The sequence below is a fragment of the Buteo buteo genome, chromosome 22 (genome assembly GCF_964188355.1).
Source record: "Buteo buteo chromosome 22, bButBut1.hap1.1, whole genome shotgun sequence".
Taxonomy (NCBI): domain Eukaryota; kingdom Metazoa; phylum Chordata; class Aves; order Accipitriformes; family Accipitridae; genus Buteo; species Buteo buteo.
In genome coordinates, this window is record NC_134192.1 from 22919223 (window position 1) to 22991311 (window position 72089).

Consider the following 72089-nt stretch of genomic DNA (forward strand, 5'->3'; position numbering starts at 1 on the left):
ACCACCCTTGGCTCATGAAACCTGAATTGCTGGAGGCTGAAAACAAATTCTGGAGAAGTACTCTTAGCTACTGCTTACTCTGTTTGTCTTTTCTGTCTGGCATCTGCTTTCTTGGCCAGTGTTGGAGACAGGATACTGGATCTTTAATTTGGCTGCATGTAGCTTTTCGTTTGATGATACAGAACTTCTGAGATGTGTCAGTTGGCTGGTTTGTAGCATTCACTCTATTTTTTGGGGAAAAAAAAATATTTTAGGACATTTGAATTCAAAATGCATTTTGAAATTAACTAAAAAGCTTTAAGTGAAAAAAGGTTAGATAAGCATCAAAAAATCTAGTAGGATCTTCATTCACTGTGCCTATCTGCAGTTTTCATCCCCTTCTGTCAAAGCAATGTGATCAGCAGAGATAAATTAATTGTATTTTCCATATGGCTGAGATACTTCTTTAGCTCATTCTGGACAAACGTGGCAAAATTTGCTGCTAAGTTTGTCCTGTGGTTCTAAAATAGCCTGACAGAAGAGTGCTTGCTTTGATGGTGAGAATGAAATAGTGAGTATCAAGGATCTTTCTGAAGGTGTTGATCTAGGAGCATCGTCTCAAATTGGCTTCCTTTTTTATCCATAAGTGAGCTTTTAAAAACTTGCTACAAAAGTATGAAAGATGTAGATGGAAAAATATAATCATAAAGCTGAAGCAGGGATTCAGTCAGGGCCTTTTCACTCGCACTTCATACATTCAGGATAACCATAACTGAGTATAAAAGTGATTCTTGCTGTTTCCTCACGTAAGTGACTTCTCTTGCCTTTGTAGTGTGGGGCAAACGATCCAATAAACTGTTCAACAACATCAAACTGTTTATAAGAGATCTTATACGGCACTTTTGTAAATACACACACATACACAAGCTTGGCTCAATTTGCATTTTTTAAAATATCAGTATATACAGGATAGGATACAGACTCTCAGGTTTCTATTTCATATTCAGACTAACAGAGTACTGACTAAAGATTTTGTCATGGTACTCTTCTGTAACATAATCCAAATACATACAGATGTTTGGTATTGTGATATTAATTTCTAAAACTGTGAAAATGTTGCTGTAATATTTATCTTATTAGAACCAGAGCAATTTATGCTGTGCGTAAAGATCTCCACAGCTTAAGAGCCACAACTGTGCCACTGAACTTGGCTTACATCCGTATGACAGCACACTCTCCAGAGCACCTAACCCTCTGCATAAATCAGTTCCTCCTCTGGAACAATTCTGGCATAGACACAGAAATACAACTATACATTTTCGATGCATCAGGACGGTTCTTTTTCCTTCTCGTAGGAGAACAAGTCACGCTAACAGAAGCATGCTTTGTACCCACGTAAATTCATCCACACAATAGGAAAGAGTTGTACTACTGTGACTGTGCAAGTGTTGTTAAATCGTATTGTACAAAAGATTAAAGGTGAAATGATGATGAACTTGAATAATCTTGCCCTGAGAAATTAACTGTATGCCCCCTAAAACCACCTTCACAATCAATACTAGAGCTCACAGTCTGCTTTGAACTGAATCTACAAAAGATAAATTTGTACCTGTTCCTTTTCAGGGTCTTGACCATCGTAATAAAAACGTCAGTCTCGGCTTGGGCAGTTTAATCAAACTTTGCTTTTTGTATAGTTTCCTTCCTGAGATCTCGCTGAACTAGATACTATTCACATATTCCTATATTCACAGTGTTTCTTCTGCTTTGCTTTCCAGGGTGGAGCTGCGCTGTACTTGCCATGGTTAGTCTGGTTCGGATTCCAGTATCATTAACTGGGGGGAGGAGGGGAACAGAAGACACTGGCCTGATGATAATATTCTTATTTTTCCTTTCTTGAAAAACATTCTGGGTGAATGAACACAAAGTTTGCAGGATTCTTCTAAAATAATCTTGTTTAGGGACAAAGTTGATACAGATCAACAGAAAACTTAAGAGGGAATGCAGTTCTGTAATATGCCTCTCTGAGAAATGTCCTGCTAGGAATGATAGGCAGGAAATTTGCAGGGATTTTTTTTTTTTACCTCATAAATAATCTGTCGTTCATATTTTCAAGTGTATGACTGATACTTTAAGGGAAATTGAATAAGCAAACTAAGCATGGATGTCGTCAGTTGGCCGCAGCCCTGAAGTCTATAAAAGGGACAACTGAGTGGTTGGAGTTCATGTTACTGACACTGAACAAGCTGAATTTTGGCTGCAGATCCCATTTATCATTATAATTATAATTCCTTTCCTATTAGGCTCAGTAAAAAAGCATTCTCAGGAACTTTGTCATGTCATAGAATTAATTTTAAAGTGAATAAATATTTAGAAACTGGTTACTTTGAAACCATCATCTAATAAAAGCACCTGACAGAGGAGAAAGTGGTTATAATGTCATGCTGATCATATAACGACCTGCTGAGGAACATAATGGGCAGAACCTGCTGAACAAATTAAGGTACTGGGATGTAAAAAATATTCAGCTGAAAACTGCGCAGCAAATGAGATCTGATATCCCCATTTGAAAACTGCACACCAGATGAGATCTGATATCCATACAGTCATGGACACGGGCTAGATTAGATGCTCTAGAAAAAGGTATCAAAAATATCCATACATATAAAATTTAAATATTCATTTGAAACCCAAGTCATGAGGCCTTGGTCCTCCTAAATTAATGACTTGCTATTATATTTTTGATGTTTTATTTCTCTATAAAAGACCATTGTGGGGGGGGGCACCTTGCTAAGTTTTAAATTACAGGGACATATTGTTGCCTTTTTATTGAATACCTTTTGTTTCTTTGGCTGTCGGACCTAGACTAAAAGACATTCTGAATTTACTTTTTCTTATTCAGTCATTATTATATCTACATATATCATAATTACCCTTTTATAGTCTTTGACATGAATAATAATCCTAACTTCTTTGATTATTGCTTTTCTATGAACTTCTCAAATATCATAGTGTTAAGAATTTGGGGATCTAGAACACTTGTTTGCAATCTCTTATTGTTTGAGGCAATAGGAAAAGTCAGAAGCAGGAAAACGGCATCTGCAACCCAAGTTTTAGACACAAGTTCTTGCTGAGCACTCAGGCACATTCAAAAAGTCACTTCTCACTCAATTTCCTTTAAATTAAGATCTGCCTCATGGCACTAGTCGAGTACACACATATTTAATCTCACAGAAAAGGTTTGGCCATTTGGCTTCTTGTGGATGCACATCAGTTATACGAACAGAGGCACTGGGGTAGGTAGCTGTGTGCGAACCAAAGGCCCATGAAGCTGGGGCTTGTCCCTTTGTCCCCTGTCACTTAATTGCTCTAAAAGCTCCATGTTTGCACAATCCTACTATAACAAAAATAACGTTTACTAGTGACCTAGCCCAAACAGTTCTATATTTAAAATGCAAATTCTCTCTTGATATTAAGTACTGGTAACATTGGTCCTGCATTTTCTCGCATGCCTTTTATTTTCTGAACGATGAACATTCCTGGTACACACGCCCCGTTTCAGTCCAAAACATTTGTCTTCCATGGTTGAGTTACAGACCTTTAAAAATAGGTTTGCAATGGAAATGCTGACATGCCAGCTGGCTGTTGCTGCAATGACACATTCACAATAGGCAACTCTCTTCAGCAGGCTCAGCAACGGGGAACTGGTAATGGTTAGCTTTGTGAAACAGGTCGCTCTAATTTAATCAAGGACTACAGAAGCACAGCATCTTATACTACATACTTGTTTGGACGATGATTGACTTCTGAGTAGAAAAAAAAAAATCAGCATGGGAAAGCATTCTGGACTATGGGGTGTACCAGCTTGTTTCCTCAGTCGTGCTAATTTCATCAAAATTATTTGGCAATTAAGAACGGTTTGAGACTTCCTTTGCTAGCTCTATCTAAAGGGCAGGGCTTACCAGTAAGTCATGCAGAGTGTTTAAATAAAAACTCCGTGCCATTGAGGCAGTTTTCTAACCTTAAAAATATGTATTATTGACAGTATCATCTAGTGTTTTCCAGCTCCCGAGATCAAACGGTGATGGAGAAATACTATTTTTTAATCCATGGTCTTTTTTTCTACCCCCTCAGGTTTGGAAATACGGTAGTGTTTCTCTCTAAACACATGCTTGGAGACAAAGGAGTCCATCCCCTTGGTGTTTGTAACCACGGTGAAGCAGGCTGCTCCACTCTCCTGTAGACGTGCAGGCAGCTTATTCACGCTTTTCATCTCACCAGGAACCCGCAGGAACCAGGCTATGCTTTTCCACTTCCCGGCCGCCTGTGCTTCCTATCCTGCCACCTCGAAATTTTGAAAAACAGAACGAAACTTTTGGGCGTTTGGGTTTGTTCCACAACCCCCCCCCGTCGGTTCATCGCGAAGGAGAGCCGCCCTCCTCACAGCCGGGGTGCCCGCCGTGTCGCCTCCTCAGGAGGGAGCTGCTCCCCAGGTGGGCCCGCCGGCGCTTATGAGGGGAATTCAAGGCACCTAAGGTAGGGACCGGGCATTTCTGTGGGGGCTGAGGGCACAAGGGTCTCTCAGAGGCCGGGTACTTCACCCATTCCACACCCTCGCTCTTTTTACCCCCTTTGTTTTGTTCCAAACCCCCCCCCCCCGCCCCCTCGCCGCGACCCTCCCTCAGTCTCCCCTCAGGCTCCGGCGCAACCTCCAGCCGCCGCGCGCCCACGGGCTGTTGAACCGCGGTCCCTCAGGCGGGAGGGCAGCGCTCCGGGACCACCCTCCCCGGAGACCCTCCCCGCTCCGCAGGCCGGTACCGCGGATGTGCGTCCCCCCCCTTCCCCATCCTTATCCCTATCCCCCCTCATCCAGCCGCCGCCCGGCTGAGGGAACGTTAACGTCACCGCGCGTCACCACCTCCCCCCCCACCCCCCCATGCAGGGGATTCTCCGGCCCGCCCTGACGTCATCCCCATGCCGCGCAGGCCCGGCCCCCGCCGGCCGCCATGTTGGGGGGTGTGCGCGGGGGAGCGCAGAGCGGAGCCGCCCCCGCCGGCCGGCAGCAGCAGCAGCAGCAGTAGGAGCAGCGGCAGCTCCAGCTCCGCCGCCGTCGCCGCGCTCTTATGGGCAGGAGGAGGAGGGGGCCCGCCGCGGCCGTCCGCCGCCCCTCCTGAAGCCGGTCCGTAGGGGGCCGGGGAATGTGCAACGGCTGGCGGCGGTTGCCCGGTTAAAGAGGAGAGCCGGGACATGGTGCCGTTCGCACCGCTGGAGGACGCGGAGGAGCCGGAGCCCTGCCACAAAATGGAGCTGTACGTGAGCGGCGGCGAGGTCAGTGTGGGGCCGGGGCCTTGGGGGGGGGTTGGAGAGGCGGGGCTCCCCCCGCACCGCGGCCGGCTCCCCCCGCGGGCACCTGCCTCCACGGCCCCCGCCGCCGCCTGGGAGCGGTCGGGCCGGGGGCGGGCAGACCGCAACGCCCCCGGCCCCGGCCTCTCCCCGCCGCCGCCTCCTCCTCCTCCTCCTCCTCCTCCCCGGTTTCGTGGGTCTGCCCCCCCCCTTCTCCTCGCCTCGCTGCCCCCCGGTCTCTCCGCCGCCCTCCCCCGCCTCCCTCGGGATCCCCCCCCCCGCCGCCCCGGTTCCTCTCTCTGTCTCCCCCGCCGCCCGCCCGGGTACCTGGCCTGCTCACGTCTCGTCCCCCCGGAGCACCCGTGCCGGGACCGGCCTTTCCTAGGAGCTGGCCCCGGCCCGTCCCGGCAAGGCGGCGGCGGTCCCCAGGCGCGACCCCGCTGCCCGTCCCCGCGGGAGGGCCCGGTCCCCGTCGTCCCCCCCCCCCACCCCGGCCCCGGCCCGGGCCTCCCTCGGCGGCCGCCGCCGCCACTGCCGCGCCCGGCGGCGAGTGCGGGGTTGGGAAGGCGATGGCGAACGGCGGTGCCCTGCGGGGTGCGAGGCGGCAGAAACACGTGTGGAGTTAGCGGAGAGCCAAGTTAGCCGGTGGGAAAGACACGTCTGTGGCAAGAGCGCCGAAGGCCGGTGTGCTTCGTGGCGGGGTTCGAGTCACGGTTGTCGGGTCCCGGTGAACGTGCGGCTCCGGAGGATTTTTTTATAAATTTTTTTTTTTTTTTTTGTAAACGCGGTTTTATGGCCGTAGCGCCTGCGGAAAGTTACTTTAACTTCTCCTGAAAATTTGACTGTACTAGTCTGGATGCGCAGCCAGGTGGGTTGTCACTTAGGAGGGGGTCCCTTTGCTTTTTCATTGAAGAGCTACACAATAATTACCGTACGCGCAACTAACAGAAAGAACCGGGAGAGTGTGACTGAGGTTTGCATGCTAAAACATAAGGAACGGCGTCGAGAGTGTCTTCAAGGTATTGCTTAGCACTCTAGGTGCATCCATAAGCAAGTATCAAATGCTATTTAAAGGAAAATAAATGGTAAGACTGGTTATGCTGTAATAATATCTCAGCAGAATGTGACACTCGAGCATTAAAACTTTTGCACTTTTAAATCAGAAGCGTAGGATTGCGTATCAAGTATCATCAGGTATGACAAATAAAAGATTACACCTAGGTGTATTAGACGCACAAAAGATGTTATCTAAATAAAGCTTCTTAAAACTGGTCGGACTTGCTTTCCACGATGCAGTAGGCTTTTCTTATCGTAAGTAAAAAAGTCTGTAGCAAATTCATCTGTAAGTACAAAGTGCACAAAACAGGCGTAGGTTGAAGTTTTGGGAAGAGTGAAAGGATATTCTTTAAAGGATCTTGTGGAAATTTTACACTCTGATAAAAATTTCTACGTGTAAAGAAAAAAAACACCCCAGTAATTCATGATAGGAATAAAGCCATGAGGTTTTAAATTTCTTAAGAGTTGGTTTTTGTTTTTTTTAATTTTCTGTAGCCGTGTCTACAGAGTGCTACTTCCAAGTACTATAATTAATGGACATGCATTTCTACACCATGGCTGCTACACTTTTAACACTTTAAAATATTGTAGTGATCTAATAATACTTGACGCAGTCCCTGTACCTTAATATTAGAGAAATCCTAATTACGCTAGTGAAGCTACAGGTAAGGATTAAAAAGTCAGCAGAAGTATTAAGGCTTATTTGTTAATCTTATGGTTTGTAAAAATAGTATGCTGTAGTTAAGGTATGAAGATTATTGAAGGTGTGAGAACTTTCTGGGCCCCGTTGATTTGTTCTTTAAGAATATTGTGATACAGCAGTGTTAAAATGATCGCAGTATTGCAGCTGCAATGTGAACATTTGTGGTTATTGTGCATCTCTCAGTATTTTTTTGCCTGGACAAATACCCCTCCATCGAGGCTGGTGCTACTTTTGGAGTATTGTGTTGTGTGCTGCTTTTGCGTACAGATTTTGCCGTAAATATTGTATTGGCAGTTAGCAAGCGTGGCTGGAGAACCAGCCCTAGCTCCAACGCAGCAAAGCTCGCACAGGTAGTTCTTCTGATGGTGGTGACATTTAAGTTATCTTCGAATACTCGACTGGGCTTGGGCAAATAATGAGACTTGAGCTTGGCAGCGCACTGCTGTAGGAGCCTGGTTCTGAAGTCACGCTCGTCTAGCCCACAGAGCGTTGGATGGTGTATGTCCAACCGAACCAGCTCTGTGTTCGCAACATCTGAAGGCAACTGTTTGCAACAGTCATTCTTTAAATTATATCTTCCTCAAGCCCGTACATGAACCACTTACTTAACAGGGTCTGTGTAAAACTATTTCAGTTGCGCTCTGATTAAAATGAGACATCATGTTTGTTACGTCCGTGTTGCATTTGGCTAGCAGCGTTTGAGACTTCGTTTATACCAAAACCAGGTTCTTCAAGTTGCATATGAATTTCCCAAATTACATTAACAAATACTTGTTATTGTCATAAAGCTTTATTTTAGGTGCATCTCAGGGATCTGTAGTACTTTTCACTTGTTGGCATTCTACATTCACGTGGTTCGGGGATTTAACAAAGATTTATTTTATGTTGAAATTAATTTTGGTTTCATTTGGATTCTTCACTTAAATTTTATAGAATTAATTATAGCCTGTAGTACTTACTACATCCTTACGTTGGCAGTCTGATAGATCTCGGTGACCTCGGCCTCACTGGAACTACAGTCAACAGTATTACTGTGAAGTTGTCGTATATTTTGAGGACTAACTTACTTGGGCTCTTGTCCATCAGTTGTAGCATAGGAGGAAAAATTAGAGAAACAGTTCTCTCCGAGGAATCTGCTTGTTGACTAAATTCAGGATTACGTTATTAGAAATCAGTGCGTTTCCAGTGAAGTAACACTTGTGTTGACTGGACAAAGTAAAAACAGTTGGCAGGGGAAGGATGCGATCTTGAAGGTAGGAAACAGATTTTCATGCTTCAAGGCATAAAACCAACATGAACTTTTGGAAGAAATTTAGGATTGAATTATTTTGCCCTTTTTCACATTGGTGGTCTTTGAAGTGCTAAGGATTACATTTTGGACTCTGTGCTGTGCTGTTCCTGTCTGTTCTTATATTCCTATATGACAGTGTCACTTGTGAAGCAATTTTGTCACTGTGGGAATTCCTTAAGAATAGGTAGGAAGGGTGCGTGTCATGCAGTCTAAGCTTCAAATATTGAGTGAACTTCTTTCCTCCTAAATATAGAATTAATGAGTATTTTTGTGGTAATAAAAATAGGTATGAGGGTGTTGATTATAATCAGCCATTGTAGATTATTAAAGTATGATTGCAGTCTACAAAGAAACAGTAGATGTTAACATTTTATTGACCAAGCTGAACGAAGTGCAAAAATACTTGGAATGGGGCAGAATACAGTAACTTTGGAATTTGCTGCCTGTTCAGTAAAAGTAGTCTTGCATGCATTTAATAAAAAGGAGAAATGTGATTGACTTAAGTGCATGCATAAGTGCAACCTCAGTCAAATATTTATTTTTTAAATACTTCAGAAACCAGTTGCTTAGTTGGCTGACAGTGACAAGGAAGACAAGGCTGAAACAACAAAGTGACTGGAAACTAAAGTATTTTGCTAGAGAACGGCTGCATTGCAAGTTGCTGCCTTCCAAAAAGCATGTTCATGAGTTGAGCTTTGCTGCTGTTGTGCATAATCTGTTGCCTGTGCCAATTTAAATAAATATATCTTTGATTTTGGCCGATGTTTTCTGTCCATCCTCTTAAGCATGTTCTGAGCCTGGTCTGTCAAAGGCCACTGAATTTTGTCAGTGTTAGGAGTTGCATAACTCCTTTGTGAGTAATTACTGGCAGTGACATGGATGACTCAGCTACCTAGTTTTGTGCATCTCTGAAAGCCTCCACAATTAGGTGGTGTTATGTTAAGAAAAGAGAGTAATAGTATGGCCCATAACTTGAATTAAGTGCCCTCAGCCATTGCAACAATGTACAGGTTTTTTTATAAAGACTTATGAGAACAAGCTGCCTTTAAAAAAAAAAAAAGTAAGCACATTAATACTCTTAAATGGCAAACAATGAGTGTCTTTATGCATTGAGAAGTGCTGCAATATAATAATAATAATAATAATTCTGTTTTGGTATACCACTTTTGAAGATTATTTTGGACATCTGCTATGGTATCCTGAGTCTCTAAAAAGAGCAGGGGGAGTCTGTTCGAGGTAGCTGACCTTGGTTCCCACAGGATAGCTTTGGAGAGACTTCACAATAACCTTAAATCAGAAGAATGGTATTTTGTTAACTCGTAGTATCTAGAATTTTAATATTTATGTAGGTGTACTTTACTACATTAAGAATAAAGTTAGAAATGTTTTGTTTTTATCAAGTTTAAATCTTAACCCTTTTCCAGCGTTCTCTTATCTGCCATTAAACATGATTTCAAGACTGGCTGCTTTTTGCCCTTTGATGATAGAGTTGCAGTTGTCTACTAGATAGGCAGTAGTGAAAAGATCTCGAGTCCTTTACTGGTTCAGTGATCCCTGTGCTGGCGGTTAGGTTTGTGTCTTTGCATAACTATAACTAGTCTGAGACACACAGAATTCTCCCCTGATGTCTGATAATGGGAAGGATCAAAATGTTCTCTTAAAATCAGTAATTATATGTTGCTGAGGGTTTGTTATCTTGTCTGAATGTATGATTTATTTGTCACAGGAAAAGAACTTTATAACTTTCCCTAGTAACTGATTATGGGTTTAAGGTTTTTGTTTTGTTTTTAAGGTAGATGGCTTTATCTTCTTTTACGTGGTATGTTTAAAGAGAGCATGAGTGAGTTACCTGGCCTCTTCCTTTTGTGAGAGGATTTGAGGGACTGAGGCTAGCACAGGGTTTGTGCAGGCGGTGAGCAGATGAGAAGAAAATTCAGCGTAGACCTGCAGAGTCTCACGTGGGCACTGCCATCGGCCGGATGTCCTTCCTCTGGTCACGTTGTGGTAGGGTGGGACTCGGCTTTAGTTGGTGTAACTCAGTGTGGGGTAACCCTAATAACACCTCGTGGGGTTCACTGCTGCACTGGGGGAAATTCTTCCTTCCCAAAAGCATGCCAGCCCAGGCTGTAAAGAGCACTGCATCCACCTTGGGCACTTGCATCCAGTAACAATATCTACAGTTTTTAAAAAAAAAAAAAAAAAGACTGTTGCATGGAGAAAAGTTGTAGATGTTTTATAGGAAGATAGGTGCCTTTAAGCTTCAGTTTTGTTCACAGTGACTTTTAGACATTTTAAAAAAAATAAAATCATAAAACCCCTCACCTGCTTGGCTGTGCACAGAACCCCCAGATTTCTTAAACTTATCTCAGGAAATCAGATTCAGTAGGCCAATGTGTTGCTAATTAAATTAATGATGCAAACTCTCTGCAGATGTAATTCAGAATAAATGAGGAACAAATGTGGTTGTCTTAACAGGAATTTTTTTTCAAAGGATTTTTTCAAAGTCTTTTCAAAATAATTGGGGTTTCTGATGTAAGCTTCCACTCTAACATTTTGAAATAAGTATTTGAAGTAATACTTTTGTATGTGGGGAAGCAAACTGGTTAGTCTTGTGTTCATTTGGAAGAATTGGGAGGTGTAGATCTGGTGACTGACTGTAGCTGCAGTAACTTAGCAAATTAAGCACAGTGAAGGAGGAACTGGGGAGGATGCAGAAGCTTTTGTTGATCCTTATGTAGAATTTTACCTGTTTGAAGCCAGACTAGATTATACGTGAGTGGTGATGAATAATGCTTTCTACTTCTAATAACATTATAAAATTCCCAGTTCTGTTTTTTTCTATAAAATTTTTAATTCTGTTTGAATGCCTAAATGAAGATGTGTAAAAACAGGGCAGAATGAACCAGCTTGACATCTTCTGCTGTTTTTCCTTGTAGTGAGGTGGTTTTGCTGACCATTTGTCTAGGTTCTTTCAGCCAAAACCTGTAGACCCACCAAACCATAACACGTTTACCATGTAAACGGTTAAAATATCCTTAATATGAAGGGGAAGATGGTTCAAAGCTTTGGTAATACTGGGATTCTTCTGCTCCGCTCTAATTATCGGAGGGGAAACATGTGCAATAGTAGTTAAGCCTTTTACCAGCCCACAAAAGCCCTTTGGATATTCTCCCAAGGTAATAGGGTCCCAGGGAGTCATGGGATCCATTGCAGCTATTTAAATCAGAAGGCAGATTGCGCTGTGTTACCTCAGAGGCAGTTTGGCATCGGAGGATTGGGTCTCTTAGCCTGCATCTCTGGAAAAGTAAGTTTCTTACCTGCCAGGTCGTCTGACCTTAACTTTGTTCTCATCTCTTTATAGAGTTGTTTTGGTTATTTTTATACTAATAATGTGGAGTGCTTTGTGTGATTTTCAAAATTTGTATTTGGAAAGTATTGACACTGTTTGCCTAAATGTCCGAGTTTAGTTTGTGTTTTAATGAAAATTAATATTTAAAGTGTTCTGTTAGTTGTAGGACTTTAGCAGTACTGAACAGCAAAATGATTCAAGGGTGAAAGAATCTTCAGAATAGTGGTACTTGCTTCCTTTCACCTGTTCTCTTTATAGAGATATGTGCTTTCTAATTCTCAATAATAAGTTAAATTTGTATGTTCACAGATACTTAGTAAGTAATGACTTAGAGGTTAAAATAGTTCTGTTCTGTATATGTTTGTGTGTAAATATTCATGATTAAATCACTAAAAGGGGTCCCACTTGGCTGCGGAAGCAGAATTTTGTTTTTGGTTTCCACAGAGGTGTGAATTTTTGCCTAACATGGGAGACAGTGGAAACTTCTAGTTACTGAAATTTGACCAATATAAGTAACTGCACAGAACAGTAATGATTTAATTTTTGTCAATGATTTTTTTTAACTGAATAACTAGCAAACTACTAGACTTTGGATTACAATCCAACAGGTTTGTTGTTGCTTGTTTTGATTTGTTGGGTTTTTTTAATGGATGGTGACCAGGGCTCACAAACAAATAAGGCAAAAGTGTAATTGTGTATATCAGGCAATAAAAGTAGATTCATGCACTTGAACATAAAATTCTTTGGACTAAAAATTGGCAGGCATTCCAGTGTTTGTAGTTATAGAGAGACTGGACAGGAAAAAAAGACCATGAGCAACAATGAAGGGGAAGAGTGTACGGTAGGAAATTGTTAATTAACATGACATTTGATTACCTGCCATAAAAATCCTATAACTTACTATATTTGATTTGCTAGAAAGCTGAAAGTATGCTTACATGGTGTGCTCAGGAACTATGTAGATCAAATAACATGCTAATTTTTGGTTCAAAACCCCGTTCCAGCAGTGACAGCTTTCTGTATCTGATTGCCTGGAGTTAAGCTATTGTTTTCAGTGTATCTACAGTTCTTCTGGCTGGTAGTATTGTATCCAGAGCTTAAATTTAAGTAACAAAACTCGAAAAATGTTGACCATATTTAAAGAAAGAAAAGGTGAAATGCACACTAAATTCACTTCAAATTAAAGTCCATGAGTGAAGAATTGTATCATATTTCTGAGCACCTGGAGTGGAAACCCATTTTATTACTAGGTCCAAATAAGATTTTTGGACAACTGTGGTGGGTCTCACATAGATTCATGCTTGAATGTAATTGAGTGATATTGTGAGAAGAAATTACATGGCAGTGAATTGTCTGAAATGAGGTTGGAGTTCGTATCTGGTCTGAACTTTGGTATTGTTTCTTGATGTATTCAATTAATTCATACAATAACAAGTATAGTGAGTGTCTCCCATCCCTCCCAGTATTTAATTTGGAAACAATGCTTTACGCAAAAACAAGTTAGTTATGCAGCAAATTAGTTAGTAGCATTGGTTTCTGTAGTGTATGTGAGGTTTCTGAATCCAGGTTAGTGTTTTTGGCCTTGAGAAATTAGGGTGGCAATGCATGACATATGAATGATGAACATGTGAATATGCCAGTGCTTGGTTAAACTGACAGATTATAGTTAATGTGAAGAGTATGTGTGTAAACTGTGGTTAAAATAAACAGTAACTTAGAGAAGAGTGAAAGTAATCAAAGCCTCATACTACTTTCCTTGATATTTTTTGATATTTTTTTTCAGTGAGGATATAGTCCAAAAATAAGTGCCAGTATCTTGTTACAAAAATTGGAGATTTAATTTTATCAAAATCATTAATTTAGGAGTTAACTTTTAAAAGCTGTACTTGAAATCAAGGGTCCTAGAAGAAGCAGTGGAAGTGGTTGAGGGTTTGCTTAGATGATGCAGTTGTGGTGGTATAAACCTGTCCCTTCAGCCTTACCTGTTTGTCAAGTTTTCTGTTTTGTTTTTAAATAGGGGCATGGTCTATATGGCATTTCAAGATTCTTTGTAGTTCTGCGTTTTACCAATTCACATACTGATAATCATAACATATTTCAGTATCTTAGGCATGTATTTTAGATAAATTCAGAAGCACAAGAAAAAAGTCATTACCCAGTCTAAGAACTTATTTGGTTCAACTTCTGTTTTCAGGGGAAAAGTAGTTTGTTTCCTTCTGTTATTTCTAGTTAGTATTTTGTTGTGAGATCTATGCCACAGGAAGGTAGTGATGCTGAACAATTAACATGTAAATAAATTACCAATTATCACTAGCAAAATCCATAATTGGCTTCACCCATTTTGTCAGGTATTACCAGTTTTTAATTAATGCTTTGCATGTTGAAGCAGAGCATGTCCTTTTTATTTGTTTTGTTGTTGGGTTTTTTTAGTTTCAGTTTTAAAGTTTTCAGTTTTTTTGTTACTTAAGGAGAGCTTAAACTGAATAATTTTTTTTTTGTTACTGTGACTGTGGACTTGGTATCTTCTTTTTACTGTTTTTTGGTGGCAGGTGGGGGTAGGCAACTGCTAGTAAGTATTGTGCTCATTTAAGAGCGAGTCATTTATTTGCTTCTGTCCAGATGTATATCATACTTTTCTGCCTCTTAAAAGTGTTATTTTTGAAATTGATCCACAAATAATATACAGATCTATAGTTTCTAAAATACTTCATTAAAGTTTGAGTTTTCTATTCGCTAGATATTTAGATAACTGTTGATGCAAGCGAATTTTTAGAGGAGTCTAATTTTTTAAGGAAATACGTAATTGGTTTTGTGCAGAAGAAATCTGTGGTATGTTTTCTCTGTTCTACCTGCTCTTGCACTTCTCCCTCCTGCCCCAAAAAGACTTGAAATCACTTTTGAATCTTTTCTTCTTAAACTGCAAATTAATTTTCAGCAGCAGATTTTAGCTTTCTGAAAAGCATCCTCAACATAATTTTTGTGTCTAATGGAAGAATTTTATGTTCGTGTCATCTTGTTTGGATGGTATCTGTAGGTTTTAAAGAAGGAATTTGAAATTAATTCCCATTAAAGAACACTGTGGAATGGCATTTACAAAGGGGTATGCTAAATGACACATAAGGGAGATGCTAAATATAACTACTAAGTAGTAGTATTTGTTTGAAACTACAGTTTTAAATTAGAGCAACACCACCACCAGTTTTCATTTGTGTGCTCTGAAATGTAAATTGGTCAGATGATGAACTCTGCTTATTTGAAATTGTTAGGTCTTAATGTTGTTTTTGTTGTGTTTTTTTTTTCTTTCTCTTCTGCATTCCCCTTCCTTCCCCTCTCCAGCTAAATGGCCTTAAAATGGCAGATGAGCCCATGGAAGAAGGTGAACCATATTCCTACCACGTAAGTATATCTGATAGATGTTCAGTTTAGACACTCATTAGCATGACTTCCTTTTGAAGCAGAATTTATGCATTCCCTGCTCTTGAATAACTTTTTAACCTATGATTTTATTTGACCAGATCTGAAGAGGCTCTAAGTCTCAAAGATGATTTTGAAAATGAATACCCGGGTAGGGGCTGTAAGTGCCTTGTGTGGGAAAGGTTGCTGCGTGAGCCAGTGCTTCATGGAAAACAGTTTCTGTGTGCTGGAGAGAGCGTTTGCAGATCCCTCAACCTGAGAAAATGCTCAGTCCAACCTTGAACCTTTTATACACAGAGTGCTTAATGTCACTCTTATTACACTGTCATCTGTTCTTCCTTTGTATTTTTTAATGTAGTTGCTGTACATCCATCTAGAAAGTGCTTAATTCCTGCTATTTTAGAACAGAATTAATTTTTATACCAGTATGTTAATTTGACTTTTATGTAGAAATATCCCAGATAAACCCTGTTGAGCACGATTTTTGTCCAGTGCCTTGGTGATGTGCATATTTAGGAGATGCTGAAGATCAGTGTTCTGTATGCTGGCTAAATCTTGGACTAAACTTCAGGCTAATTCTGTATGTGGTGAAATGCCTGACTTTGCAGGGAAAAATGGGCCATTTTTGAACATACTCATCCATATGTTTTTGAACAGGATCATGGGAGAAGGTATCAAGTAGATCTTATTGCCAGCTGTAACCACTGCTTTGTATTGCAATAATAACTTTATAAGTAAGTGATTTGGAGAATAAACTCTTGAGGGTAGAAACATGTGGTGCTTGGACGTCTCCTGGTGAGGAGTAAGTAAATAAACAATCAGTGTCATAGTCATCTTACATGTAGCAAAGAAAGATGAGCAATGGGTTGTCTCAATCTTTTACTGTACTTGAACCAGAAGGATGTTGCTCAGCTTGTTTGTTAGGTGCTTGGAGCTACATACCAGTCAAGCTGTAACGAAGTAAGATGGCACAAAGCCATAACCGATTGCGGCGTTTCTTTCAGTGCTTTGTCTTCTGTTGAACCTGCTGGGAATACTTCCCTCTTGTGCAAGGCGACTCAGTGGGAGCTGGTACCTGAGCCCTGAAATAGATTTGCTGCTCAAGTGGCAGAGCACAAAACCAGATAACCAAATTTGCAGTTCATGGAGGCCAAACTAGAAATGAAAATGAAACTGGCTTGTATATCTGTTCAACTCTTTACCTGCTTATTTCTTGTTGATGATGCAGAGGTCTTTTTATACTTCAGTCATGCCAATTTTTAGTACTTCAGTGATAGTTAAGTAGGTGAAATTGTATAGACATCTTTTGTGAAGGTAAAACACTTTATAAAAAATAACTCATCTCACACATCTCAAGTTATTCTTTATTTGCATGGAAAACATTTTTTCTCCTCAGTTCACTTTTAGAAATACTCTATCAGTCTCTGCAGCAACCACTTGTGATGTCACAGGCTAATGACTCAAGGTGGGTGATAAACAGAAGAGCAGGTGAAAACTTAAAGATCTTTTCTCATGCGAAGGTTCACAGTGTTAAGGAATACAAATTAGGATGGTGAAGTAAAAAGGCTTCTAAATAGAGTATTTACATATTCCATAGAAAGAACCAGCCACTAAGTCCGACTTGGTGTATAACTAGACGACTTGCTGCTTTCATCTGTCATCAGATCACTTGAAAGGCTAGTGTTCTTACCTGCCTTAAATTCCAGGCATGTGTTAAAAAAAAAAAGTAAAAATGAGAAGATATGTGCGGCTTTCCTATGAATACATATATGCATAGTCAACAAGATGGATGGATGAAATGGAGATGTATGCACTGTATCATAAGTGTATGTCAGCTGTTATTTTGTGAACAGAGGGAAATAAAGTAGCTTAGAGTGTGAATTAAAGAATTAACTTTGTTATCCAGCAGTGTCTTGTGTTAATACCTACCTTTGCATGGGAAGCAGGCGGAACAAAGAGGCCTTTTCCAGGAAGAATATGAAATAAGAGATGTGGGGGGGGCAAAAGACTCATGTGTAGTAACAGTTGAACTACAGTTTGTGAATATACTGAGATGTTAGTTTGAACTCTTTATTTCCCCCTCAGGACAAACAAAACAATTACGGCATAGACAGTTAATGCAGTGTGATGATTGCCCTCTTTTTTCAGATGATCAGATTTCTACCCTGAATTTCTGTGTAAACCCACCTAGAGAGTTTCATCTAGATACTTCTGTATCAAGTCTGATAATGCTGACTGTAAGTTTTAATGCATGGTCTTGGGCAGCAAGACTTCCTGTAGTCAACCTAAGTATAGAATGATGTTCTTTTCTAAAACCAGCTGTTTCATCAAGTGGTCAGGTTTTTTTCCGGTGGTATTCATACTTGTCATTGAGGGACAGCAACACACCATAGGCTGGTAGGGTGTTTTTCTGGTCTTCATCTTGAAGGCTTCTCTTAGTGAAGGTCTAAAGAGGATGGGAGGACAGTTAATAATCATTTGGATACCCTAAAGACATCAAAGTCCTGCAGATTGGGTGGGATTTTCTGTTGTGATTGGGTCGTATTTGCAGCGTGCAAGAAATTAGTTGGTATTCTTGGTAGGGCTGAGGAGTGCTGCTCCTGTTGTACGTGCAAGCTCAGGTTGCTGTTCTAGGCCTTAGCACGTAGTTTGTAGTTTCAAGGGTGCTTATTTTGACAGCTCTCTTGTTTTGGCTCACAGAAACTTCTCTTACACCATAAGAGCTGCAATACATCATCTGATTTGTTTTCATCATGAATGTTTGTCTTTTCACAATTGTAGCTGCTGTGCCCTGCTTTGCTAAAGATGAGAGTAACAGGAAAAAGTCAACAGAACACTAAATCTTTTATGTAGTACCTCAGAATTACCCTCAGCTTTCTGAAGTAGGTCTCTACAGAGGATGGTATCTCCATGAGCTCTGCATCCCAGAGCTGTGTTTCTTCTGTTGGATGCAAGAATTCTCAGAGTTCTTAAGATGACTCATATCTTATTTATGCTCTTCAAATGATGCATGTTCATCTACCTACAAATGGATGACCATATTTATTATTTGCTGCTGTGAAAAGCAATAATTACCTAAAATGATGAAATTCAATTTCGCTTTCATTAAGGCTATTTCAGGAAAGGGAAAGATGAGAAGAGTAGTCACTGGGAAAACTAAGGGCCGCTAAAACAGAAGTGAAGCACAGAAGAATCATCTTAGACTTGGTTTAAAAATCTGTACGTTTATTCTTTTTATGTAAGAAAATCCATCTTTGTAGTTATAATATTTATGACAAAAGGAAGTGAACATTCTTTGAGAACTTCAGTTTAGAAATTTTAGATGCATCTATATAAGAAAGGATAGATGGGAAAACTCTTCATTTGAACAGCTTTCTGTTGTGCCTTATTAGAATTTTGAATATTTTATTAGGGGAAAAAAAAAAGCAACCCACAAAAAAACCAAGAAAAGAGCAAGCTTTTACATGCGCTTGTAACAAGAGTTGATTAATTCAGGCCTGTTCATAGTTGTATTTTGTTTGCCTTGAAATAATAGGATGAAGGAAGTGTGAAAGAAATCCCTATTACACACCATGTGAAAGAAGGATGTGAGAAAGCAGATCCAGCACAGTTTGAACTACTTAAGGTTCTTGGACAGGGATCATTTGGAAAGGTAAGATAACTTTGTTTTCATCTGATGTCCACTTTGAACCTGCTTTATCTTGCTTCCCTTATTTCTGTAATACTACAAGGTTAAGTATAAACGTAACAAATCTGAGTACAGGTAGATATGTTTGTGGAAATTACCTTGCTTTGGAGGAAGTTATCCACCCTGCTTTGCAGCTGGGTAGGAGGGGACTATGTTTTAATTTTTACCATGATAGCATTTCTGACTTAATGTTTTTTTAGAGGTAAAGCAATCTTTTTCCACAGACCTGTCCAGACATTCAAGAAGGATAGTGCTGTAGCAGAGTTACTGGGAATGTTTGAAAAGATAGTGACAAATTTCTTTTTTTTTTTTTCCAAACCTTGTTCTGGTGCCAAGGGAGCACTGTTTATAGCAGGACATCAAATCATATCAGACGCAGAGGTAACAGACTCAGTCTCTAGGCAAAATGGTCAGTAGCAAATTTTAGGAGGTCTGCCATGGAAAGTTACCATTTGCTTTAGCTGGACAGAGAGGCATGTTTGTGGTTCATCTGGAGTGGCATCTGCAGCTTCATGGGAACAATGGCATCAACATCAAGGGATTTAACCAGTTGGGTTAGAGAGTTAGGGGTGGGTTTTATGCAACAGCTCTGGTGTTGACAAGCTCTGTTTGCCTAATGCCATGGCTGTTTGAAATAAAATAATAGTGTTTTCAACTGCCTCAAGTCTTTATTTATTGCAGTGTCTAGTGAGGAATCAGAATGAACAATATCTCTGTTCCATATAGGTTGCCTCGTATCTTCTGTAGCTTAGGTTGATGCTTGGGAGGCACCATCGATAGACACTTCTGGAGGAGTTGGTGATTTGTCTTTTAATGATGGTACTTGACATGCCATGAATGACCTTTTTCAGTATACAAAAACTGTATTGATGTAGATACAGAAGAATGATAGTGGTAGTTTAGAACTTGAACCAAAGTAACAAGAAAGTAAATAATCGGGGAAAGGTATTTCAGTTTTTTTATTTTGCTGTATTTAAGTGATCTACAGCTAAAAGACAGTAAGTGAACAATTATTCAAATAGAATATAGAAGAAATATGGCAATTTTTTTGTTACAATAATTACTTTTCGTAATGTGCCACTTGGTGTCACATTGCAGAAATGAAATTAAAAATCAAATGTCTCAGTCACTAGTTTGAAACACAGTAGTTGAAATATTAATCCTAGTGTATAAGAAGCTAATTTATTTTTTAAAACCAGACTCTTAAACTACATCTTTTGCAACACATAAAAAGTAGACAATCAGCTTTACATGTGTTCCCATTTCCTGTTCTTCTGCTGGTTTTGTCTATCTCATGGCAGGAACAAATCTCTGCATAGAGTTGTATGAGAGGCAGGGGAGGAAAACCCTGGACATTAGGAAGGCATTCTGTGAATAAGTGATAGTTTAGAAAATAGACTTTAAAATATTTCTTAATATTTTACAGCTTAAGAAATGTTTCTTTACCTGGTAATGTTGGTTGCAGATTCTCTCATACACTTCTCATGGAGTCTAAAAGGCTCCATGCGTTTATTACTCTTGACTTGATATATCTTAAGCTATCTTAGGGCTCAGCACATCTGGTGCGGACATCTTAGCCCTGACTCAGACACGTTCTTACTTTACAGAGTTCAGACTTCTGACACCCTAAGGAATGCTCTTGCTCAGAATCCCACCAGCTTGGTGAGATATCTGTTTCAGAGCTTTTGAAACCTGGCAGTACTTGGTTCAGACACCAGCTTTAAGAATTGGATGGTGACTGTTGCACACCTGAGTGGAGCTCTTTATCTAATATTTGTTGCTTTCTATTGAAAAGAGAAAACAAACAATGAAGATCAATGGCTGTTGCCTTCATGGTGTTTGTTTTCTCTCTCCAGTGCGTACTTCCCAGGGATCTCCCTTTGGGTTTAGCAAACACAAGATTTGTTTGCTCTAGCCTAGTATAGTGCTACAGCCCATTCTCTACGTGGTTTTTTTGGCATCTGTGCAGGATTTAATGCAGCTTCACAGAAATGAAGGGTTAAACCTCATGTCCGTTACCGAGTTTCTCTCTTCAGCCTTTGATAGCATTCTGAGGTTTCAGCACCTGGTCTGGTGAAAATGGTCTTCGATTCACTTAGGTGAATCGCTTTGCGCAGTATGTGTCCATCTTGACTGTGCTTTACAATTGAACAATTGACCATTGCATCTCTGCAAGATGTGGGATTAGGGAGACTTTGTCTGCAAATTAAATAGCTGGTGCTTGAGTAGTTTTCAGTGGCAACTATTTTGGTCCTTGTTAGCCAGAATTTGTAACTTGTACATGAATTCCGTACATTCTTACAAGCTGCTAGTTATTAAGCACTAAAATATTTGTACATGCTTATTAATATTTTACTTTTGTAACTGAGTGTGTTACTCTACAGATGTTTTCTTATTTGCTGGTGTTTGAATTACTCCCTTTATTATTTGAGCATCAACATTGAGAGTAGTGCTGTAGGTCAATCATTGGGCAAAACTTAAAACAGAAAGCCCAATAACCTTGAAACATGGTGACTTTTTTCATCGAACCAGAGCTTAAATAAAAACAACCCCCACCCTGTACAATTTAGTCAGTGACAGCGTATGAATTTCTGATTCTAGAATGGAAAAGTTGATGAGTATTTGATCTTTTTTTAACAATTTCTAAGTAATTTCTAACAAAGTGTATATGTAAATAAATCTAGTGTTAATGAAAATCTGAATAAGGTAAGATCAGAGAGGCAATTTCGGGTAGCTCTTGGCATTCTCTTGTGACTTGCACTTTTTTTTTTTTTTGCAGTACAAACATTCCTCATAACTAATAATTGCTATTATAAGAACAACAACTTGGAAACAGGAGCACATACCAAACTGTTTTGTAAATTGAAAGACCTAGTAGTTAGAATATTAGTCAGTAGAGGTACATGTATTTGTACTGCATTATTCTATCTAATATTATGCTTTTCTTAGTATCAAGTTATATATCATCTATCTTTAAAACTCCTCTGGAAAGGAAAGAGTAGAAAAACCTGTTGGAGTTGCTATTCCAGAGGGAAGGGGTGCTTTGATCTTAAATGGTGAGGTTTCCTTGCTTTTGTCTCACCACTCTTAAAGAATTCATTAATATAGCCTGTTACATATTTGAGACTTGGGTCTTAAACCTCAAAAATCTCTTAGGAGGTGGCAGACCAGGCAGAATTGTCATTCTCCAAGAAAGTAATATAAACACACACATTTATGTAAGTACTTAGTTGGTAAGTACTTATTTAAACAGATTGCTATAGGAAAGAATGTATAGTTTATGACCAATCTGAATACTTCACAGAGCTTGGTGGTGCATGTACCTCTAATCTTATTAAGGCAATGCAATTTTGTCCTTCCTTTAAAGATGTGTACTTAGGAAAGAACACTGAAAGCTGCCTGAAATTAATAGGAGGTTTGTGATAGTTGCTTACTTGATTACTAAGCTTGCTTATGCAAAAAGACTTACTGTGAATATTTAGCATCTTTTGATTCCTCAGAGTTTTTGAGGAACGAGATGGGACTAGGGATGTGCCCTTCATGGCATTTGTTTTCTCTCTGCAGTTCATCCTTCCCAGGGATCTCCCTTTGGCTTCTGTAGAATACAGACTTGTAGTCTGTATTAATGAAGTTAAAAGTAAAGACATAGTAATGTTTTTTTTGTCAGATTTACATAAAATATTTTTAGCAGTAATTTTAAAAGTGGTGGTTATATTACCAGGTCTTCCTCGTACGGAAAATAATCGGTCCTGATGCTGGGCAGCTTTATGCAATGAAAGTATTGAAAAAAGCTTCTTTAAAAGGTACGTGTGTCTTTTGAATTGGAACTTTAGAAAATGGTTTTCAGTGCACCTGCATCTCTTAAATGACTCTTGTAAATACTTCTTTTTTAAATCTTTTTTTAATCTTAAATTTTTTTTCAGTGAGTTCATAGCTCTTCTCTGAAAGTACCTTTTTTATAGAGTAACTTAGAAGTTCATGTTTAAGAATTATTTTAAATCTGGACAGATAGCTGTCAAAGTTTAAAATTGCATTATTTAATTCTGTTTAGCCTTTTCATTACATTAAAACAAATTAATTTCATAAACAATTTTCCTTTTGTCTTTTGTCAAGTTAGAACTCTACTGTGCTTAGAATTGTTAAGTTATTCCCTTGTTATAGGTGCCATAGCAAGCTAAATGAATGTTTTGGCTTTCAGAAGGCACTTTAATGGATGTAACTCCACTGTGTGTAAATAGGGTCTGTTACTAGTTGAAGAGGAAAAAGTAATCTTAAAAGACAGAAAATATATATTCAGTACAGTTAGTTAATTCAGAGGTTGAAGTTAGCTGTCTGGAAGTGTGGATGTGAGCTTTTTTCTTGAAAGGATTATGGTTTATCCCAAAATATTGGGATGTGTTGGAAGAAAAAGTAGACATTAAGGAAGCTGGGGCAGGTAAGAAACAAAATAGAATTTTGCTGTCTGAAAGTACGTGTTTTGTGGGAGATTTAAATAAGGTAACAAGGAAAAGTACTACTTTAGACAGCAACAGCTTTTCGTATGCTAATTTCTGCTCCATTTGTATTATACCAAATACATTTGTTTCATACTAGTCTTTTTTTCTTTTTTTCCCCCTCAGTTCGCGATAGAGTTCGTACAAAAATGGAGAGAGATATATTAGTAGAAGTAAATCATCCATTTATCGTCAAACTGCACTATGGTTGGTATTTTTTTTGCTACAGTTTCTTTCAATACTTGAAGGCATAGCTGATCGTGTTCTTTCTTGGTTTTGTAGTGTCCATTTTAGTGCCCAAATTAGGTTCTTGCAAGTTTAAATCCCAAGACTAAAACCAGAACGTAACTACACATGTATATAAAAGTTTTTGGTTAAGTCCTTTTGAAATGTAAGAATTTTCCAGGAAATCTTTAAAGATTTGCAGAGGATTTTTTTTTTTTTACTTTTCATTGAGTAAAACCAAAACACAGTAATTCACATACTTGGTGTTTTCCTGTTTGACAAAGGAGAAATAAAAGAACAGTATTTTAATGATGTCTTATGACTGAGGTTATCTGCTGTGAAGAAGCAAGTAATCATTTAATAGATTACCTCATGTGCTGCTCAGTTATTTCAGTTCCATTACAAAAGTATTGCCTTTCACTTGAAACTTCCAAGTTGTAAAAGCATTCAGATCTGTTTTGTAGATAATCTTTGCCACACAACTATTGATTATTTTTTTTATTATTTTTATAAAGCCTTTCAGACTGAAGGGAAGCTATATTTAATATTGGATTTTCTCAGGGGAGGAGATGTATTCACGCGATTATCCAAAGAGGTAAGTTCCTAAAATTTTATCTCCACTCAGTGTTAGACAGGTGGTTTCTTGTCAGTATAGGATTGTCTTCTGTAGCTGTTTCCCCCATATTTCCTGTTATAGTCAAGTTTTTAATAACTTAGTTGGGCTTCCCTTATGTACTCTAGAATATATTCTGTAACCTTAAGAAACATGAGTGTGTATTGATTAGTGGCCTAAGTCTTAATTTGGTATTTGCAAAGTACAGTTCTTTTGTCTAAAAATGTTTTGTTGCTTGGAAACCAAACTGAAGTAAATCAAGATTTAGCAATAAAGGGGATGTATAGTTCTTATGCTCCTAGTCAGCTTAGGTGCTCCTGGAATTCTGCATCTAAGACATTTCTGCTGCATTGTAAAATTTCATAATGCTGTAATACAAATCCTAATGCTTAATCTCACAAAGTGTGAACATTGAGTATTTTTGAGACCGCTCCCCTTCATCTAACACTGGCATGCAACTGGAACTTTAATTTTTCATTTCTATTTTTGTCTTCTGGAGAGTGAGCTTCAGAGGAGGGAATATGATGCAGCTTGTTAATATTTTTTTTAAACATTTGTCATGCAATATTTATTATATGTTTCCTTAAGTATTATGAACATGTTTATAAGATTTTTATTTTCTTTCTGCAAGCCTTTCATAAAGGTTTAAATTTTTTATGGCAATTTCCCAACAACTTCACAGTAAGAGAGCTTTTCAGTGTTTTCACTAGTGTAAATACACTTAATATTGCTAATGCATCACAAAAGACACTTTCTTAAATGAGAAAACTGTGTATGTGACTGATTTTTTTCATGACATGAAGGAAGTTGTTGTATCCCCAGTATGTAAGGCCATGAGCTAGTTTTTTCCCCATGTGCTTTTTGTAAAAATAAAGCTTTACTTTAGGAATGGGCAAAAGAGAAGGAAAAATTTAAAGGGGGTTTTGTTTCCCTTTTTAATAAAAAGCTGACCTTGGTTAAAACTGATCATGTCTAAGAATTGAGCTCAAAATTAATTAACCTGGAGGCTAAAATGGAGGTTAAAAGCTTAAACCGGCTGACTTGTAAAGGGTTATTGGAACAGTAGGTAGGAAAGAGGTCAATCTCTGCTTTGAATATAGGATGTCTAATTATAGAGGAAATTCTGGTATAGCAGGAAGAACTATGCTCTTGCACTAACGCAGCTGGGATTACCGAGTATGTAACATTCTTAAGTAAGGGATGCAAGTCTATCCATAATAACACTAGCTAGGTGGTTGAAAGAGGTATGTATTCCCTTTGGGAATAAAGAAGTAATAATTGTCAAGTTTTCTTACTGTTTAGTCTCTACATGTTTTTTGGAAGACTTCAGTTACCTTCTGTGATGGCTTTTAAACACTTACTGTGTATATAGAAAAGAAAAAAAGTCAGGCCTTTTTATTTTCTGGTCAGAAGACAGGGTATTTTCAAAAGAACATGGTAAAACAAAGACGGTGGACAATACACATGATGGTAAATTCCCCATGGCATTTCATACTTTCCACACAAGGATTATTTTAAATTAATTGGATTTAGTATGTTATTAAAATACTTTTGTTGGTGTTTAAATTCTGACGTGGGTCTGAAAGTTCCAGCTGTGGAAGTGAAATGAGTCTATAATGAAGTTTTCATTGGTAACATTTAATGAAGTTGACTTGCATCGTGTTTGTTGACACAGAAAGCAGTTTTAAATTAAATTATTATTGGGAGATTGTAGATTACCATTTAACATCACTGCATTCCGAGATTTGCATTTTGGCTACTCCAAGGAGTAATGATATCCAAGGTTTCCTCGTGCTCTTTTGGATATAGGTGAAAAACAGTATCCACATTGCTCCTTAAAAAATTAAGCTGAAACTTTGTGTAGTGTAACAGCTTTATTATTCATACAATATTAATACTTATCATTATGGAAATTAGGAGTATTTCTGTTGCCAGTAGAACAGATTACATATGTGCAATTCAAAGTACAGATCAGTGTACTACTAAATCACTAAGCCCAGTTACCTTAATTTGAGTCTTATTAGCCATCTACTGTGCAGTTGAGATGGCTGTTCTCCTTGTTCCTGTTGTTTTCAACAAATAAGGGAATAGTTCACTTAAACCTCAAATTCAATTCCAGTAATTTAAAGATTACTAGCTTCTCCAGTAATTGGTAGAACATGACAAGAGCCAAAGCAGGTATGATTCTTGTATATGAAATTAGAAGCAACCTGTTAGGTATTTAGGATAGGAATGCATCTCTCAGATGCTTTATATGCAATGTCAGTCAGTTTTTCAGTATCTCACTAGGGTTCTTCAAATTTCTTTTCTTAAGAGCAGAGTAGTTCTTCAACTCCCACTGCAGATTTTCATGTCATTGTTATTTTCACCAAAGTGTTTTATTTTGCATACTTTTTCCTAAATGATTTCTCCTTTTTTTTTCCTAAATATTGTTAATGTGAGTTGACAGTCACCCAATACAGCAGTTATATACTAAATTTTATGATGCAGTGGAAACAGTCTGTATAGGATTGTGGCAGAAAGACTGCTGGTGGTCAGTAACACCAAATAAAACAATTAAATTTATTACATTAAAAGTTAGCTTATGCTCTGCAGTAACTGCTGATGTTTTTGTTTAAGTATTGCAGGTAGTTCTTTTGTATACTTGATGATTAGCCTGTATTAGTATATAATTTCTGTTAGGTGAATTAATGAATTACGAGTTCTTAAGGTACTTCTAAAACTTATTCTGGAACTTAGGCAGACAGGAGTATTTTTTAGATTGCAGTTTTAAAAACTGAAGACAAGATCAGAAGGTAAATCTATACAGTTCTTATTAGGTTATGTTTACAGAGGAAGATGTGAAATTCTACCTCGCAGAACTGGCCCTTGCTTTGGATCACCTTCACAGCTTGGGAATTGTATACAGGGACCTGAAGCCAGAAAAGTAAAGTAAAATGTATTTTACCACTATTATGTGTATTTCGCTTGTTGCTTTGCATTTTCCATTATAGTGATGTGACAAATTAAAAATATTTTTGTTAGACTATGTAAACAAACATAAAATGTAAAAAATATATCTGTGATTAAATGAAATAATATTGGTTTGTTAAATTAATAACAGAAGTTGGAGATCAAAATTGTTAACTGTTATATTTTAAATGTTATATGTAAACATTCCTCTTTATGTGTATTGGTGAATGTGAATTTTAATTTTCAGCATTTTGCTTGATGAAGCAGGACATATCAAGTTAACAGGTAGGTAACACTTATTAGTATAGCACTTTCTGGACATATTTCTGTATAAGCTTTTAGTTATAAGCCTAATATAGTATAATGATGGCTGGAGTATGTGTATGTTTGTAAAATGCATAATTTCTAAATTCTGCATAATGTGTTTAAATACAATTCAATCCTAAAATTCTCACTTCCTTCTGAAACTGGAAAGAATAATTAATGGGATTGTTGATTAGCAATCATTTCCCCCTTTTTAAAAGGGGACGCTTGAGAGCCTCATCTTGAGAGTTGGGCTAATATCAAGGACTTGTATATTCAATGGCACTGTTCAAACTGGGAGAAAAAAGTATTCTGGGAATAAAGTGAGCAGACATGTAAGACTCTACTGAACTTGAGTCAGGTTGCAGAACCATGTTATCTTATATAACAACAATATTTTTAGTCTGATTTTATTTATTCATCATTCAGTAATACTAGACCATGCAGACTGCGTTCTCTTTGAAACTCATTGTTACTTTTATCCAATTTTTTGTGTGAATAAAGCAGGCAGTAAACAGAGAAAACGAGGACTTTTGATTATCTTAAGGCTCTAAATGTGTAATATTTCAAATGAGTTATTTTGTATAGCAATATTGATAGCTAATCATCAGTTTAATACGACTTATAGAATGGTTTTGGTGGTATGTAGTATACTAAATGTCTACGGTATCTCTAGATATCTGCAGTTTCTTGTTTCATGAAGAGCCAGGATAATTGCATAATATTCCTGAAAGCAAGCAAACAAAAGCTGTCAACACTTTGATTATGCAATACCATGTACAGTATTGTTTTTTTCTAAAGTTCTTTACTGGCTATATTCTTGTAATGCTGTTGTTGTAGACTTTGGACTCAGCAAAGAATCAGTAGATCAAGAGAAGAAGGCCTATTCTTTCTGTGGTACTGTAGAATACATGGCACCTGAAGTAGTAAACAGGCGAGGGCACAACCAGAGTGCTGACTGGTGGTCCTTTGGTGTTCTCATGGTACTGTATGCTTCACTGCTTACCTTGCTTAAGGTCACGAATACACCGCGTATGTCGAAGTGAATGTGAAATGATGTAGTTAGAATAAGCTTGTCCAGATCTAATTATGAATGCTTGGGTAAGGGGAAGAGAGAATTCAACAACTGACTTGCTACTGAAATAGCAACCAATCTGAATAAAATTTACTGTTTGCTTGCTTAGCCCTGTAAGGAGTACTTATCAGGAACCATAAAAATCATATGTGTAGTCCACTAGTCATTTAGAACAGTTGTAGTCAGTCTGAAACTTTAGTTTCTATATTCATTTCGCATGTTACTTGATAGTTAAAGAAAAACTGAAGACTTGGTTTGGTGGAATATTAATTAAATTTTTGTAAGAGTAAGCCTATTGAATGAATACCAGAGTGGAGTAGTGAAATAAGCCAGTAACTGCTAGCACTTATGCTTTTGCTATGATATGTTAGAGCATCAGGCTGAAATAATGCATTTTGACATAAAAAGTGAAGGAAGTACTGGTTTAGAATTTATTTTTCTTGCTGTTTTCAGAGTATGGCAATATCTAAAACTTGGTTATGGAGGGGATTTTATTACTTTAAGTAGCTTATGGATGTAAAATATTCCTGCGTCATCATTACATTATACTTGCCACTGTTATTATCATGTAAACTGCCAATGAAAACAAAATTTTAGATTTGTGAACTTTTTTGATAATTTTTTAAAAGCTCAAGGCAGTATGTCTAATGTAGCGATAGGGATGAGTATAGTACTTATCGCTTTGTTTGAGCAATTGGGGGAAGAAGTGTTGATTTAGATTAACATTTGTTCTTTTCAGTTTGAAATGCTTACTGGTACACTACCATTTCAAGGTAAAGATCGAAATGAAACTATGAATATGATACTGAAGTAAGTATATCTTCTTACTTTTTGGCAAGTCAGAAAATGTAATTTTTAAACATGTTTTAACAGCTTGTTATAACTCCTTGTCCTTGAAGAGCATTAAGCTAGAACAAGAACAAAAAAAGGCAGTGCCGTGCCCCCTCCTCCCTGCCCCAATAAGGTTTAGATCCCAGAGCATGCAAATGTTACCAAGTATCTACAGGAATTAAAATCTTAGCGGTAACTTTGTATTTTCATTGTAGGTGTATAATAAAGATAAAAACAGTACAGTGAATTAGACCAGCATTATTTACCACTCATGTTGTTGTTAATACTCTCTTGCTACTGTTACAACATTCCTTATTTTGTAAGCAGTAGCGAATCAGATGTTGCTTTGTGTATGTATATATGGAGAGTGCACTTAGGCGCTCACATTTTTCATATTAAATTACCTTGGTTACAACAGAAGCTGTCTAACAAGACAGACGGGGTAAACTGGTGATTAGTAAGTGAAGTTGTTGGGCAAATATGTTCTCGTCTTTATTTGTGCTTAGCTAACAAAGAATTTCCTTTAGACCACATGCAGAGCCTTGGGCCTTTTGAGGGGATGGTAGTCAGGGAAGGGGGTGAGAGTTCTTAGTGACATATGGCAGCTTGAACTTACCCTGGGTATGAGTTTGTAGTGGTATTACCTGTGACAGTGGATGGATTAGATCTCTAGCCTCACTTGGAGCTCTAAGTGATGCTATAGTTCTGCAGAAAAAGTTCTTGCCTTAGCATAATTGTTTTCATATAGTAAGCTTGGTAAAGTCAGTAAGCTTTTACATGATGTCTTCGTGAGTCTCTTCTGACCTTGATTCTGGTAGAGGTATTTTGGTGATAACTTCCTGGTGAAATGAAGGTATCTTTGAAAATACTTACATATTCCTGAGATAATTGTTTTATTCTATTTTAGCATAAAGCTGGGTTTGGGGGCTTGGGTGGGGTTTGAGGTTTTTGATCTGGTGTGGTTTTTTAGGGGGGGGAGGTGGTTTGTTTCAGGTTTTGTTTGTCTGGGGTTTTTTGGTTTTGTTTTTAAACCACTCGTGAAACCTAAAAGCTGATGAGTTAAACGTGTACACTCTACAAGACTTTGGAGTAGATCTTTGATACATCAAATTGTGCAATGAAGTATATGTAGACAATTTTTAGTAAGATATGTTTCTTCTTACTTGTTCTCTGTTTTCTTTTAGAGCAAAACTTGGAATGCCTCAGTTCCTCAGCCCTGAAGCACAAAGTCTTCTGAGGATGTTGTTTAAAAGGAACCCATCAAATAGATTAGGTTGGTTCATTTATTTGGATCTTTGAAATAAAAGTAGTTGGGCTGAGTTGATTATTTACAGAAAGTAGTTGCTAGAGACTCTCAACCTCCAGACGGTCAGTAAGATTTGGGTTTAGATACCATTTCTTGTTAGCTTGGATCATGACTGCCTGGGTTTGGCTAATGAATGATTACTTTCTTGGACCAGTGACTCTTAGCAGTGAGCCAAAGCTTTGACAGTGTCAGAGCAAAGAATATTGACATTCTGTATTTATGGGCTTCTTGTACTCTGTTTGCCTCCCTGATGAGGTATACACTACTTAATTGAGTATTTTATATCCTTGGAATATTTCTGTATTTACAATTCCCTCAAATAACCATGTCTATACAAAATTTTTAGAAATGAACTAATTTTTAGTGCGGTCTTCTTCAAAGACTTTACCTAAGTGTTTTAAATACAGTATTTTCTTTGTTTAGGAGCTGGTTCAGATGGAGTTGAAGAAATCAAGAGACATCCTTTTTTTTCTACTGTTGACTGGAATGTAGGTACAAAATTATCTGAATGATTAAGGCTGTTTTTAATTTTTCTGTGTGTTGTAGCATTGTAAGTATTTGCATCTGAATAGGGCACAATAAACACTGCAATACTGCTGACTTAGTTCTGGCTTCTACTATAATCTTACTTGGCTTTTGGAACTGTAGTGTTTGTGGTATAGAGAGTAGTAATTATAAATTGTACGTTTACTTTTTAAATAATTAAGAGTAGCAGCATTCTAAAGCTTAAATTGTTTGTTAGAGCATTTGTAGTTGGGAGAGGATGCTGGTTTTCCCTATGTAGAAGAATCCTTTTCTTTAGTAAGTGTCTATCTAGTGCTTCCATTCAGGGCACAAAAACTCACTGTGACTATAATTCTCTTTGACTTCTCTCTAGTTAGCCACAGCATGTTGCTATTTTATCAGTCATATTCCATTCACAGTTGGAAGTATTGACTCTGGTGCTCCGACATTATCAGAAGTTGTACAAGTTCATGATTGCCTGCTTAAATTTTTAACAAGCACCTTGATGCTTTTCCTCTGCGGTTCTCTGTAATCTTTTGAGATGTGTTTCCCAGAAACATTCTCAAAACCGAGATGCTCTATATCAAATAAATCTGCTCTGAAAACACTCCTTTGCTATAATGCCTACAAAAGGATAGACACAATAAATAAGATGTTGCTGTGCTGGCAGGGCTATTGGCAATGCTAGCCAATACTGTGCTCAACTGCCTCTGTAAAGCTGTGGTCATTATCCTTCCCTGACTCTCATATTTACTTCTGCGAAGGTGGTTTTCTAGCTGTCTTTATGCAGCATCTGCCATAGAGTCCTGATTAGCAAGTACAGTTTTTAGTAACAGCAAAACTTCACTGTTTATGTGAGTACACTTTGTAAGAGAAGGCTGTGTTATTATGGCTTGATTATCTACTATTTTGGTTGTTTAAGGGACTGATGTTGAAATAAAAACCAGCAAGGATGTGTGAAAAATCTGCAGTTCTAACTCCTTATTTTTTCTTTTTTTTCTTTCTTTCCTTTTTTCTTTTTTTATTTCACTGTGCTTTGTATTTATTTCAATATGGTAGTGTTGATGACCACTTCTGTATTGTATCCCATTATTTCTTTGGGATGAATTCAGGTCGTCCCCCCCACCTTTTTTTTTTTTTTTGTTATTGAAATACATTGCATGCTCTTGTGCAGGAAGATTAAATGAAAAGAACTGCAAAAAGTAGGTCTGAAAGGATGAGAGAAACCCCAAGAAAATGTTCTCAGAACTTCCTGAACTTTGTATGGGGCTTTGACATAATTTGGCATGAAATTTTCTCGTAAATGGCACTCATTGCTGATTTGAGATCATTTGGGCAATGCATTTTTCTAAAGCATGTTGAATAAAGGAGGAAAAAATGGAGGAGCCATTGTTCCGCTTCCCTTTCCTTCCCCCCTGCCTTAGTTTAGTAGATTAGGAAAAACCTGGAATAGAACTTTGAGAATTGGCAGTTCCTTGCCAAGAGGGACACGCCTGTCACTCGTGACAGGTCTTTGTCTGGGACCCAGAATAGAAAGGTAAAGACTGTATTCCATATCTTCCCTTTGGGGAAGCTCCCTTTGGAGCTGTGAATTGTTTGACTTGTAACATTTCCCGTAGCATTTCAGATCAAAGGTATGTGAAAGTAACTTAGTGTTTCTGTACATATTTGTGGTTTTCTACTTGCTCTATATTACTCACTCTTTCAGAAAACTGTTTTAATAAAACAGTAACATTTGAGTTGCTTTCCCTTTAGCTTGGCAAAATTACAGCACCCATGGAAGTTTCATTCACTCTTAATTACAAGACTTTGTCCTTCTACTTCAGAAACTGTTCAGAAGAGAAATTCAACCCCCGTTTAAACCTGCTTCTGGAAAGCCAGAAGATACCTTTTGTTTTGATCCAGAATTCACAGCAAAAACACCAAAAGGTAATTGTGCATGGTTATAAATTGGTGAGATTCATGGGACAAGAGGAGTCAAATTAATGCTACAACAAGAAGCTTTCGAAGAGAAAAAGCCAGCTATGACATTAAAAGGAAAGGGTGCAATGGGGTTCCAGTACTTCGAAGAAGCATGTTTTCCTCAGCGGGTTCCCATTCTTTGAAATATTCTGCTAAACTTTGATTCACTAACAAACACACACCAAAAAAAAAAAGGAATATTAACAGCTGAATTATGTATGGTTTCTAGTTATGGTTTAAAGTCAGACCCGCAGTGGTTCCGGGGGCGAAGTACTTAACACTAAAAGTAAATTAAACTTGATTGCAGCAATGCAGTGATTATTTTTAGGGTCAGTATTCCACTGAAAATGACTTGCTTTAAGTAACTTTCTTGAGCCTTTTAATTATTATAATTATTAAAATTAAATCTTAAAACTCGTATTAAAATAATAATTTTTTCATTGAGCTGTTCCCCTCACTACCCATGCTGAATTTGACTTTACTTTTGAAAACTGTGGTTCAAAGGTAGAGAAGGGTGGCGAAAATGTACAGTGGACTGGGTACCTGTACTACTAGGTCAGTTGCAAAGACATCTCAAATAGTTTCGAGAAGCTTATGAAAATTTATTTTTAAAATATCCCTTAGATTATTGCACTGCGAAAATTTCCAAGTAACTGACCTTGGAAACAAAGACAGTAACTGCAAACACTTGTTGCTTAGTACGCTTCAAGTTTCACTTCAGGTTTTCTTTTGTGAATTTTTTTCTGTACTGCTGCATCCAACTTCTAAAACAACTTCTCATGTTTGTTTGGAGAATGTCTATGGTTCTAATAGGCTACGCAGACTTATCAGACTGTGCTTACTGTGAAAACTCAAATGGTGAATTCAGAGGTGCACATAATCTGAGGAAAATTTGTTTCTAATTATTCAGTAGTATCATTAATAGAATATTCTTGTATTGCCTCACTTGGGCCTTGCCAACAGCACATATACCACTGAAGTAGCAAAACCTGTGGGCGCTCTTCTTTGTGATGCAGTCCTTGAACATAAGGCTGTGATCTTTTTCTTTCTCATAGTGGTGTGCTTCAGTAAACTTCTTCCTAAAAGCATGTATTCATACATTAGTTCCTGCAGTGTTTTGCAGTTTTAGGTAGAACCCAGGAATGCTTGCTTTGTGTGTATTATTAAAATAAGAGAAGATAGATAACTGACTCAAGTCTTATTCAACATCTAATGTTGCCCTTGTTTGCTTCCGTTCCCTCAAAATGTGTCTTCTAACATCTCTCCTGAATGCTAAAAAATAGCCTTGCTAGGATTTAGCTATGCTAATGAAATGTGTATGCCACTAGATTCTCCAGGAGTCCCACCTAGTGCGAATGCACATCAACTCTTCAAAGGATTTAGTTTTGTTGCGACTACTACTGTAGAAGATCATAAAATATCACCACTCACCAATATACTGCCAATAGTACAGGTAACATTCTATTTTTTGGGAAACCTTTTTTGACATGCCAAAGACTGACCAATATTTAGTGTTTACAGTCTGTTCTTTTTTTGTTGGGGAGACTATTAAAATGTCCATTATTAAAATGCTTCCAGGGGATATTTTGAAATTTGAAAAAGCGAGTTGCTGTTTTTCTGGAGGCAGGATTCAAAAGAGAAAGCATGGGCAAGCCGAAGAAACTTCTGCTGTTGGAAACAGTATTATGGCAAAGAGCATCTTGTTGCTTTAGGTGACAGTTTGTACGTGTTTGTTCTTTTTTTAAAGCAACTTCATGGAAACAGCGCACAGTTTACTGATGTATATGAACTGAAGGAAGATATTGGTGTTGGTTCCTACTCTGTTTGCAAGCGATGTATACACATAGCTACAAATATGGAGTTTGCTGTAAAGGTACTTTGAATAAATGTCTCTGTTCTGAAATTATTGTGCAGTAGATTTGTGAATTTGAATACATGAACTTTCTAGTTACTGTAGCTGTTTCTATACTGTGAGAAATTAAAAACAGTTTTTTCTTAATTTAAATTGTGTATTTGGCTTCTATAGCTCTTCTTTTTGTGGGTAAGGTTATGGCTTTGAAGAACTGGCTTTACAATTCAGTCTTGAGGCCTGAAGATACTGTACGATGGTGAGCACACCTGAAATAAAATTAAGATCCACAAGCGTGGAGCTGGGCTGCAGGGAAGCAGTGATGCTTCAGACAGTCCATTGCATTTCCTTGTCCACTGGAGCAGAATAGACTGCATTAATGATACAGTTTTAACTGGTAGCAAGGAGAGAGCAAGAAATGAATAAACAGTGAGGTGTGAAGCTGGATGATCAATTGCTCATGATCAGTAAGAAGTAATGAAGTCTAGAAAATTTTTTTTATTCTGTTGTTGAAGTGAGACTATAAATACAAAAAATTTTCTTTATTAAATAGACTTTGTTTAGCCAAGTTGTTTTTCCTGTTGTTATTTTTTGCAGATAATTGATAAAAGTAAGAGGGATCCCTCAGAAGAAATTGAGATTCTCATGCGTTATGGACAACATCCAAATATTATTACTTTAAAGGATGTATGTACCTCTTTTTCTCTGCTACCTCTTATTACACAGTAGTCAATAAGTAAATATAGAGGTAGGGAGTTTACTGGGATTTATTAAATTTGTTTTACATAGTAAAATAGGAGAGCAATAAATATAGTAAAGTGTTGAGTATTTCAAAATATGACATTGTCCTGATACTGATTTTCTTCTAAATGCTTTTTAGTTAGCTTGAAGTGAGAAATGATGTAGGGTTAGAAATGTCATATTTCCTCTTACTTCAAATGAGTAGCTAATGTGTTGGTAATCTGAAAAAGCAGTTACATGTTGTCCTGCATAAGCAAAGTGCCAGCAGCTAAAATTTGTCCATGGGAGGGAAGAGCAATAGGGAGTGGTAGGGCTACTCTCCTGTTACAACAGAAGTTCCTAGACTGAAAAAAAATATTTAATTCCGAGTCATGAATTAACGTTTGATTACCTCAATGTCTCACAGAATGACACATAAGCTTTCTTATGCTTCATGCTTTAAGGCTCTTGAATTGCAGAATGAAATTTTCCAGTCCCTGCTGTTGGCGCTTGAAGTTCATATGTGAATAGGTGAAGAATCTAGTCTGTAATTTTCATTTATCAGGATGTATAATTATAGATGATCTTTTAATAGATATGTGTGTATTTATGTATGTATACACTTGTTAAACTTCTCATCAGGTATATGATGATGGCAGATTCATATACCTTGTCACTGAACTGATGAAAGGAGGAGAGCTGCTTGATCGAATTCTCAGACAGAAGTTCTTCTCAGAACGAGAGGCTAGCGCTGTGTTATACACTATAACTAAGACTGTGGACTACCTGCACTGCCAAGGAGTGAGTGATTTCTTCTATGACATAGCTTCTTTCACATTTCCTAGAATTAACAAATGCCTTTTGTTATGTGCTTTGCTTGGCTTGTTTTTATGGCAGAAAGGAAGAAGATTTCTGAGTATTTTATGACAAAGGTGAACAATATAAACAACTCATCCTGTTATTCTGGCAAGTCCTTTTGACTCTACTTTTACAGTTTATGAAACAGCATATACTTGTTCTCTTAGGCTTTTTGGCAAACGGTTATGTTAGTTCCAGTTGCATTATGAGCCAGTAGGCTTTTTATGACATTACTTGCACCAGAATTTTTGTTACTTTAAAGTTATGTAATTGTATAGAACTGTTAATAAGTATATTAATCTAGAGAATAGCTTTTATAAATTGCAAATTCCATACAAACAAATATACATGCAACTTCTAAATGATGGATTTTAAAATTTCTTTGTTTAAAGGTAGTGCATCGAGACCTTAAACCTAGTAATATTTTATATATGGATGATTCAAATAATGCTGATTCTATCAGGATTTGTGATTTTGGATTTGCAAAACAACTTCGAGGAGAAAATGGACTACTTCTGACTCCATGCTACACCGCAAACTTTGTGGCACCAGAGGTATCTTAAGCTGCCATGCTGTTTTTGATGCATCGAGTACTTAAACTTTTTAGCAGTGCTTAAAAAAAAAAAATATTGTGCTAGTTTTCTTCAGATACAATTATACGTACTTTATAAACACTGTTGCATATGTTTATAATAAACCCGCTTTAAAAATAGCAGAATCTACACTCTAAAATGAGATGTAAGCCTGTTGAGAATCCTAAGAGGTTATGTTCTTGGGACAAGAAATATTGTTGATAGTCACTGTAACCTGTATATTGAAAAATAAATAATCAAACCTCTGAAATTATCCTGGGATTGACTTACCCCTCCTTAGGCTGTGTAGTGGTATGGGTTTGGGGTGGTTTTTTAATATATGAAAAGTCTTTAACACTCTTTGTTTTATAGGTTCTCATGAGACAGGGATATGATGCTGCTTGTGACATATGGAGCTTGGGTGTTCTCCTTTACACAATGTTGGCAGGGTGAGAAATGCTTCTTGGCTCTTTTGTTTACCTAAACTTCCAGCATGCTGCATGAATCCTTGCTTTCATTAAAATCATAAGATATTACCTCATTGGTTTGAATGCAGAATGACAAAGACACTGAAGTGGAACAGGAAGCTATAAGCAAATGTATACAAAAACTAGGCTTATCTTACAGGTAGGTTCAAGGCTTCTCTCTTCTACAGTGCATGACTGGCAGATGCCAAAGACACTCTCCAGTTTCCAGGAGAGAACTTAGTCTGTGAAAGTGTGTGGTTTTCTTCTTTCTCCTGCCTCTTGTCCTCCCCACACTAGTAGCCTTGTAGTCCACCTTCTTGTATCTCCTGCCACAGGCTGGACTCCTGGCCCTTCTGTAGAACACACTGGCTTGTAACCTCTTAAGTTTTCTAAATCTCTGAACTTTCATTAAGCGCCATGAAGTGTTCAGTGGCCAAATGATAAAAGGTTTTCTGAGTTTTGCTCTAACAGAAGAATAGCAGTATTTATCTAGAAGAAAAAAGTCTATCTATTGGAAACTGTTTCTCTTGATAAATTTGTACTTCTCCATGTAAAACCACCACCACCACTACAGTTCCGTCATCAAAACTCAGATTGCTGTATGATTTAAGTGCAAGTATGGAGATATTGGGAAGTATACTGCCTGCACACTTGAGAAACATTGTTTGAACAAAAGGCACGTTGAAAGTATGGGGAAGAAATGGTCCAGCATGAATTCCTATCTTTCCATTTCATTACTCTTAAACTCATCAACTGAAAGACAAGAACTAACTGGCTGGGACACTTCCTAAACCTCTGTTGATAATGCTGGTTGATCTTTCTTCTATGCAAAGCTTTCAAAGTACTAAGATAGAATGTATTAAGCTTAATTATTATGGTTTGCAAGCTAATTTGAAATCTAAGGGGTATTATGATACAACTACTTAATCAGAGTAAGATTTGGATTTTATAGTTAAAACTAACTTGGTACTAGCCTATGATCATAGGAGATGCCAGAACATCATAATACATACTTAAGTGATTCAGATTGGTTTTCAGATTTGTCAGTTTAATTCTTTCGAGTTCATCACAGTAGGATTTGTAGGAAGTAAGCCAAATGTACAGGAACCCTGTAAATTGTTATAAGCCTCCAAAACCAATGACGTTGTGGTTTAAGCCTCCCAAACTCACTTAAGTAAATAACTATCATGAAAATTTTCTTGTAGCTTTTCCCCAAATGATAGATGTGTGTATATTGTGCTGAATCTCTGTCTAATTAAATGCACATACCTTAAATACAATGTTACTCCAGCTTTATTGGGCCATTCTGTTAGGGTACTGTTCCAGGTTTGGATTAATTTACATGCTCTCGTAATCTAGCGTAATTTGTGTTTATGAATCACTTCTATTTAACTTGAAAGTCTGCACTGGTTAGAATGCATTATTAAGAAACTAACTTAAGACATCTTTTTAGCCTGCATTTGCCATTTATTCTACTTGATTAACCACAATTATGGGGGAAAGAAAATAATACAGTTTGGAAGATGAAATGCTAATGTGAGAAGTATTTAATAGTATATAGTGTGTTTCTGCCAGCAGTGGGATATCTACTCAGAATGATTCATGAGATTTTTACCAATTACTTGCAGCTTCTTGCATATAACGAGGCCATTTCGGTTTTTGTTCTTTCGACAGCTATACTCCATTTGCCAATGGTCCTAACGATACTCCAGAGGAGATCCTGGTACGGATAGGCAGTGGAAAATTCTCTTTAAGTGGAGGCAACTGGGACACTGTTTCAGATGCAGCAAAGGTGTAAATGTGTTTTGTCTTGTTCTTCTATTTTTTATAGAATTCAAATGAACATCTTCTGAACTGGATAAAATAGACTAGTCTGACACAGTAGTTTGCTATTATTATCTGCAGACTTTATTGCAATGAAGATCATCTAGTCCAACCTCCTGCTCAAAGCAGGGTCGGCTGTGAGATCTGACCAGGTAGCTCAGGGCTTTATTCAGTCTGACTTTAGAAACCCCCAAGGGTGGAAACTGAACAGCTTGCCTGGGCAGCCTTCTCCAATGCTTGGCTGCTGTAATGAGGAAAAAGCTGCTCCTAATTTCAAGCCAGAACATCTCTTGTTTTACTTTGTCCGCTGTCTCCATTCCTTTGGCTGTGCTGACTAAAGGAATGTCAGCGTTCTTGGATGCCCGGTCACACTGGTAGTTCAGGTTCAGTTTGCTGTCTACCAAAACCTCCTGGTCCTTCTCAGCAAAGCTGGTCCCCAACCAGTCTGTCCCCACCCCGTACCTTGGGGACAATTTCTTCCTTTCCAAGTGCAGGACTCTGCATTTGTCCTTGCTGAATTTTGTACAGCTCTGGTTAGCTCATTACTCCATCCTGCCTAGGTCCCTTTGGATGGCCACCCTGCCCTTGAACTCATTAGCTCTTTCCTCACACCTCCAATTTGGTGCCCCACTGCAAATTTGGCAAGAGTGCACTCTCTTCCTTCCCCCAGGTCACTGACAAAGATTTTAAGTAAGATAGGTCCCAATGTAGGCTTTTCTAATCATGAGGGGGGGGTTTATTCCTTGTTTTTGTTGGCTTGAAATCGGGTGTTTGTGGGATTCCTTAAATGGAAGGATGGCTTTTTACAATTATCTGTTAGTTCTAGTAGCTAACCAGTCTTGTATTAATAGGTTAATTTTTTTTGTAGCGCAATTTCTTAAATGTTGTTCAATGCTGAAGTCATCAGGTCTTTTGTCTTTGTTAGTACTTTCAGCAATTAAACTAGTACTTTAACAACCGAATATATCTGGACATCTTGCCAAAAATTTCGATCAGCTTGATTATGCAGCTGTCCTTTTTATTTAAAGACTGCATCTCTCATCAATTGCTGTATGTGTTCTCTGGGTTTAGCGTTGGCCTGGTCTGTAGGTATCTTAGTCACCAGTGTTACCTTCTATAAAGCTTGGCATTAATATTAATCTTTTCCTGATACTTTGGAACTGCACAATTTGTTCATTTTAGTAGGAGTGATTCAGAATACTTGTTGGCTAATGCTGCCTTAGCACAAGTAATTCACTTCTGTATATTTAAGAATGCTTAACATTTTGTACCTAAAACAAAGGGAACATTCTGTCAGCTTGTTCATATTTTGTTTTCTTTCAAGCTATTCCTGTCTCTGTTCTGTGCCCTTCCCACCCAGCTCTTCTTTTGACCAATGTTGTAATTAGTACCTTATTGCTAATGCTTCTAAACAGGCAAAAACAAGTGTCTATTTCTGCTGGCTTTACTCTTTATATAGCTCACTGAAGGAAAAATTCTTTGATAGTATATCACTATATATGAATTTAATTGTAATACGTAGTCAGCAGACCCCAAATGTGTAGTACAAATGAGATGGTTGCAAATAATAGTTTTCTTCCATAATATCTATCTGCTAGATTTTAATAGGATTTCTAGTCTTTTAAAGATTATATTAATAGTAAACTGAAATATGAAACACACAACAGTAGGTTTCTTTATGATAAAGGCTTGCTCTGTTAAACAGATTAAATAGTACAACACATTGTTTTCAGACTTCTGTGGTGTCAAGGCACAGAATGATCCAATTTATCTGCTGATTTTTTTTCTGTGTGTGTGTTTGCATTGTGTTAATCGCTGCGACATAGGGTACTTTTTCATTGCTGCCATAATGAATGCTTTAAAGTGTGTATATAAGATTATTTTAACTGAATAGATGTGCGTTTTTCATTTTCATCTAGGACTTGTTATCACATATGCTTCATGTAGATCCACATCAGCGGTATACAGCAGAGCAAGTATTAAAACATTCGTGGATAGCCTGTAGGGACCAGTTGCCGCATTATCAACTGAACAGGCAAGATGCACCGCATCTAGTAAAGGTAAAACAACCTGGAGGCTGAATGTTGCTTGAGCTGGTGGATGTACAATGAGTTGGGTTGCTTTTAGAGCTACATACAGGCAGGACTCTTTTTTTTTTTTCTTTTTTTTTTTCTCCTTAGAAGAGAAATTAGCTTTCTTTTGTTTTTCCTGGTACCTACATATTTAAGTTCGATAGACAAATTATTGGTAAACTAATTTTAACCTATGTGTAAAGGAAGAGATTTTTTTGGATGTTTTGTTTTCAAAGATTGAGGTAGCTTGGGCCATATAGAAACCTGATAAGAAAGTTACCTGAGACTACCACAGGTCTCCCAGCATTCTTATTCAGGAAATCTTTTGGGATTTTTTTTTCTATGACTGGCTCATATTGTGCTTTCCTAAAATAAATTAATAAACTATGCTACAGTTTTTCCACTGGTATTTTTATCTCTCCGGTATATGTGTTTCTGACTTGTGACACAAAAACTTCCTACTGTATGCAGGCAGCTTTTATGTTGACTTCATTAGTTTTGTTGGATTCAAAAATAAGGATCTGTGATAGCCAGTCTTAATTGTGTTGTCTTCATAAGTCAGGACCTGAATAGCCACTTGGGTGGCTGTATTTGATAAATTGATGCTAATGTTGCTTGGAAGGTACTAATTCTGACCCACATTAAAAAGTTACTCCTACATCTAAGGTATGTGAAAGAAAAAGAAATGTCAGACACCCAAGCTTACAAACCTGAAGGATTCAGGTATAAATGGGGGTTTTTTTTGGAAAACAAACTTTAGAGAATCTCCATGACCTGCCCTAAGTCCTGTTTTTTTAATAGTTAATTAAGAATTTAATACTAATTTGTTTTATTTTCTGATAAAAATTACCTTTACAGCCTTTTATGTATTTCATTGTTCTCTAGGGAGCCATGGCTGCTACATATTCTGCACTGAATCACAAGACATTTCAGCCAGTGTTAGAGCCTGTTGCAGCCTCAAGTTTAGCTCAGCGACGGAGCATGAAAAAGCTAACATCAACAGACTTATAGATCCACTGGGACACCTTAGCAACAGAAGCAAGGGGAAAATCCAATAAGTGGCTCTATTTTGCCTGACCTGTGATCAAAAGGCATCTATGGTTTCCTGCTACACTACTTGAATTCTGTAAAAGTCCTTTTTTTAAAAAGAAAAAAAAAAAAAATCCACAGGTTCATACTGTGTTTTACAGGCCGTATCTGTTAAGTTAATTTAAGCATCAGGTACACCATAATGAATTTCTCTACACTGTCCTTTAAGAGATCTGTTGCAAATATTCTTTCACATTCTGTATAGTTTTGCTGGGTTCATTTAAAAAATGGTTTAGGGGACCGTTGCCAATGACCAAGTTGTACATAAAGTGTCAGTGTAAGTTTTTCTTTTCTTCACACCTTTAGACCCTGTTGTGAAGGACAAATTCTTAATTTTGTAATTGGGCACTTAATTCATTCAACTTAATTCATTTAACTTGTTCATTACTGTTATGAAAAGCTGACTAATGTATTGTGCCAGTGTTAAATGCATTAGTGTTGATTTGGAAGGTCTGCATTTGCATGGTGCCAGTAACTGATAAGTTTATGTGAAAATACAAACGAACAAAAGGGATGTGTAAGATTCTGCACTTTACCCATAAACTTAATTTGATCACTTGTGACCCATAAGAAATGCTGGGTAACAAATGGCCTCTTACAGGAAAACGAACGTTTCTAGTTGTTACCACAAATGGTATTGTGTCCTGCACTGAGCTGGAGAAGGTAATTATGTGTATAAACTGTCCAAATTAAGGATCTCTAACATTGGTACCACTTTAAGACAACATCATGCAATCTAATACTTTTTGTTATTTATATTGTCTATCCATCAGTACAATGCCTATGTTACTGTTTCCTCAGCAGTCGTTTCCACTGAATATAGCCAATATTAAGTTTGTTTGGCATACAAGACAAACTGACACTTTATTATAACAAACTTGGCATGTGGATTTTATTTTTTATTTATTTGATTTTTATAGATCGTTGCTTCTATCTGAATCTCTCGCGGCATGTACAAATATTACAGAACATAAATGCAAAATTCTATTTGCCTAACTGTAGAGGTAGCTTGGGAAAATAAATAAGCCTTGCAGTGTGCCCAGATAAGGGAATTCTGACCAAGAAATTTCACAGTTATGGACAAGTTACTGACAATATCCTGTTGCCAGCACTCACTTGCCCTCTATGCTTGCTGCTGGGACTTCAGCTGTTTCTAAATACTGTGATGGAGAGGAAATTAATTTCTGGGCCAGAATTATCTTGGGGTTTTCTGACTCCAAACCCATGCTAGTCGCTAGTAGACAGGGGCCTAATGCATCCAGAGATGATGAGCTCCAAAGTATTTTCAAAATTTGTAGACACTACTGTGCAATTGTACTGTCATAGTAGGATGATACACATTTTAAATATTAAGTATATTAGTGACCAACAGTTAGACTGTGAACACTTAGAGAATCCAAATGACCAAAAATCAAATGTAGTTCAGACTGATTTGCCATTGTTGAATTTCCTGTTCCCAGGTACCTTTGGTAGCCAATTAGAAGACACCAGTGATGGCAGAACTTGGCATTTCAAGACAGGAAAAAAAGCTTTCAGGAGAATTCTGGCCCAACTGCCAAGAGTGGCAGTAGTAACTCGGATCTTAAGAGGCAGAGGGTGCTGCTTGTTTTTTGCTAATACCTGTGAAGTACTTGGTGGCATTGGAAGTACTATTAGATAAGCTGCTTTCTTTTGTTGTGGTGGGGGAAGATGGAAATTATCTGGCCAAATAGTTAGGTATGAATATATGTAGATTTGAGACTTAATGAATATAGCAAACATAGGTGTGCTATTTGTATCATGCAGAACATACCCCATACTAAATTTCTTGAGTGTTCGATAGATGTTGGAAGCTTTAGGGGCCATTTGTGCCTAGTTTTGAGGTGCCTGTTTGAAATGCTTGAAAGCTTATCAAAGAACACAACTGCTTCCTAGAACGCTTACTGTTTAGTACAAAAATCTGCCCCTTACGCAGCTGGTTCATCCTTGTTTTCATTACTGAAGACCTTTGCCAGCAAGAATGCCTGTAAACCTTTTGTCTACAGTCTTATTGGTATAATTTTTTTGTAAACTTAAAAATGACTGCCAGAAGAATTTGAATTCACTCTAAGAAAGAAAAAAAAAAACAGTGGAAATAAAGCCCCCTTAGCCAAGGTGAAGGTATAATTGTGGGTTGAAACGTAGTAGTAAAAACCATGTTAGGGATAGAGGGTATAATGCAAGGCGTGGTACACAACTAAAATGTCAAACTTGAATTGTCTTCAGCTTTCCCGTAAGGTAGCAGCTGGTCTTTAATGGCTTTATTCATGAATCATTTAACAGTGTTTATATTGGTATTTTCTTTTAGCTTACTTAGAAGCACCACATTATAAGCACCTTAAAAGCATTTTGCCATTTTGCACAAAAGCAGTTGTAAGCAGCTGAAGGTGCTTCAGTTCTTGGTGTGCAACACAAAGGTGGTAAGAGGAAAAGTACACAAACAAGATGGATAGTCTAATTCTTAGCAAAGAATTTAAAACATCTGCTATAAAGTTATCCCTGCTGGTTTTATATCACTACTAGCCTTTAGAGCAAGTGGTACTCCTGGGGTAAAAGCAAGGTCTCAGTGACTGCAACATTACAAAGTTGTCTTATCACAAGGAAAACGTGGACAAACACCTTTGTTATATCTGACAGGCCAGTGTACCCTGGTATGCCAATTTTAATCCTTAATTTGGGGGGAAGAGTTCACTTGCTACGTGTATGTCAGCATATCAGTCTTTGAAACATTTTGGATATGCAGGGATGCAAAAGAGTTCACTTGCAGTTTACTCTCACTATATAGTATTTAATGAGCATCATCTTTGTGATACTTTTGGAATTTCTTGCATACTTCTCGTCCTTTTTTTTTTTCAAACTTAGGTTTTGTTCAATTAAGCGATTATATAAAAGTAGCATGGTCTGCTCATGAGTAATCAGTTAAATGTTTGAAATGGAAGAAAACTTAATTTGAATGTGCTCTTGGCTGGAGTGAAAGGTTAGTGTAAATGGTTTCACATTCATATCATCACTGCACAGTTCAAGATTACAAACTAGTTATGATCCTACCGATTTACTTTTTATTAAAAAAAGAATGAAATTTTTACAAAGGCTTATAATTACAAAGAAATAGGCATACATACTATGTATTTAGAGGAATTTTCAGAGAACCAATTAATATCTTAAATGGTACAGTATTTTGGATATGGCTTCTGTTACTGCCAGCAAAATAGCTTCTACTCTAATGTTTGGTAATGGCAATTATAAATAAGGGCTAGTTCTGAAGTGCACGTAGAGCCTGATATGTTCTCACTAAAGAGGGTAGATTCCCACAGACATCCCCTATAGCTGGAGCAGGCTCATGATGTGTCTTGCTGTTCTTTCACCCCTTGGATATTGCAATTTCTATCTTCAGTTATCCTTTTGATAAAAAGCGAGGAACTCTATTGTATTCCTGTTATGTGTCCAAAAACTACGCAGTGGCATCGATATCAGCCAGTGGTGCATAACGAAGAGTGCCCATATCTGAGAGCATTACGATGGGTGGATTTGTGTAAGCCACTGTTTTGTGGCTTGTGTAGTCTCAATGCCGTTGTTAGCATGTTGTGTGTTTTTTCCCATTATGCTTAAAACTGGTAAATTCTTTCTGACCACAGGAAGAGCCTAAGGTGTAGGTGGTCTAAGCATACTGTCCGTTTGAGGCCCATGTTGTAGTATGTTTTAAATGTTCTCCTTGCATCCAGAGAAGGTATCCAAAACCTCACCCAAGTCAGTCATACTGAGCTTGAATTCTGTTTTCTGTTTTAATTTTCCAGAGCTAATCTTCATATGTCCAATAGTTAAAATGATCTCTGGCAAACTTCAACAGTTGAAAGTTACTTGCAGTATACTTATAAACTGGTTATTTGTAGTGACAGATTGCTGCATCCAGTACTCGGCGCTCTGCCCTCAAATGTTACAATTAGAAAGTTGAGATAGCTTGTAAGAATTGAGTTAAATGAATCACACAGTGCTGTAGTAATTATCCTGATGTGTATCAATGAAATTAGGCTAAAACATCAATGCAAACATGGTGGTTTTTGTACTTCTGTAGCACTTAAGTTTTTCAGTCCTATCCAGAATTAGAAGTTTGCAAATATTTGTGGGAGGGAAGGGAGGAGCAGGTTTTTCTTAGTTTTCAGAAGGCTTCTGAAGCTGTGGTAATGGAGTCCTTGCATAATCCTATGGGAGCTCTATGTGACTGAAAAAAAAACCAAAAACAAAAACACTTTCTTCTTGAAAGTTTATTCAGAAACTTTCTTGGGTATGTAGTGATACCTGTTGGTAAGACGCCTATGCTGTCATTCATACCATACCATCCTTCTGCATTAACACCCCTTCAGTTAAGTACAGTCTGAATACTGTTTGTCTCTACTTCAGTGTATTTTTTAAATGTTTACTCCCCCAGATTATGTTGTTGTTGATAAGCCTACACTTTCCTTTGGGAACAGGAGAATGAATGCAAATTTTACAAAAAAAAACCTCCCACGTTTAGTATATAGCTAAAGCTGACTTGAGTATTGTAATAACTTATGTAATTAGAAGTTCCCCCAAAATAATTGGTGACTGCTTTTCGTGAGATTTTTTCCTATGTAATGAAAGCAAACTTTCTTTGAAAGCTTTAAAACATACTTAATTGATTATGTCTCTTAATTAAGATTTGGGCAACAGCTTATTACCAATAATTTGAATAACATTGGATCCTGTTTTGGGTTTTTTTTGATGTGAGAACTGAAAGGATGCTCGAGGTGGATCTCCTTTGCAGGACAGAGTGTTCCTGTTTTGTGTGTTTTGCGTTAGGCTTATGAGCAGCGTTTGCTAAGTAATTGCATTGTCATAATATCCCAAGCACTTTGGCATCTTGCACTGATACTCTGATTAGAGCTAAAACTCTTCTGGCATGTGACTGGCTATAAATCTCAATATACGAAAGGGCATTAATTGAAAACAGTGTGCAATGAATTACATGCTCTCTGAGGTACTTCAAAGATGAAACTATACAAAAGGTCCCCGTTATCAGATATTGTAACTCATTTCTTTCTCTAAGCATATTGTGGATTTTGTATCATATTGTATTTATTTCATTTAATTTTAAAAAAAATGTTTTCTTTAAAGCTCTGTATATATTGACATTAAAGTTTGCATTGTACTACGTTCTCTTCTCCTTGTAAGGCTGAATCTAGTAGTGCATTGTATGGTATGTTGTTTTTCTTTGCACTGTGCTGCTAAAAGATACTATTGCCTTGAATTACGACATGCCAAAGAACCTCAAAATTGTATTTATTTTTGTTAAACTTTGTGAATAATGATAAAGGTACAGTTTTAAATAGCTGGCAGTTCCTTGAGTACTAGAATAAAAAGGTTGCAAATTCATAATATTTTATAATTGACAAAAATCCATCATTTATGATTTGGAAGTTCACCAACTCCTTTTTTTTAAATTGACATCAAAACCAGTGAGCGGACATTCCTAAATTAAATGTACTGTGAATTGCATTATTTGGTAAACCGTGCCAAAAATCTCACATACATCAAGAGCTGTTCATAAGTTTATACTCACAGTCAAGTGTTTCATGCCACACTTTCAATAAAACATACATTCACTGATAGGATTGATGTATTACTTTAGGGTGGGATGATCTACCTTCTGTATGTTTTTCAGTTATCTATTCAGATTTGACTTTATAAAAGAGGAAATAATTTTCCTGCAAAGATCTGGTCCTTTGACAATACAGGCACTTGGATTACGAAGGAGAGTAATCACATTAAAAAGTGACCTGCGCACCTGGTTGGAGTTAAGCACGTGCATCGGCACTGGTCCCATGTGAGGTCTCAGGGGCTGTAGTAGGTGGCTTTGCCTCCTGACGCTGCTTTGTCTTTGGATTTAAGCTGATAAATTGCTGCAGATCATTGAACTCTTCTGTCCTATACATGAACTGTTACTGTGAAGCCAAATGTTGTGAGGACTCGCTGCTAGGTGACGGACCAGCTCAGTATGCAGCTACTAATCCCTGTCACGGGACAAGAATATGAGATTTTGATGTAATAGCCTTGACATTAAATTGGAGTATCTGGGTTTAAAATACCTTTAAGGTGTTTGGTAACTAGTGCTGCTGTTTGTATTCAAAATGGGTTACAGATACCTTATTTTTCAGTTATCCCATCAGCCCAAATATACAGAAAGGGTTTTTTTCCACGATTGCCTGAAGTCAGTCCATCTCCTGGATGATATTTGCTCACGAGGCACTTTTCTTACAAGCATTCAGACCTGTCTGGCGATGGAATTGCCTGGCCCAGGGACAGCCTTTGCTGAAGGAGGGAGCTCTGAGGTCACCCGCAGACAAACCCCTCAGCAATTTGGGGATCGGTTGATCAAGTCCTTTAGTAGGGTTTGGTTGTGGCTTCTTGTTTGCGGTTTGTTTTCGGTTTTTTCATGTTTTCATTAATAAATTGGTAACTGAAATAGGAAAGAAAAGTAGGAGCTAAATGAGGACCAGGCTTCTCGTGGCAAAGAGCTTGTCCCTTGCTTGTGCCCAGGAGTGCCAGCCCACGGTGTGCCGGGGGGGCTCCAGATGTGGGGCCAGGGCTTGGCAGAGCGGTGGTGGTGGTGGAGCTGGGGACTCCTGCAGCTGGAGAACAAACGGCAAAGCTATACCTTGAGCTGGGAAGAAGTGGGTGACTGAAGCCATATAGGAGGCAAGATGTGAAAAAGTTTACAAGATGGTGGTGATTTCCTCGATTTCCTTGAAGGTAGGCAGGAAAGAATAACCAAATTGGACAAAAAGATTCTTTTTAAAATGACAACAAAAAAAAAAAAAAAAGGCCCTGAAAACCCCCAAATTTCAGGTAGTGAGTTCCTGCAGGCTTCATGAAGATCTTCCTGATGGGAGAAGAGATGAGGCATGGATTAAAAAAAACACCCAACCTTACTTGTCAGATGCCAGTGAGTGTTTTCAGAAACCGAGGACAGGGACAAGCAGAGCGTTAGTAAGGAGGCTACAGACTGCCTTAATTGCATCCTGCTCATTTGTTTTCCTGCAAACATTGGTTCACAGAAGCTGTTTTCCTTCCCTGTGATTCATCTCTGAAGCTTTATGGCTGTAAGAGGCACCTTCCCCCATCTGTCTTTTGTGCTTTTATGGGCTAGAAAATGTTTTAAGGTGAAGAAAAGGCTCTCAAAGGTACTTAAAATATGCTTACTTCAGCTGAGTAGCTTTCCATAGGTGGTCACCAGATCAAGTTCGTGTCATGAACAGCACAGCGTATTACCAGGCTGGACACGGAGGAACTGGGATGTTGAGGAGACCGGAGTGTGCTCCTCCTTGAGCATCATCTTTCCTCAGTGATGGACCTCGAGGGTGGAGAGCAGGAGGTAAGGGTTGAGACCACGGTTAAATGATACACCGGTCAAAAATCCCAAATTGAGCTCCCTTTTCACACTGCTCCTTGATGAAGTGAAGGTTAAGATTTGCTACGGAATGGGATACGTTTCCCTTCTAGCAGGAAGCAATAGCAGGTGTCTGCTGGCTTTAGCATCCTGCCAAAACACGGGTTTAACTTATTTTAATTTTTATTCAATAACTTTCCCCAGAAGTTCTGGGGAATTTCTCTTAAAGAAAAAGGCTGGGCCTCCTTGTATGCCTTTTGGAAGACACCTAAGAAGACTCTTGCCAGAGCTATTTCACCGTGTCAAGTCCGCAGTGACTAAACAATAAGGTTTAATGCCCTGATAGTGGCTGATAGTGCAAATTACTTTATTCTTCAACAGGTACGTTTCTGGGTCTCGGGGCTGTTGGTGTCCAGGTTTGCGTCCTGGTCTCTGCTGAGATGGCTGGGGTTTGCGACTACAGATGGCTAAATTCCCCTTAATTTAAAGGGTCTTTTGTGATTAAACTGAACGCTGGTCACGTAGCAAGGCATTAGAGACGGGAAAAGTGGTGTTTTCTGCTTCTTTTGGGCTCCGTTTAGTAGTTTTGTAGGAGAGAAAGCAGCGATAGCAGCCGGGGCGAAGCGCAGCTCGGGGAGGGGGCTGCACAGAGAGGAGGCGATTCTTCCCCGAGAAATGGTACCACTCGGGTACCCAAACACTGTCGGTGACATAATCCGGCTTCTATCGCGACTGCTGCCTGCGCTGCCCGCTCCGTCCAGGAGATGGAGGCAGCGCTCCGCCGGTTGGGGAATCTCCGGGGTTCGGTGGCCGGTAGGAAAAAACGTTCAGGGACCAAAAACCCTCAGGTTACGGCTGAGGGATAACTGAGCGAGGAAGGTGGAATTCAGCTGCGTTGTAGTAGTATTTGTATTTTTTTTTTCCTTTTATTTATTTGGCTGCGCTGCGGAGAACCATCCGCTCTTCTCCTCCTTGCGGCATCGCTCCAGTGTTAATAACCCAGAAATATCTGCTGAAACGGTTTCGGCCCCGCTGTCCCGTAAGTGGTTCTCTGCTCTGCACCGAGGAGGAGAAAAGCAGGAGGAGGAGGAGGATGAAGCATGGTGAGGCCAGGATGGGAGCAGAGCCCACGGGCACCTCGCGTGGGACCCGCACGGACACCTCGAGTGGAAGTGTTCCAGTGATGCTTCGATATGGGATTTGTCTCTTCTAACGCTTCACCCGCTCTTCCGTAGCAAAGTACAAAAAATTCTGATCTGGAAAGAGTAGCTAGAGGCAAATTTGGAAACTTCTGATCTAGAGCAAAGCCTACCAAATCTGCAAAACACAGATTTTTTTTTTTATTTTTTTTTTTTTAGATAAATAGAAATATTTTGAGATCAAAATGGAGACGAGGTGTATATTTTTTAGCGATTTTTCAAAGGTATTGAACTCTAGCAAAACTGACTTAGGTACCTGTATTCTTGTCAATCAACTTTGTACATGTTTGCTATTTTTGTTAGGGAATTTATTGCAATTTTATATGTCATGATACTCCAGGGTTCAGCTAAATGCTACAATAGAAAAGCTTTCATTAAACCCTGCTAGGAAGGCAACAATTTAGGAATAAAAATTATTTAAGAGCTTGCCTTGCCAAGTTAGAAAAGCACATTATCTGGTGTAAAAGCACTTTTTCTGGTGTGCTCAAGGGTGACAAAGAGCCACCACTGCCCCGTGTCCCGTAAGGACTGTGAGGTGTGGGGGGGTGGAACTAGTAACTCGCTGCTTGACACTTCTCTTAAGTGTATGGGTTTTCTTCCGTCTTAATTTATATTTATTTATATCAGAGGCTGCCTCCGTGTGGGGCACATACATTGACTTCTGCCACCAAATATGTTATCACTTGCGCCGGTCTTCAAATAGGGTTTTCGTCATGCTGCTCGGGCTTTGTGGTGCAGATGGGGGAGCAGAAAACGTACCTAGCATTAATAATCAGCTTCAGTTTGCTAATTCCCTCTGCACCAAACCGGGAACGTATCCTTTAGCGGTCTTGCTAATTTTCTGTGCCTCGTGGAAAATGATCAAACTTAAAAATAGCTGAAAGAATTAATTTAAATGCACTGGCAATGGTTGTCAGAGATGGAATATGCCACCGGAAGGGCAAATTTGAGGAAATTAGCAACGTAACTAAAAGTTCCCAGCAAACTACTGACAAAGGCAATGTAAACTTGGTTTCAAATTAATTATTGCAAATAAACATTTGAAATGCTACAGGCCAAATTAATATTTCAGAATTCTTCACTATTTATTACTGTGCTTAATTTTCTTACTTAAATATATTTTGGGCCTAGGGCTGTTAAGAATTTAATTTTTGAGGTACTTTAATGAATTATAAAACATGTTTTAAACAGAAATGAATAACTAATAAATGCCAAAAGTGATTAATTTTCTGAAATGTGGAAAGGCCTTTGTATTTAATTAAAAAAATTGCCCTAAATTGTTGGAAAGTAAAGAGAAAGAAAATACAAAGTGGATCAATTGAAGTTTTGATTAACTTACTAAATCACAACTTGTTTTCCCTTTGCTGTGCCATGGCTGGGGTGGGGAGCCCTGCTTCATCATGAGCATCTCCTGCATCCCCTGCACGCTGCCCCGGTTCAGTGTAGTGAAAAAAGAGGCAGTAAAATGATGCTAGGGGTGAGACTGAATGAAAAATGTAGCAAAATGAATAAAAAACCATCATAAACATCCTTTTTTTTTTTTTTTTTTCGAAAAGGCAGGAAAAGAAATTCCCTCTGGAGGAGACCTCTGGACGGGTTGCTGGTGGAGGCTGTGTGAAAGACGGACGATTCGAGGACTGGTCCAGGTTAAATAGGGCGCGTTTCTACAAGGGGTTGTTCACAGATGCAGGGGAATTAACTGTGGCTTAATGCACAGAAGCAACTAAGAAAGAAGTGACTTAGGGTAGGGGGTAAGTTATCAGGTATCAGACGCTCAACTCTACCTTTAAAATACGTGACGTGTAATAATTCGAGTGCCTTTCGGGTGACTCGTACCAGTATTTGCCGCCTGATCTGCTTCTGCTTTTTGCAGGTCACCTTGCTACGGGGGATGAGTTGGGACTGAGAGGGGTGAGATTGGATTTAATTAGCAGCGCTTGCTCTGTCGTAGTTACCTGATATAGTTCCCAGTGTTGGGTTGGAGCTGGGATGCTCCTGAGCCTATTTGTTAGGATTTGGCAAAACATCTCCTATAACACAAAGATAATTCTCGCTGTCTTGATTTTAAGGAATAGTGCTCCCTCTGCGTCCTTCCCTCGCGGTGCTGTTGGGAAAGCAGTGCTATAGGATATCTCATACATCGGGGCTGACTCTGTCGTTTGTTTTGGCTTGAGTCAAACCAGCTTCCCACTGAACTCTGAAATACCCTCGTTGTGATGCTTCTTTCCAGCTGGGACACAGTTATGGTTGGGTGGGGGTTTTTTTCTGACAAAACCACGATCTTTTAATATTGAAAAGCGGCTCTAGAAAGTAGCTTTGAAGCAGAAATATACTTTTAGGGAAACTTCTCCCCGGCACTGGGGAAGAGCTGCTGCGTGGTTCGAGCCGCGCTGTCCTCGGGGTGGTGGGGATGGTGCCCGGGAAGTTTTTGCTCTACAGGAATTTGTGGACCCATTTGGCTCCAGGCTGTAAAACAAGAGATGTCAACCTTTTCTAATGCCGTTAACGCTGAGGTGGGTGCATATCCATGATTTCGAGCTGTTCTATACAGGTCATATTCTTAACATTAAGCGTTGTGGGTGCTGGACCCACCTCCCGCGATGCTGGGACACCCTCTGCACCCACCCAGAGCTGCAGATCTATCAATTAAACCAGCTCCTCCGTCCTCTATAAATAAGCAAGACGGGGCATTTTACTGCAAGACGACGCTGGAGAGGAGTGGACGAGCAGCGTTCGGTCAGTGCCGGCATTTGGGGCTCCCTTGGATGCCGTCTCCCTGCGGAGGAGGATCAGGGGACATACCGCAGTGGGTGCCCGCGCCCCCTCCCACCTGGGTACCACCATCATCGGTGAGGGGCACCTGTGGAGAAAGACAAGTTTGAATTCACCCTTTCAATCAAATCCCATCAGTACGGAGAGAAACCGCCTTACCAAGGGCGCAGACCTGGGCGCGCTGCCCGTGGCCCCGTGGGCACCCGGTGTTTCGGGGGGGTCCCTCCTGGCAGCCCCCGGCAGGGGCTGTGCCCTGGCTCTCGGGGGGATGCTGGTTTCGGGTGGGCGACTCTGGTTTAACCTGGGAAAGGTCGTGATGGCAAGTCCTTCCTTCAGCGAGATGATTTCCAGAGAGGGAGGTGGAACGCCGGCTCCTGTCGCTCCCTGGCTTCCCTCGGGGGCTGCGTTGGGGAGCCGGGGTGGGATTTTTGAGCGTTGCTGACGATTTTCCCCACGTGGGTTTTGCTGTGCAGCCAGAGCAAAGGAGACTGAGGGGGTGGCCAGGGGGGATGCCAGCTGCCCGCGCCGCGGTTTGCTCCTTTTTTCTAAAAAACCCCACGGATTTCCTTCTGCAGCAGCCCCAGCGGGTGCGGGATGGGACGTGGTGGCAGCAGCCGTCTGGGTGGCCGGAGCGGGAGGTGGCTTTTTTTGATCAAAGACGAAAACCAGCGGGTTCTGTTTGCTAAGCTGGGGCCGGGACGGCCGTGGGCTCGGTGCCGATGGCCACCCCGTGCCACCGACGTGTCCCCGCCGAGGCAGCCGCTGGGATGGAAACGCTGGCGTGGCGGAGGCTGTTTGACCGTCTGGGGTCTCGGGATGATCCTGGTTGCGGAAGATAATTTGTTGTTATTAAACATCCCCAAGCTGCTCGCGTTGGCCAACAACCTCTCCCGTTCGTGCCGGGCACGAGGACCTGCTCCCTTCGCCGCCGTCTGCGGAGACGCGCGTGTTTTGAGCTCGGTTTTAAATCAGGGAAGCAGGGTGACCCTTTTAAATACTCACGGTAACTTTACGGGCGTGTAAGTCTGATGGCTTTGAACGGGGCTTTGTCCCTGGCCGGCATGGCTTTGGAAACGCCAGAGAAAAATTCATCCGTGGCTGTTGTGTTAAATGAAAATTTGCAGTATCTGAAAATTAGAAGGTAGAGACAAGCATAGAAAAAAGAAGTTTTAACTTGCACATGACACTTGGGTCTAGACATATTTGGATGATGGAAATTGTCTTGTAGCTTTTGAAGTCAATCAGGGAAAAAGTTGTTCATTCTACAAATTTTTTAATGTGCTCTAAACATGTAGCAAGTCACATTTCACTAACTACCAGAACGCTAGCGACAGTAATACATGCATGCCGTTGTAAATAAATATAACAAACCTTAACATACTTTGTTGACTTAAAATTACATTTTTGGCTAAATATCAGCTAAGCTGTCATGCTCTCCTGCTGCAAACCCTGTTCCATTTAATCTGTGATAACAACGCCCGGGGTACAGCCCCAGCTGAGCTCAGTCCGGAGCTGAGGCGGCTTTGTGTCGTGCAGTGGATCTCTGTGTTACTGGGTTATGGTCTGGAGAAAGCTGTGACCTGGGAGAAGACACTTGATTCCTCCTCCTTCGGCTGAGAACAGGTTGGTCTCTGTGCGTCCATGTTCATTCTGCTTTGCCTTTCGGGATTACCTTAAGTTTTAAGATTAGGTTTTTGGGAAACTTGCTGCTGAGGATTTGCGTGCTCCATCGCCCTGCCTTGCTCCATCCCCCTGCTCTGGTGGCCGATGCTGGTGGCGTGTCAGCACTTTCTCTGATGCAATTTTCTTCTATGACTCCGTTTGTCACGTCCGTCAGATAAGGCAGTGATACAGAAGTGGATACAGCCTTGCTCTGAACCACGGCTAGCTGGCTGAACAGCAGATTACCCTATTTAAAATTAGCATTACTAAACTTTTCTTGGAATAGTACAACATCAAGGATACATGATTTTATAAGCCCATAATTTTTCTGTCTGTTTTAACATGTTTGCTTTTATCTAAGTGCAAAAACTAGCTGTAAGAATGAAGACGTTTTCCTAGTTTAGGCGAGCTTTTAATTTAAATTTTGAATGTGGGGCTTGTGTAATGCTTAAAATTATATGAGCCTCATCTTGACGTGGGGATTTATGTGCACAGCTTCCTGCGCGTTGAGATGAGAATATCTATCATTAATTTTTGTGGCTTGAAACCGAGCTTGATTTAGATGCTTTCTTCCCAGGGGAAGAGGCATTTTATAAAATCACCGCAGTGGTAATTGTTTGGAGTTCAGAGTGAACTAACTTAAATTTCACATGAATCAACTGTGTACTGTAAATGATTTATGCCCTAGCAAATGCCTTCAAATGTCCTTACAAATTATACAGAGCTAAGAATAGGATGATTTGCTGCCAGTGGCACTTTGTAGACTATTCAGCAAAAGTGTTTGCTTGCAGATCTTGTTGTAGGAAGGTCCTGCTCATCAATGGGGTCAATAAAAAAAACAGATTCCTTCTGAATTTTCCATTCTTGAGTGGGCAAAAATGCACACACGTGGATATATATCCCCGAAGCCCTTCTACAAGGATTTACCTCTCAGCAGGGGTTGTTTTTACACCTTACAGCCACTGTTTCTCCTCAGCAGAAGACACAAAACCTTGGAGAACCAGAAATGTAAACGCTCAGCAAGGCTAGAGGTCTGACAAAGGTGTCCCTGCCAACTGTTTTCCAAAGGTGTGAGCATCACGGGGAGAGAAGTATTATTTGAGATGCAAAGATAAAAACCCGTACGCAATTTAGTACTTGGATGAAACTAGAAAGGCAAATTTAAAATAAAACATCAAACAAAATTTCTTAATGGCTTAGAGGATAAAGCTATTATAAAAAGGCATCATCAGGAAAGAAACACTAGAAAATCAGTATATCTAACTGTGAAATTTTGCATTTCCTGGCAAGTTTTTTTAACCTGCTATATTTTTTCCCTTATTTTTTAAGCTGGGATCTATAGAAAAAGGATAAAGACTTTTTTTTGTTGTTCCTTTTCTCTGGGCTTTGAAATTTCTTAAAATCTTTTTACTTTGAAATTATTTTTCTTTGGAGCCTTTTGAATGCTTGAATTGCTTTCTGTTTCTTTTCTTATTAATGCAACCATTCAACCAAGAAAACTTTGGAGAAGAGAGATCTAATTTACAGATCTACCCTAGTGAAAAGAAATAAGGTGAACAATCAGCTGGACCATCCAAAGGATTATTACTATTTCAACGTAAGCTATTTAAGAAAATGCCTATGGGGAAATATCTGGAAATGTAATAACTTAATCCTAAATATCATGAAAACAAAGCAAATAACTGAGTATATTGTAGAGACTGAGAACATGAGACAGACGTTTACCTGGGAGGTTTGGTTTAGGCAGGCAGAAAGTTTTTTTGCTGCAATCTCAATCTGGCCCTGAAAAAAAGACTGTCCTGAAGCTTGCTGTGGTGGCATATAGGTTGCTGGTTTACTGGGGAAAAAGTTTTCTTTTTTTTTTTTTCTTTTTTTTTTTAAGTGTCTTGACACTGTAGTACTCGCATATGATGTGCTTTAAGGCCAGAGGGATGACTGATTGTAAAGGTGATGTTGAATTCTGTAATGTTTGCTATGGCAAGTGCTGAGTTTCTGGTTGAACTAAGGCTGATGCTTACGTATAATTCTCTTCAGTTTAAAGATTTTAAATACCAAGGATCCTGCATGCCCTCCTTTGATGATGTGTTACCTGATGTTTTAGAAGTGTGAACCTTTCTATCTGGGTTATATTGTAAGTGTATCAGGAATTATGTGACTCCATTACAACTGATGTAAAATTTTGTTGTTGTCGCTATTACTTTTTACCTTTAACCGACTGTTTTCATCCTCTTTTTATTACCTCTGTCAAAAAAAAGGGCTTCTTTTTCTAGCTAATCTTGGAAGAGGGACATAAAGCTGAACACAGGAGAGAATTTTAGGGGTTGAAGACGAGATGGATGCAGCCCCAGGGAGAGTGACAGCCAGCGAGTCTGCTCGATGCGCACTAAGTTTTTGCCGGTACGTGGAGGTGGCGGCAGGTCGGGCAGCGGATGCCCAGACGTTGGGCGCCTTGAGGGTATTTTGACGTCCCTTGTCAGAGCTTCGCCACTGATCGACAGAGGGATCCTGGCAGAATCGCTCACCGCAGGATCGCCTACGATCGTGAGTCTCGTCTCGCCGACTGCCCACCCGTACGACGCACCGTTCCCCGAGTCGAGCTCGCCCGCCCGCCACGAGGGAACGGAGCCAGCCGGGGTAAAGTCTGACTTTGTTGTAGAGATGTCAAGAAAACCTGCGCTCTGCCCATTGCCAGGCCTGTGCGGAGCGATTATTCATGCTGGAGACCCAATGCTAGGAGACATGGGCTCAGAGAGAGGGAATGTCTAGTACTGGTAGGACGAGATCATTGTGCTGCAACTTGAATGAAAGGCATTTTTTTTTTCATAACAAAGATAAGACAGGCTGTGAAAGACACTTTTTTCCACGAAGGAAGAAGGCGTTATCCTGCTTAAATGATTTAGACAGACTTTATTTTCTAGGAAAGCCATGAGTCTCTTCATGGATCATTGTCTCCAGACTGAGTTGCTCAGTGAGACCTTTCGTCTATGGAAAAGAGACCCGAATAGTGTGAACTGAGCTGGTGACCTTCCACCACTGTAAGTCAGGAGCCATAGAAATGTTTGTCAACGCTTTGAAAAGAAACGGTTGTACTTGAGATGCTTTCCTAGGAAAAAATCCTCAATATGGAGCTACAATGAGGCTGGATTTTAGTGCAGATCTGCCAGGACACATAGGTTTCTTTTTCCCTTTGAAATAAAATATGGAAGTCAGCTGGGGTGTCTGAGCTTTTGGGATATTATAAGGAAAATATTCAATGCACCTTTTTTTTAATTCAGGTCAGGCGAGCTCTGCATATAATTAGTTTTCTAGAAGCAACACAAATACACGTTTAATACTGGGACAAAAAGAGTGTGAAAAATTCTCTATACGAGAAGTTGGTTTGGTGGCCTTCCATTTGGGGAGTGGTATGCACTAGTCTGCAGAGAAAAATCCCCAGGTCCCAACTCAACCAAAACATGTGGCCACCGGTTCCAAAGGCGTTTCTCCACTAATGGAGACGGGATCTTGGCCAATGTGCATCGTCGCTTGTTCTTGATCAGATGAAACTCTGGGGTTGGTGCAAAATGTAAGTGTCTCTTAGTTTACTTCTGGTAACTTGTGATCCTAGACTGGTCAAAACCTGGTGATTCTTCCTCCTGCAGAGACAGTTACTCGAGCTGGGAATTACCCCTTTTTGCTGATCTCCCTTTCTTTCCCCCATTCTTGACACATATAAAAAAAATGGTGTTACCATAGATTGAACTGTGGGCTAACATTAGTGTGTAGCGTATGACTGCTTGTCATTTGCAGTACTCAATAATTACTGTTTTGTCCAAAACTATTCCCCCCCTCCTTTTTTTTTTTTTTTTTTTTTTTTTTTTTTTTTTTTTTTTTTTGTGAAGCAGGACAACATCTCAAAACCACACATCGTAAGTTGTTTTCAACACTACTACATTACTACATTCTTCCCGGTCAGGCACGTTTCCCCACTCACTCACTTAGTGTCTGCGAGCATTTCTCCTCCAGTGGATGACATCCGCTTTGTTTACATCACGCAGTTGCCATGGCAGATGACATCATAAGGAGAGTGGGAATCCTGCCAGGGATCCTCTCCGGTTTCTGCATCTGCCGTTTGCCGTGCGAATGCCGCACGTGGCGTCGCAGCTATTTAAACGCTGCGAATTAGGGGATGTGAATCTTTCACGAGCAGTGGAGCAATTTAAAGTCAAAACTGCATTAAAATAAGTTCTTTCATAATATACTATTTCATTAATATGACAAGATTAACCTACAAATTTCATTTATCCATATTGCATCAATACGGACAACGGATGATGTGAGAAGATAGCTATCTTGCTTGATCATGACCTCATGCCAGTCTTTAAGTTTCTACCAATTAATTTGTTGTTTATTGATAGAAATGAAGGAGAGGTGGGCATTAGTTGGGTTCATACTAGTCCCGGCGTGCTGCTAAAATCCCGCTGCTGTCAGGCATACCAAGCGGGTCTGCTCAGGCGTAGTGTGCGCTGGGACTGATTTGATTTGTATGCGAGGCTGCAGCTAGGGAAAGCGTTGAACAGTTGCCCATGGGATGTCTGAGAAATGTCTTTCTAAGAAAATCTGTATGAAAATGGAGGAAATACACTGCCATATAGAGGAGGTTCGCTTCTGTGTGAGATTATGTGATTTTAATTTTTTTTAATTTTTTTTTTTTTTTTCCCCAGAAATGACTTGGCCTAGTTAGATATTGCCTTGTTTGGGTCTGTAGGCAAGAACATCTTTACTCATGTAAATGATCCATAATGTTAATTCCTCCTAAATCATCACATCGATATTAGTAAGTTGGCAAATAGTGACTCAAAACCTGCGCGGTGACTCTCGACCTCTACATAAGGCAGCATTCAGAGGAAAACTAAGAGCTATGAAGAAAATTAACTCTATCCCAGCCAAAACCAGCACAGATGTGAAGAGAGTGGGGTTTTTATTCAAGGACTTGTGCCTGGTCAGATTTGCTTGTCCCTGGAAGAAGCAGCTACAGCAGACACTGTCTCAGTGCTTAGGTGAACAAGAAGTGTTGAGGAAAGTTATGAGGAAAAAGCAATCTTCCCCTTAGCATACGCTAGCGGGTTGAAATTAATAGTAGGTGGAAAAAATTGAGCAGCTTCTGCTTCCTTGCATGCAAATCGTAGGAGTAAAGGAAAATAATATTTTCTGAAACTTTTAGTAAGACTAGTGTTATTTGTGGACTAGAATACTGAACACCCTGAAGTGGGTATTATGTATGGAAACCCACTGAGGGTCACGGGCGACTCTTCCCTGAGAGCAGCCACCTGGGAGGGAAGATTTCAACACCAGCGAGGCTTGTCTTGGCGAGTTCCTCTCAACCCTATCTTCTTTCAAAATTTTTATCTTCTTTTGATATTTTGCCTTACTAGGCTTTTGTCCACATGCTGAGCAGAAATTAGAGCTTCTGTTAGTCAAGTAGCTCTAATCCACGCAGGTAGGAACTGCGTCTTCCCCACAACTATCAAGCTGGATGAGATTACCTGCTGGTTACCTGCACTGTTTGTCAAGGGTTGTACGCAAATCTTACGTACCTTGTACAAAATCATATACAGTTAGTGTTTGATGCCTGTAACATGACAAAATCCTTCAGAAAGGCAGATGATTCCATTTATTCAGACTCTTTGAATTAAATGGTGTCTGAGCAGAATTTTGCAGTGGGTGGTTTTTCTGGGGGAGAGCAGCAGTGAAACAGAGCAGGACGAAGTTGATGTTCTTGCTGTTGCTGCTCAGCCTGTGACCCTACTGCACTCGGCAAGTTGTGTTTCTTCACTAGCAAAGAACATCCCACCGATGTGCGCCAAATGTTTTTGTGCAGTATTGCTCTTACTGGCGTTTTTCAGGACTCCCACTTTCGCTTCCTGGTCTTCTATTTTGTCACCCAGAAAGATCTTTGATTTTTTTGGGGAAAAAAAAAAGTCTATTATGGGGTATAATAAGATATTGAAACTTGAGCCATCGTAAGTTTAAAATTCAGGCGATTATTTTCCTTCTGTGATACAAAGAAAATTGCAAAGCATATCCAGAAATGAGTGCGTATTATGGGACCACAATAGTATCCAGGAGGTACTTAGTACACTATTTTCATTTAAAGAGGATGGTGACTGCTGAGATATGCGCCTCAAGACAATTTAATGGGTCTGTTTTCACCGTTAGTGATCAGGTATTTGACAGTTGCAAAATGTTTACTACAATGACAAAAGCACAGACTCTAAATATGTCTGAGATGATGATGAGCCTAATGAGACTCATGGATCAAAAACTCAGTTGCCTGTTGGTAGGGAGAGAATTTCAGCAGCACCCTGAGTGTCTACGTTGGATGCGGTGGGAATGGCCACCCTCCTACAGCTCAAGGCCAGCGAGGTGGGAAATGGGTCTACAGGCAGTCAGCTATGCCATCCCTCCTCCCCTGACTCCTTTACCACCACATTTGGTGACCTTTTACAAACGTCTTCAGAATTTCCAGTACAATTTTGTCTGCCCCTTTCTCTTTTCTTTTAACAGATAAATAGAATTTTTGATTGGTTGAGGCATTTGTGTTTAGAATGATGTACGTGTTCAATGCCAAGTACATTACAGGAAAAGAAAAGAGTTATTTCTATATATTTGCATTGAAATATGTTTTCTTGCACATACTGTTGTGTTATAGACCTGAAAATGCATCTTTGGTTTTTCTTAGACTAGAGCAGAAGACCTGGACTTCTTTTAGTGATTTCCCAAGCTAAGTTTTCAGTGGTTATTTGAGAGATGTGAATGGAGAGGGCTTTTTCTGAAGAGACTGCCTTCTCCATTGTGGAGGAGAAGCTTGATCCATAATTTTAAAACTTTGCTTACGTTTTACTTAAAGTCTTTTCATTGGCTGCTCTCTAGTGCAATGCAGGTTATGATCAGCTTTAGAAGAAAACAAAACAAACCAACAAAAATACCTTTCCTCTACACAAGTACACAAGGTCTGTGTCAGCTGCTTACCTGTTTGTTAGTGGAAAAGGGACAATGTCTTGCCAATGTCTTTTTTTTCCAATTGGTTTTGGAAAGAGGAGGTTAGTCTCTTGACCAGGGACTTTGGTGGTGACTCCCACCAGATTGAATCTAGGTCTAGAAAAGAGCAACAGTTCCAAAAGAGGAAACTTCTGTGTTTCTCTTACCATCATGTGTTGACTTCCATTTTATCAAATATCTCTCAATTTAAGAGACATATTATAAATGTTATTTATTAGAGAAATTTTAATGCAGCATTGCAGAGAACAGATTTAAAAGCTCCAGAGAAATCCAAAATGAAAAGCTCAAGTCATTGCTGTGGAAAAAGCCCCAGCTTATACAAACCACCAACGTTGCTGCCAAAGTAAACTCAATGGCTTCTGCTTCAACTGTGTTGATTTTGAGTGAGTTACCCCTGGTATTGCAGCCCAGTGGGAGAGGTTGCTGGGATTTGTTGTGTATCTGGTAATTGTAAAAAACAGAGGGTTTAATGAAATGGAGAAGGGAGGTGGTATTATATTCAGATGATTTTATAAAATGTGTACGCAGAACGTATTTTCTCTTGCATGGTCCAAACTGTTACTGATTTCGCAGGGAGCTTTGCAAAAGTAGTGGTCTGGTTTCCAAGAAAGTTATGATTTTTTCTTTTTCTTACGTGTTTCATCAGACTATCATGAGTTAGTTTTAATGTATTACATGATTATTTTTTTTCTGCTGTTCTCTGTCGTGTGGTTAGCTCTTCAGAAGAATCACTCTTGGCCGTGGGAGGGCAATTGCTGCCTGCATCTGAGAAGTCTGGTTCCTTCTTTGTGTTTTTATCTTCCATTGCTTCTTCATCCCGGATTTCATCTTCTTGGAAAGTTTAATAAATGTCTTCAACATATTGGTGGGAGGTGGGAGGGAGTGGATTTTAACTTAGCTCTTGGGCTCAAAAGCCTTATGGTTGGTTGGGTTTTTTTAAAATAGGTTTATACTGAAAACTTTCTCGTACTTCAGTTTGTTTGATGAAACAGTAGCAAGGTCCTAACAGATACACACACAGCCTCAGATGGAAGAAAGCAAATCTGATTTCTTCTGAAACTTTTTCACATTTCCTTCTATAAGTTAAGAACATATTGGAAATCTTCTTTGAACCTAGCCAAAGTCCATTAGCATTGTCTTGGCCTTTAATAAGAAATAGGGAAGGAAGTCTCCATTCCCCTCCTTTGGTAAGGGAAGTTATAGTAACATTGCTGTGTGTAACTATAAATTGTTTACTTTCTATTGTAGATTATTTCTTGAAAGCATAAGCACAGCATGTGAATGTCCCTGTTTTCTTACTTTTCCTAGTATAAAAAGTTAATTTTAATTTCCTAAGTAAAAACTTTGAACTCTAAGCACTCTTAATAGACTAAGGAAAGCTATTTCTTGCTGTTACTTACTGTTCTGGAATCTCCATCACATAATAGATGTTGATCCTTGGCCAACAGACTTCAATCCTGTGAGCAGGCTTGAAACTGAGAGCAGTGTAATTGGCACACACAACATCGCATCATTTAATGAGAAAGCATTGCTTTTATGACATCGTACTTCACTTTTCTGGCTTTTTGGAGATCTACTTTAGCCAATTCCTAGATATTCTCTAAGTGCAAAAGGGCTCTAACACCCATATTAGCTGTGGTTCATGTCGGACCCCGTGAGCACTGGCTGACCAGGGAGCCCTGTGCCAGCAGCTGCATCGTTCTGCAGGCAGTTTTTATTGCATCTTCGCCTCAGAGATGGAAAACTTTGGGCCTGAATGAGTTATTTGTGTTAAAGGTGGTAAGTTATTTTATGCTCTAGATGGGGCAAAAAAATTGGAAAAAAAATACATGATTTCTTTGACACTTTCTTTAACTAAAAAAAAAAAAAATAATGAATACTTCATCTTGAAGTGACGTTTTGAGCCTAGATACATCTAGTTACCAAGACTGATCCAGTGACGGTTATGACACAGTAACAGGTCTCTTCCATCATATATTTTTTGTGCCATGATTCTTCACGACTGGTTGCTGGGTGGTGGTGGTTTTTTTGGTTTGTTTTGCATTTTTGTGGGGGGGTGTATTTTTGTTCGGTTGTTTTTTTCAAAGTCTTTAAAAAACTAACACTTCTCTTTGGTGGCAGCACTGTGATGCTGATGAGCCTCTCAGGGAATGAACGGCCTGGCTGGGTTCCCCGAAGGGCTGGGGACCAGCTGGATGTGACCAAAACCTCCCAGCTGCCTCCTGCCGTACGTAACCCCCTTCTCTCCCCTCCCAGCTGCACCACCAAAGGGTTCACAGCATCAACTTCGGATGGGCTTGGCCCAACTGATGCGCGTCAGACACACAAAAAACCCACTTGCGTCCACACGTACTAGTGGCAACCGTTCCTCTCATGTCAAACTCCCTAAATCAGGTGGTCATACGTAGCCCAGACATAGTTGCAAACATTTGCCTTTAGATGTAATTTATTGTAAGAGGTGATTATATTCACAAAACTAAAGCTGTAGGGGAAGAAATATTTAAATTGTAATCCTTGAAACCTTGGACCCCGTTGCTGCATCACAGAGCAGATTAGCTCATTTATTTTCATTGTACAGTGCAATGAGCAACATTCATGCTGAAAAGTAAACGAGATTTGGAAAATGACTGCGTCTGAATAACTGTAAATTTTATTAACAACATAGATTTAAATAATGGCTTTTCCTGTATTTTTTTGTCCTGTTTGCATCCCTGTCTGCTTGCCCAAGTCTGTAAATCACTCATTTGATCACTTGTTCAAAATTTATTAAAATTGATTACCATTGTTTTCACACGCAGAACGAGTTTCCCAGATCATCTTCATCGCTTTAACCCCCAGACAACTCACGCCCTGTCGTGCTCAGGTGGTGGGGTGCTCAGGTGGTGGGATGCTCTGGGATGCGTGCGTCTCCGCTACGAAGGGTTGAGCGTAAGGGACCGCATTCGTGGTCCCTGCAGGTTGGGGAAGCAGCTACGGGGGCTGCTGGGGTTGGGATCCCGACCCCAATGCAGGGGCTCCTTCCCCAGCCTCCTGCCCCCCGCGTTTGCCCACCTCCGTAGCCTCGCAGCAGCCTGCCGCGCTTTGTTATTCACGGATAGCCCGCAGATGGTAACTGGGAAAAAAACCTCAGTCACGGGCATTCAGCGATATGAACTTGGATCTTTCTAATTAGAATAGATGAACTGGTTATGTTTAAAAAAAAAATTGGAGGTAGGAAGTCTGTGCGCAAACACACCTGAGCCCATCAGCATCTGAACGTCCGTCTATAGGAATCAACAGGCTCTTGCAGGGAGAGGTCAGAATTTGGGCAGGGAAGGAGGACGAGGGGACAAAGAAGCTCCGGCAGCTTCACTCTCCTCCTCCACGCATGGGGACGGAGGTGGGAGCTCTTCCTCCAAGGGACTCGGGCTCTGCTCCAGCACGAGGTGGCTTTCCCCGTTGGGAGCAGGGTGACGTCCCAGCCCAGGCTACCTGGGTCTTCTGGTCTTCAATGGGAAGGGTATTCCTCCTAGCTCAGCGAGAATAGGAGCTTTTGGAGAACCGAGCCATCGCAGGAGGTTTGTGATACAATCCTGAGAGCATCTTGGAGAGGGTCAAAGCCTCCGGGCTGTCATCCTGCTATAAAATTAAAAGGAAACTGGAGTCAGTCACAAGAGGAGACTATATCGTATGCAGAAGTCTTCTCCCAAGCTTGCCAAGGAGATGCAGAGCAGATACCACCTAAAGGTCCCCTTTAGGAGTAAAGTTAAGGTAAACAGAGGAGGATGAGTATTGCAAGGTGATGGAAAATAGGTTGACTCTAAACTTTGTCGTGTTCAGCATTTTTGTATAAGGCGGCTCAGAATTTTGCAGAGAAAGCAGATGCAGGCTTGCACAGGAAGAGGCTTTTGTTGCAAATCATAAAATAATTAAGATGGTCTTTTCATTGCTAGGTATTCTTATTTAAACATTCTTATTTAAATATTTAGCTACTTAAGATACTAAAACTAAGCACTGCAGTTTACATTAGAAAGTTTTTCATAATACCTTTTTTCCCCCTTTTTTTCTGGAGGTTTTTTTTTTTTCAAAGTCTGCACAAGGTTTTGAGGCTTCAAAGAGCTTGTGGGAGCTGAAGAGTCTTTCCTTCCTTCAAAGCATTGCTACTGTTTTAGGTTCATCCTCCATAAATCCCCATAGTGAACAGGAAATTTTCGGATGTCTCCTTCTGTAGGTGGATGGTTCCCTGCAAACAGTTTTGCGTTCGACTGAGGAGACTCCTTCTTTCGAGCAGCTATTTATTTCATTCCTTGTTTCTCATTTATGAGGAAAACATAAAAACGCTTTCTGCACTTAAAGTCATTCTGGTAATGCTCTAAATTCTATGCTTAAGGATGCATTTAATTAAAGATTGACTATGGCATAAAGTGTAGGTTAATTAAATACCAATCAATTCCTGTATAAAATACATATAAAGGGGCTTTGACTCAGACAGTAAAATGAGTCTCCATGAGGATATACCCCTCTTGCACACTGTGCAGCTGAAGAACGACTTCCCACATGCTTTTCCCCACTACATTTGCCATTTAGAGTACTAAAGTACCTGTATAAAAGCTCTTTTTATGGAAATATGGTCTGACCTGTTCCTGCTGTTCAGGAGAGATTTCACAGAGCCTTCTCCATCGATTTAAATCAGATCCTCACTTTGTTATGGTGATGTTGGTATCATTAGGCAAAACTCTAATTGAGGAAAGAATAACTCTGAAGTGCTGTGATTTTTTTTCCAAATATTTTTTACAAGGTCCCTCATAGAGTCAATGCCATGAGAGGCATCAAATGAAACCAGAAAGTCCAAAGTGAATCAAATGAGATGACTTGTCATGAAACAAGTTGTTAAACTGGAGATGGCCTTATCGTAGGATATTGTGTATGCTGAAATTCAGGTGAGCTCCAGGGAGGAGAGGAGTTTTGGAGGGTCTGGAAGAGGAGGCCAATGTGGGAGAAACCTCGTGTGATCATCTCTCTCCTGTGTTCCTTCCCGGGCCCACAAAGGAATATTTAGGGTCTTAGTGGGACGTCAGTCTGACCCTCTCCAGCTGTTCCTCTGGGGTACGGCTCTCTCTGTTTCACCGGCGGTGGCAGTGAAAGCCTAGATGTTAATGTTGAAATAGCAGAAAGTCGCCTGGAGTTTGTGCTCCTGCACTGGTGGCCTTTCATGGGAGGCCAAACGGGCAGACTTGAAAAAAGAGGCCTTAGTCTTAAAGGTTACACAGTGGATCAAGGGCAGAGTTTCTCTTCTAACTAGATCCATTTCTTAAGAAGACCTTAGAAGAGTGATTTTAAGATGTTCACTGCTCTCCACGCTCTGTAGTACTTCAGCAATGTCGCTTACATGGTGAAAAGCAAAGTTATCCTACTTCAGAGTAGGGCTTTAAGAGTGAAGTGGTTTGGTTTTTCGGTTTTTGGGTTGTTTTTTTTTGTTTGTTTGTTTGTTTAATTAAAAATCCTTTATTTTACAGTTAAGAACTTCTTTTTTACATTCTTATGTTTAAGCTACCAAAACTATATTCTAAACAAGTCAGTTTTACTCAGGAGGAAAATTATTAATATAACTTTGAAATATATTCATTTTTAAATACATGGCTCCATTAAAAATACTATTGTTCTTTTATTTACCATAAATCCCCTTGAATCAAAGCTTTTCTCAATAATGAGTATTTCAAAGATGTCCACCTCCTCCTTTAGAAAGCTACTTTACATTACTACAGCGATGTCCCTCCGAGGAGCTCAAGGCACCTTTGCAGCCCAGCAGGACCTCTTAGAAGTATTTTTCCAGTTTTGCAGAAGGAGAAACGTGAGCTAAAAGCCTGTGAAGAACTTGCCTGGGATCTAGCAGTACCTCGCCATGCTAGACCAAACCAAATGGTTCCCAAAGTTCCGTGATTTCTACACTTGCGTGTCAGCCCATGTCTTGCTTCCCAGCTTGGTGGGATTTCAAACTAGCTCTGAAGGTGCTTTTCTGCCTTTCTTTGGATTCCTTCTTTCCTTTTGCTTTTATTGTGTTTTGTCTTCTAAATTGTCATCTCAACTTTGGCATTTGCTCCTTCATTTTTGTCTTACCCCCTTGACACTGAGTTAGCAGATGTCTAGGGTGAGGTGCCTCTTCCTACACCACGTTTGAGCCAGCAAAGTTAACGGGAGCACAAATCAGAGGTGAAGCCCTTCGAGCCTAACGACACCGCGTGGCTGCTGGCTGACACTGTGCCTGACACGTGCATCCCAGGTACGGGTTGCAAAAATGAAGTTGCAAGTTAATTGTTCTTGTTGCTGAAAGGCCTGGGTTAGTTGCTGTCATTACACTAATTTTTATACTGTCTTAGTGACCTTCACATCATATTAACAATTTTATATTATGTTAGCAAATTGCTCAGCGAGAGCTGCTAGTCTGATTGCATTCTGAAGGTCATTAATATGATATGAAAATATTATTGTATTCTCTGCTTTCATATTTTATTAGTGATATGGAAAGCAATAAAGGGCTGATTTTTGCTGGGAGGTTCCCCAGGGAAACATGCTCTACAGCAGTGGTGTCCCACATTGGTTCCTAATCCAATCTCAATGGGAAGTTCAATTTCCTCATCATTAATTATTTAGCTGTATTTAACTGCTGCGAATTCTCAGATTAATTTTTTTAACTGTTGAGTTTGATGACCTCTAAAGACATTGGTATTAACCAAGGCAATACGAAATACAGTTGCTTAATGCAAATAGAAGCTAACTCTTCCACGAGGATTTGTGTGAAGGCATAATAACGGCAAATTTAATTTTTCTGCTATAACAGTGAAGGCTTATTGTATTACTACCTTTGGTGCCATTCGCTATTGCAAAATGAGGGATGAAGGCGACTGCAGCTGGGGCATTCCCTCAAGGTAAGCCTGGCTGGGATGGTCCCCAGCGCAGGGTGTCCGGGTGCTGGCACCGGGCTGTCCCCGGGACGCGTTGCCAGTGACCAGCCAGGTCTTCCCTTTGATGAACTTCACGGCGCGGCTGGCTGCCGATCGACTGCGCCAGCGTAACCCACGTCTCGGTTTGGCCTCCTGAAATTTTATTTCTCAAGTAATGTAGAATAGTAAAGCGCTAATGTGTGTGAGCGATAGGTAGAACTGTTATCGGTCACCTAGCTGAGCCAAATGCGAAGGCAGTAACCTTTGGGCAGATTTTGTCTCTTATTTAAGTTCAACAAAGCTTTAATCTTGAAGAAAGTAAGTTAGAAACAATAAAGACCTTAATAGAAAAGAAAGGTCATCACTTGCAAAGAGAAATGATTTTTCCAGTGAACAATGCGCTATATTAGAATGACTTCAGTCAAAAGGATGACTTTGTTGATAAGCAGCAACAGTTAGGTGCTTTAATGCTGTAACAGCCTCGCGGTCCCTCAATTCCCCTGGAAAATGACATATAACAGCAATTTATCAAATGTTACCAACAACAATACTGAATTATAATATAATAGGGTCCAAATGTTGTTTTTTAACATGATTGTGCCAACTACTATGTTTTAATATTTGAATTTTTGCTTTTTCCCTGCTATGATATTAGGTCACTTTGAGTTCATCGGCTTCAGCGACATGGTGGCTGCAGCACAGGTGACATGTAGCGCCTCAGATCCTGGGAACATGCTTCCAAAACAAACTTAAAATTGGCTTATTTGATGGTAAGCGCTTGCAGGAAAGTTAGTCTGGAGGTTCCCGCAGCCTGGGGAAAATCCCAGCAGGTTTCTACACTGCTCTGCGCAGTGCTTCAGCAAGCAGCAAACCAAATGGATTATGTCATTCAATAGAAATCAGTGCTGAGGGATATGGTCTGAATTTATAGCAAGTGCCACTGTGCGGTGGCAACAGGTCTGCCTGAAGTATTCAAACCCATCTGATTATTTAGCTTCAAATAAATAAAAACTAAGTCAAACTTCCAAGGTTGTTGAAAGTTTTCCCTGAGGAAGGAGGGAATTATAAAGCTCAAAACCCAACCAAAACAACGTTAGGTGCAGCTGAGGACCTGACTCAGAGTTTGTGCGCGCCATCCCCACGCCTGCACCAAACAGATTTTAAATCCTTTTTTTTTTTTTTTTTTTTTTCCCCCCCCTGTGGACAGGGCTGGAGTAATGGCATCGCATGGAGGGATCGGGTCCTGCCCGCCGCTGTGCAGTGCTGCTCGCAGTGCTGTAGATGGCAATGCTCCACCGGCGCTGCGCGATGCTGCCGAGCCCCGCACCCCAGAACCACCAGTTCACCCCATTACGCCCCGCACCCCGTATGCCACAGCTGGAGAGATGAGGCTGGCTGCTGCTCGTTGGGGGGGCACTGGGAGCACTGGTCTGGGCACAGCGGTGACCCCCAGCTCCGGGGAGAAGGGGTATCGCTTTCACCGGTGGTACGGCGCGACAGAGGAGAAGAGCTGGTGTAACTCCGTGCCCGTGTATTTTTACTGACGGCGTAACCGTGATGCTTACCTTCTGGTTTGCGTCCTCTCCCGTCCGGCGCGGGGCAGGACCCCGAGCCCCGCAGCGCGTCCCCGGGTGTGCGGTTCGTGTTCGTGCAGGATACGTCCGTGGCACCATCCGTGGTGCTGCCTGGTCTTAAATATGGGGCTGTAAAACTCAGTGAAAACCTAGGGCAAACCAGGCAAAGCCGCCCCGAGCCCCAGTAGGAACTTTATTGACAATAACAAAGTCTTTTGGCATCTCTTAAGGAGAGAGGAGCGCATCAAGCGCAGGACTGGTTAACGTTGTCTGAGACAACGGTTTGAGAGCACTGAAGGTAAGACCCTGTGGACTGAGCTATATTTCATCACAAATCGAGCCCTTTAACCAGCAAACTTGTTCTGGGAAAGTTTCCAATTCAGACAATCTCTTGCGTTGTGGGGTGGTGGGATCTCTCATGCTAGGAGCATCAAAGGAGTCTCCGGAGACGTTTTAAAAGAGGACAGGAGCCTGGGAGGGAGACTTCAAAATCCTGGCAGATGTACAAATAAAATACACTTCGGTCTTAAATTAATGTAAAATATTATGAAACAGTCTCTTGGAGATTATTCCCAACGTGGATTTAAAAAACAAACAAGCAAACAACAACAACAAAAAACCCCAAACCCTGGCTGGTGTCCACAAAGAACAAGTGCTCTGGTTCCTAACCTCTGGAGGACGATATCTTCCAAAAATCATCTCTTCGGGAAGGTTCCACATTACCAGGATTTATCTGCATCCTCTGTTTAAAAAAAACAAAACCAAAACAAAACAACAAACCACCACAACAAAGAGACATCCCAGGACTCTGAAAAAAGAGAACTTGACCTAAACCACCAATTTATGCGAAGGCTTCCCCTGGCAAAGCCTGTGCCTGCCCAGCCGGGGCCATGTCCCCTCTCTGGACCAGTTCTGCTTTTTCGGCCGTCGCGGGGCTCCGTCGGAGCACAGCTTTGTTGCTCT

General features: G+C 39.7%; 1 protein-coding gene across 4 annotated transcripts; it reads left to right on the forward strand.

Moving 5' to 3' along the window:
- Window positions 1–4993: 4993 nt before the first annotated feature.
- Window positions 4994–47725, forward strand: RPS6KA6 (ribosomal protein S6 kinase A6). Of its 4 annotated transcripts, none has more exons than XM_075054519.1 (22): window positions 4994–5304; window positions 15055–15114; window positions 18668–18784; window positions 22542–22623; window positions 23440–23520; window positions 24054–24133; window positions 26971–27077; window positions 27351–27388; window positions 28247–28389; window positions 29221–29291; window positions 30497–30585; window positions 31042–31106; window positions 32949–33051; window positions 34413–34537; window positions 34832–34957; window positions 35531–35620; window positions 36296–36454; window positions 36904–37065; window positions 37456–37532; window positions 39225–39342; window positions 41294–41434; window positions 42332–47725. In XM_075054519.1, the coding sequence occupies exons 1-22, from the start codon at window positions 5224–5226 to the stop codon at window positions 42455–42457; spliced, it is 2241 nt and encodes a 746-aa protein (XP_074910620.1). In that variant the 5' UTR covers window positions 4994–5223; the 3' UTR covers window positions 42458–47725. The 4 variants fall into 4 exon arrangements, with proteins under 4 accessions (XP_074910620.1, XP_074910621.1, XP_074910623.1 ...); XM_075054522.1 differs by having other exon boundaries at window positions 5215–5285; XM_075054521.1 differs by lacking the exon at window positions 4994–5304 and adding an exon at window positions 5883–6187.
- The last annotated feature ends 24364 nt before the right edge of the window (window positions 47726–72089 follow it).

Excerpts from the sequence above, each read along its gene's own strand:
- RPS6KA6 (XM_075054519.1), top strand. The coding sequence starts at position 5,224 with ATGGTGCCGTTCGCACCGCTGGAGGACGCGGAGGAGCCGGAGCCCTGC. Across the intron at positions 23,521-24,053 it reads TATCGTCAAACTGCACTATG|CCTTTCAGACTGAAGGGAAG; the intron begins GTTGGTATTTTT and ends ATTTTTATAAAG. Across the intron at positions 28,390-29,220 it reads GGTCCTTTGGTGTTCTCATG|TTTGAAATGCTTACTGGTAC; the intron begins GTACTGTATGCT and ends TGTTCTTTTCAG.